At 47.1% G+C, this 72,089-nt stretch overlaps 1 protein-coding gene across 1 annotated transcript; it reads right to left on the reverse strand.

The window, feature by feature from the left end:
- Positions 1-11,531: 11,531 nt before the first annotated feature.
- SESN2 (sestrin 2) lies at positions 11,532-48,379 on the reverse strand. The gene is made up of 10 exons (XM_063954687.1): positions 48,037-48,379; positions 44,343-44,408; positions 44,106-44,252; positions 32,843-33,025; positions 31,948-32,121; positions 31,608-31,749; positions 31,386-31,504; positions 30,429-30,619; positions 27,324-27,468; positions 11,532-12,611 (listed from the first exon to the last, which is right to left on the reverse strand). The coding sequence occupies exons 1-10, from the start codon at positions 48,199-48,201 to the stop codon at positions 12,525-12,527; spliced, it is 1,419 nt and encodes a 472-aa protein (XP_063810757.1). The 5' UTR covers positions 48,202-48,379; the 3' UTR covers positions 11,532-12,524.
- Between the last annotated feature and the right edge of the window lie 23,710 nt (positions 48,380-72,089).

Below are 72,089 nucleotides of genomic sequence, written 5' to 3' on the forward strand. Positions count from 1 at the left end.
ACGTCGTAGACCGAAATGGACAAGGGATAACAGTTGAGAACCTGACGGACAGGCCTGTTGACATGAGGACTGGCGGTGAATCGACCGCAGACAATGCAGCTGAAACAATCATTTATAAGACAATAGGCATAATTTGTCCCCCCCAGGCAGTACATGCGCTCGCATCCCAAAGAGGAGCAGCAAGGGTCTGTCTGTGCAGTCGTATTTGTCCGACACTGTCTGACCAACTTTTCAGCAAAGCTGCTTGTTTGACTTTGCATTAGACTTACTGCTCATGTACACCAACCAGTAAGTACAGAAGGACAGACCCGTATCGTGACTTAGTACCCTGAAAAGTGTGTTTAATCTGCATTACAGTGCACGTGTGCTGTACAAAAACAACTAAAACCCCTAACACCGCCCCGGCTCCTGCAGAGGCTGAGTGTTGTAGTGCAGCAACTTCCTGGGAAGAACTAGGAAGTAAAGTTAAAATGGTGTCCACCATGTGCTTGCAAGAATAGATTGTAATGTTATCTGATACATCAATCTTCACGATATTATATATATATATATATATATATATATATATAAAAATAAATAAATATATATACACCCAATCAGATCTGTGTAAATATCTATAATCTGGATGTGTGTATATGGGTATAATGTATATAAATATATATATATCATGTTGCCCAGTCATATTATTGTGACCCCCTCACAGGCTTAATAGCCTGAGCTGTTTGCTGCCTAAACGCAGCTTAGTTATTGGGGCCTCCCTGCGGGCATTTCTCCCCCCCTGTCCTGCAGCGTGGACCGCGGCAGCTATGAGAGCTCCCGCCTGGGATTTCCGACTATTCAGCGGATGGGAGCCGGGGAGCGGCAGAAGCAGGGACCGTGAAGCGGCGGGACTTGAGCAGCTGTGGCCGAGCAGCTTGCCGAAGACTGGAGCGGATGAAAGAGCGGGCCGCGGCAGTAGCTGTCCGCGGCCAGCTCTCCACTCCAGAGCCGTGTGAACCGAGGGAGGAGGGCGGCATGTGTGCAGACCCCGGATATGCGGTGAGCGGCCCTGCGGCAGTGCCGGGGACCGCTCGCTGGCTCCCCTGCAAGCGTTCAGTGACGCCGTATTTTTACACCGGGTAGGAAGCGCAGCTAGGGAGCGACGAGTGGCAGGCAGCAGGAGTTGTAAAAATAATATATTATAAATAAAATACAGTCCCCACATAGAGGGCGGCAGCATGAGCTGACCGCCCGCAATAAACAGTAATAGAAAGTAATTGAGCGGCGGCAGTGAGAGCTGCCTAACCGCTTAGTACCTGCACCACCCGTGGAGGCCATGACGGGGCTTCTCTGCTAAGCACCGTCCCGCTTCCATGTGCAGACGGAGGCTGCAGTCAGCTCTTTGAAAAAAAATAAGAATTTACTCACCGGTAATTCTATTTCTCGTAGTCCGTAGTGGATGCTGGGAACTCCGTAAGGACCATGGGGAATAGACGGCTCCGCAGGAGACTGGGCACATCTAAATAAAGATTTAGGACTATCTGGTGTGCACTGGCTCCTCCCCCTATGATCCTCCTCCAAGCCTCAGTTAGGACACTGTGCCCGGAAGAGCTGACACAATAAGGAAGGATTTTGAATCCCGGGTAAGACTCATACCAGCCACACCAATCACACATATAACTCGTGATAGGAACCCCGGTTAACAGTATGATAACAAAAGGAGCCTCTGAACAGATGGCTCGCAATAATAACCCGATTTGTGTAACAATAACTATTTACAAGTATTGCAGACAATCCGCACTTGGGATGGGCGCCCAGCATCCACTACGGACTTCAAGAAATAGAATTACAGGTGAGTAAATTCTTATTTTCTCTGACGTCCTAGTGGATGCTGGGAACTCCGTAAGGACCATGGGGATTATACCAAAGCTCCCAAACGGGCGGGAGAGTGCAACACCGAATGAGAGAACTCCAGGTCCTCAGCCAGGGTATCAAATTTGTAGAATTTTTCAAACGTGTTTGCCCCTGACCAAGTAGCAGCTCGGCAAAGTTGTAAAACCGAGACCCCTCGGGCAGCCGCCCAAGATGAGCCCACCTTCCTTGTGGAATGGGCTTTTACAGATTTAGGCTGCGGTAGTCCCACGGCAGAATGCGCCAGCTGAATAGTGCTACAAATCCAGCACGCGATAGTCTGCTTAGAAGCAGGAGCACCCAGTTTGTTGGGTGCATACAGGATAAACAGCGAGTCAGTTTTACGGACTCCCGCCGTCCTGGAAACATAAATTTTCAGGGCCCTGACTACGTCCAGTAACTTGGAATCCTCCAAGTTCCCAGCAGCCGCAGGCACCACAATAGACTGGTTCAAGTGAAACGCTGATACCACCTTCGGGAGAAACGGAGGACGAGTCCTCAATACTGCCCTATCCATATGGAAAATCAGATAAGGGCTTTTATAGGACAAAGCCGCCAATTCTGACACACGCCTGGCCGAAGCCAGGGCCAACAGCATGACCACTTTCCACGTGAGATATTTCACATCCACAGTCTTAAGTGGTTCAAACCAATGTGATTTCAGGAACTCCAAAACCACATTGAGATCCCAAGGTGCCACTGGGGGCACAAAAGGAGGCTGAATATGCAGAACTCCCTTGACAAAAGTCTGAACTTCAGGCAGGGAAGCCAGTTCTTTCTGGAAGAAAATCGACAGGGCCGAAATCTGGACCTTAATGGACCCCAATTTGAGGCCCAACGTTACCCCTGCTTGTAGGAAATGCAGGAATCGCCCCAGTTGAAATTCCTCCGTTGAGGCCTTCCTGGCCTCACACCAAGCAACATATTTTCGCCAATGCGGTGATAATGTTTTGCGGTTACATCCTTCCTGGCTTTGATCAGGGTAGGGATGACTTCCTCCGGAATGCCCTTTTCCTTCAGGATCCGGTGTTCAACCGCCATGCCGTCAAATGCAGCCGCGGTAAGTCTTGGAACAGACAGGGCCCCTGCTGCAGCAGGTCCTGTCTGAGCGGCAGAGGCCAAGGGTCCTCTGAAAGAATCTCTTGAAGTTCCGGGTACCAAGCTCTTCTTGGCCAATCCGGAACCACGAGTATAGTTTTCACTCCTCGCCTTCGTATTACCTTGGGAATGAGAGGCAGAGGAGGAAACACATAAACCGACTGGTACACCCACGGTGTTACTAGAGCGTCCACAGCGATCGCCTGAGGGTCCCTTGACCTGGCGCAATTCCACCTGTGGTCTTTCCCACCGGTTTACCAGTATTTGGAAGACTTCTGGATGAAGTCCCCATTCTCCCGGGTGGAGGTCGTGCCTGCTGAGGAAGCCTGCTTCCCAGTTGTCCACTCCCGGAATGAACACTGCTGTCAGTGCCAACACATGATTTTCCGCCCATCGGAGAATCCTTGTGGCTTCTGCCATTGCCCTCCTGCTTCTTGTGCCGCCCTGTCTGTTTACATGGGCGACCGCCGTGATGTTGTCTGATTGGATCAGTACCGGCTGGTTCTGAAGCAGGGGCCTTGCGTGGCTTAGGGCATTGTAAATGGCCCTTCGCTCCAGAATATTTATGTGAAGCGAAATCTCCTGATTTGACCACAGTCCTTGGAAATTTCTTCCCTGTGTGACTGCCCCCCAGCCCCGAAGGCTGGCATCCGTGGTCACCAGGACCCAGTCCTGTATTCCGAATCTGCGGCCCTCTAGTAGATGAGCCCTCTGCAGCCACCACAGCAGTGACACCCTGGTCCTTGCCGACAGGGTTATCCGCTGTTGCATCTGGAGATGGGACCCGGACCATTTGTCCAACAGGTCCCACTGGAAAGTCCTTGCGTGGAACCTTCCGAATGGAATTGCTTCGTACGAAGCTACCATTTTTCCCAGGACTCGTGTGCATTGATGTACCGACACCTGTCCCGGTTTTAGGAGGTCTCTGACTAGAGATGACAACTCCTCTGCTTTTTCCACTGGAAGAAACACTTTTCTGGTCTGTGTCCAGAATCATTCCCAGGAACAGAAGACGTGTCGTCGGGACCAGCTGTGACTTTGGAATATTGAGAATCCAGCCGTGCTGTTGTAGCACTTCCCGAGAAAGTGCTACCCCCACTACCAACTGTTTCTTGGACCTCGCCTTTATCAGGAGATCGTCCAAGTACGGGATAATTAAAACTCCCTTCTTGCGAAGGAGTATCATTTCGGCCATTACCTTGGTAAAGACCCTCGGTGCCGTGGATAACCCAAACGGCAGCGTCTGGAACGGATAGTGACAGTCCTGTACCACAAATCTGAGGTACTCCTGGTGAGGGGGGTAAATGGGGATATGTAGGTACGCATCCTTGATGTCCAGGGAGACCATGTAATCCCCCTCGTCCAGGCTCGCAATAACCGCCCTGAGCGATTCCATCTTGAACTTGAACCTTTTGATATAAGTGTTCAAGGATTTTAAATTTAAGATGGGCCTCACCGAACCGTCCGGTTTCGGCACCACAACCATTGTGGAATAGTAACCCTTTCCTTGCTGAAGGAGGGGTACCTTGACAATCACTTGCTGTGAATACAGTTTCTGGATAGCCACCAACACTGCCTCCCTGACAGAAGGAGTTGCTGGTAAGGCAGATTTTAGAAAACGGCGGGGGGGGGGGGGGGGGGGAACGTCTCGAATTCCAGCCTGTACCCCTGAGATACTACTTGAAGGATCCAGGGATCCAACTGTGAGAGAGCCCACTGTGTGCTGAAATTTCTGAGATGGGCCCCCACCGTACCCGGGTCCGCCTGTGAAGCCCCAGCGTCATGCTGTGGACTTACCGGACGCGGGGGAGGACTTTTGCTCTTGGGAAATGGCTGTATGCTGCAACTTTTTCCCTCTACCTTTGCCTCTCGGCAGAAAGGATGCGCCTCGAGCCCTCTTGTGTTTATGGGGCCGAAAGGACTGTACTTGATAATACGGTGCCTTCTTTTGCTGTGGGGTAGCCTGTGGCAAAATGACGATTTCCCAGCCGTAGCTGTGGAAACGAGGTCTGAAAGACCATCCCCAACAGTTCCACCCCTCAGCAAAATATTGTCCCTATCCAGGGTATCAATATTATCCGACAGGGAATCTGACCACGCAGCAGCAGCACTGCACATCCATGCTGATGCAATCGCTGGTCGCAATATAATGCCCGTGTGTGTATATATATAGCTTTTAGGGTAGCTTCCTGCCTTCTATCAGCAGGATCCTTTAGGGCGGCCGTATCCGGAGACGGTAGTGCCACCTGAGCGCTTTATCTACCCTAGGGGATGATTTCCCAACGTGACCTATCCTCTGACGGGAAAGGGTACGCTGCCAATAACAGTTTAGAAATTATCAATTTCATATCGGGGGAAGTCCAGGCTTCCTCACACACCTCATTTAATTCCTCAGATGCAGGAAAAACTACTGGTAGTTTTCTCACCGAACATAGTACCCCAGGTACCACAAAAAAGGGTATTATCAGAAATGTGTAATACATTTTTTCATTGCCTCAATCATGTAACGGGTGGACCTATTGGAGGGTACACTAGTCTCATCGTCGTCGACACTGGAGTCGGTATCCGTGTCGACATCTGTGTCTGTCATCTGAGGTAGCGGGCGTTTTAAAGCCCCTGATGACATTTGAGACGCTGGAACAGTCACAAGCTGAGTAGCCGGCTGTCCTATGTCGTCAAACCTTTTATGTAAGGAGCTGACACTGTCACGTAATTCCTTCCATAAGTCCATCCACACAGGTGTCGACCCCTCAGGGGGTGACAACACATTTACAGGCATTTGCTCTGCCTCCACATCATTTTCCTCATCATACATGTCGACACAGCGGTACCGACACACAGCACACACACAGGGAATGCTCTGACAGAGGACAGGACCCCACAAAGCCCTTTGGGGAGACAGAGGGAGAGTATGCCAGCACACACCAGAGCGCTTTATACCACAGGGATATCACCTATAAAGAGTGTTTTCCCCATATAGCTGCATATATATATTATACTGCGCCTAAATTTGTGCCCCCCCTCTCTTTTTTACCCTTTCTGTAGTGCAGGACTGCAGGGGAGAGCCAGGGAGCAATCCTTCCAGCGAAGCTGTGAGGGAAAATGGCGCCAGTGTGCTGAGGGAGATGGCTCCGCCCCTTTTTTGGCAGGCTTTCTCCCGCTATTTTAATATTTCTGGCAGGGGTTAATATACACCTATATAGCCTCTGGGGCTATATATGGTGTCAGTTTGCCAGCCAAGGTGTTATTTATTGCTGCTCAGGGCCCCCCCCCAGCGCCCTGCACCCATCAGTGACCGAAGTGTGTGGTGTGCATGAGGAGCAATGGCGCACAGCTGCAGTGCTGTGCGCTACCTTGGAGAAGACCGAAGTCTTCAGCCGCCGATTTTCCGGACCTTCTGGCTCTGTAAAGGGGACGGCGGCGCGGCTCCGGGAACGGACAACGAGGTCGGGTCCTGTGTGCAATCCCTCTGGAGCTAATGGTGTCCAGTAGCCTAAGAAGCCCAAGCTACCACCACTTAGGTAGGTTCGCTTCTTCTCCCCTTAGTCCCTCGTTGCAGTGAGCCTGTTGCCAGCAGGTCTCACTGTAAAATAAAAAACCTAAATTATACTTTTTTTCTAGGAGCTCAGGAGAGCCCCTAGTGTGCATCCAGCTCAGCCGGGCACAGAAATCTAACTGAGGCTTGGAGGAGGGTCATAGGGGGAGGAGCCAGTGCACACCAGATAGTCCTAAATCTTTCTTTAGATGTGCCCAGTCTCCTGCAGAGCCATCTATTCCCCATGGTCCTTACGGAGTTCCCAGCATCCACTAGGACGTCAGAGAAAATAAAAATATATTCTGCAGGTAGTCCGCACGTGGCTGAGAGGGTGCTCTTTTTAGAGAGGACCGACACGCCAGTAGCTGCGTATAGCAGCTTCCACTATCCCGGACCCACGCCTTTTGGAAGGGGGGAAGGGATGTGGATAAATTAAATCAAAAATAAAAAACCTTGAAGTTTTCTGTGGATCTGACATCCACTAGTACCTTCCCGACTGGAGGCACAGAAAAACACTGAAGTCTCTATGGGAGTATGGAGGGGGTAACCAGTTACTAATTTAAATATTTAAATGTGCCATTCCCGGCTACGCCCCACCCATATCCCAAGAGTACTCCAGTGACCCCTAGTGGATGAAAAAGAAATAAAAATGTAGCAACCTGCAGAGGGCAGAACATCCATTTAATAAACCCTGTAAAGTTGCAGATAATTTGACCAGTCTCCTGTAGCAATAAAAAACCCTGGTAGAAAGTATTCAACAGTGATTATTAGCCCACTGAAGAAAACAGGGATGTTAGCGCAGGGTCCATAAATAGGGGAGGCATTCAATTTGCCAGTTGTCGGGATCCCGGCTGTCAGAAGACCGATGCCGGAAACCCGACACCCAGGGAAATACCGGCGGCCAAAATCCCCACTTGAGTGGTGGTCCACACCACCGGTCGAGGAAGAATATAACCCTTGGCACCGGGCCCAAAGCGTTGCAAGTAGACACGTTGCCCTCACCGCTGGTATTCCGGCGGTCAGGATCTCAGCGTCGTTCTCCTGACCGCCGGGATCATACTGGTCCCTTTAAATAGATATCGTCTTATGTAGCATTTATCCAAGAAAAATCCTCCTGGCAGTAACTCCAAGCTTCTAAATGTTCTAACCTGGAGGGGTTTGGACAGCAGAATACCCACATACTTACCTTTTCAGCGTACCATTCATCTTGGAAGGAAGGAGACATACTTGAAAAATTAAAGTGTGGCTATATGTTTGTTCATAGACAAGTTCCAGCACAGAAATGACAGCATGCCCTGAGGATTTTTGAATCTACACAGGAGTAGCTTAACATTCTGCTTATTTACTCTATAACTTTGTGATGATTTAACAGTATACATGATTTATGTAGTACTACCATAGATTACTGTGATATCGTTAAGATCTACCCATGCTGTTCCATATGAATTATTTTTGTATATAACAAAAATCCTATATCCACTTTTGCAATGATCACTTGTTAATTGACACGTCCCCATAGCTGTGCAGGACTTGTGTTACACAAGGGAAAGAACAGCTGAATTTATTTACGCTATAATTGAGCTTATAACATTCTAGAAACCCAATTGGCTAAAGATCCCTTCTTAAGGGAACCATTTGAACACCACTATAGGCTGCTAGGTGAGCAAGCCCAGGTGGTGAAACGTACGTCCTAATTACGGCCTCACACACGGTCTCCTCACTGCAGGGGGAGCCGTGATCAGCGGCAGCAGCGTTCAGTAATCAAGCGGTGTGAATCAACTGACCAAGGCTGGCAGCGGGGATAACCATGACCAGCAGCAGCAGCTCTCAATGAATTAGCGGCTGGGATCCACGGACCGCCGCCAGCGGCGGTGAGGTATAGTGAGTCACACCTCAGAGACAACGATCCGGCACTCCCCACATTCCCTGTCCTTTCCCTCTGCTTTTTTCACGGACGGACATTTGATACCCGGTGGCGCATCCGGACCCTGCAAGGCTAAATAGCATCAGGGCCCGCCTAACACCACTTACGGGTTCTCAAGGTACCCTCCGCTTTTCTCCTTTTTCTTGGCACAGCCCACGATCCCACTCTCATCTGTCCTCCGCTCTAATTGATGAGGCCAGACAGCAGATGGGATTAGTGAACTGGAGTGCCTACTATCCTTTTCTCAGCCAATATTGTTAGGTATATTTCATTCATGATTTTTCCTATAATAGGTATACACCGCTTTGAAAAATATGGCAATTGGCAAGGTGCAACTAAGGTGGTCATATCTGTATTAGAGATACCAATATAAGGATTTGTATTTTAAATCTAAAACTCTGCTTTAAAAAACAGATTTATTGATCTTATTACTCATAATTCCTGTTGAGAGCATATTTCGGCCCCTGGCTTGGGCTCAAGTGGCGCATTTAGACCCTGCAAGGCTCATCAGCATCAGGGCTTATCTAACACCACGACGGGGTCTTTAGCCAGAGTGCCTGTTTTCTTATTTCTACGGCACAGTTAACGGTCCTACTCTCATCTTTCCTCCGCTCTTGGATGAGGTCGGATAGCAGATGGGATCATTTGACTAGAGTGTCTACCTTTTTGTCTCTTTCTCCCCCCTCCCCTCCATATTTGTTATACCATAACACAATTATTGTCTATGAAGCAATGTACTTCCAGATTATGGATCAATTTTTGAACAAAGTACAGGATCTGCAATGCATACTCCCTTCATTTCGAATGTTATTGAATGTTTATTGACTCACCTGATTTTGTTACACAGTGACTGAATCTAGCCCCAATACAAGGTGGCTATTCATGCATTTAATATCTGTTCCATACAATTGTGATACAATATATGTCAGGAAGTCAACATCTTTAATCACTAGTTGTGGATAGCATTTCTGCTTTATGATAAAGGATCAGTCCTTTTGTGTACAAGCTTGTTTGAGGTGGGGGGAGAAGCTGATCCGATGAACTCATTCAGAAATATTTACACCGCTTGATGAAACTCAGACACATATTATTAGTCTGAACTAACTTGTGATATCCTAATGGTCATGAATCCTCTGACTATATGAGAGTATAAAAATATCACCACTGCTGTCTGCCTGAATGGTCGGATAGATTACTATCATTGTAATTTTTATTATTTGAGCAATCACATTAATACATTATAAACCATTGTTATTGCTCTCATTCTATATTCTACCACTGTTTATAAAGGGATTCAATTATTGATACATATATTATACCCCTTTTAAATTTTAGTCAAGTAAGGAATAATAAAAGTTAAGTATTAATAAATTCATTTTCTCATTTCATTTCACTTAGATTGTTTAAAAGAGTGCTCCAAACAAAGGAATTTCTTTTCTTTTGGTGAGATGTGGGTTCTTCCACTTCCACTGAATTAATGTGTATAGCTTAACATATTGCAAGATGTGGCACTGACATTCCCTATCAGTCCATAGTATAGTTTGGAAGGTATTAGCTGAGTGCATAATTTCCCCTCCCCGACACCACAGATAGTGGAAGTGAGCAGCGGATTAACGCTTTTTGGTCACATCCCATGTTCCAGTTTCTGAGAGCCGATCTTTGTTAATCAGTACCCCCCAGGTTCCCATGAATTGCTATGTTTGGGGGAGGCTCTGTAGGCATCAACCAGGAGCACCAGGTCCTGTGAGACACTGCCAGTCCGAGGCATCTTTTTACCTGAAAAGGCACCTTAAGCTGGTTACACATCAGATAGATGTCAGTGGACCTGCCATCATGCTGACAGAGCAGCCGATTCAGGTAAGTATACACACTTACAGATTGGCCACTTGATGTGTCAGGATTCTCAGTCCCGCAGGAATCAGAATTTGCCCACCCAGTTGTGACATCAGCCCCACACAGCAGATGACATCTTTTTTCCATGCCAAGTCCTGTTGTGTTATTTACATATAAGCAGTAGCACAGATACACAAGCATCACATATCAAATTAATCAGTACAGTCTCTTTGTGCATCCTAGTTGCATCGCTTTGCAACAAAAATACATTTTCAGGTAAAAAAGCTGAAACATAAGATGCCCATCGCTATCAGATTTGCACCGGACCTGGCGGCTCACATTAAATTGCGTATTCAGGCTAGTTGTAAGAGGACACATCTGTAGTTTTTAGCATAGGATTCTAGTCACCTTGGGATTTGTTTAAACATTTTTCCCCATGCACAAAAGCAAGAGATCTTGAAATTAAGTCACTCACCCTGCAGCATCTGTTCTATTGCCTCTGCTTGCATGGTGGTTCACGTAGAGGACCCATACTTTGTAATATGCAGCCCTTCCAGGCTATCCACCCACAGCCAAGGACTTTAATGCTTTCTTTCTGACCCATTAGGCCTCAGCAAGTCTGACTGCATCCTTCCACCTCACAAGAGCAAGACTTGTTGCCTTCCCAATCAGCCCACAAAAGCATTCGAAATAAGCAAGAAGTCCCTGGCAAAAACACCTGATATAAGGTCCTGCAATATCATGTGAGAAACATTTGGGTCTCAGCAGGGGATCCCGGCGGTCAAAATACCGACACCGGAATCCCGACCGGCACAATCCCGACATTCTCCCTCCGTGGGTGTCCACGACACCCATAGTGGGAGAATAACTGTGCCCACAGTGGTTCCCACTTGCCACCCCTGTCGGGATTCCGGTGTCGGTATTTCGACCGCCGGGATGCCATCCAGCGGGATTTCGTACTGATCCCCTCAGCAGTGCTCTGGTGTTCATGTCCTTTGTTTTATTTTATATATTCCGGTAAATACATTTCCGTGGGAGGCAACATGTATAGGAGATCTTACCAAGAGACCATAGCGGTCTTCAACTCAGCACTTTACCTTCTGTTTAGAGAAGGATATTACTGGATGGAAAGAGTATCTTCGGATATACTTTTTTCAAAGGTACTGTAGAATACTATTAAATAGTGATGAATTATGGTAAAAAATTGGGTTGTAATCAACAGGCTACGGACTCAGTGAAAACTCCAACAGGTAGAACATATCAAAATCTTTATTACACATTCAAAATTAAAGCTGTAACAAGCTTTCAGAAATGAAGATAAAAAAGTAGTAGTGAGGGGGGTTCTGCCCACCCCTCTGACCCTGCACGATATTCAATCACAGTTCTAGGACCCTGAGGAAAACATTCACAGTATAAAATGTCTATGCATGTGCCTTTTAATCAGAGGTAGAAGAGTCACTATATATATTGTCTAGCTTAATAACCTTGTAAAACTTTAAATACTGCACTTAGCAGCTTGGAAGAGAGCTTCTAAATCTCACTTCAGGAGAAAAGAGAAAAATCAGCAAAATCTTAGCAAAAAATAACATTTGGTTATAAAACATACACTGTTAGAAGTGTGCATGCCTTACAGAATCTGCAAATACTCACTAATCAGTGAAAGGTAGTGTGTGAAACATATGCCACGCAAACAAGTTTCAAATCAACACAGACACAAATATGCTCCACGTGGAGGCACATCTTCCTCAGTATGCGTTCTGGCTTACAGTGGATAACCAAGCTGGAGCCAATTCCATCTGACCATAAATTAAACATCTTATTAGTGCAACATGTAAGCAAGCCTTGAGATGTTTTGCATCCATGTAGACCATGAGGCTTTATATAAAAAATAACCACAATGCATCCTTATTTACTTTGCACTGTGCAATACTCATTAATAGCAATAGCTATAAAGCTGTGCAGCATGTAAACAAAGTTAGACACTTGTGTATATACAGAAATTCTGCAACTGTAAAAAGTACACAGTATCATACTAAGCAGCACATTCTTTTAAACAGTAAGATCACCCTCATGGAATCGGGTATAGAACTGTGCAAACATTTAGATCCGAACAGAAGAACACTCCTTATACTTGAAGAGAACTTTCAGCACAAGTGGTCCCATAGGTTGTGCAAATATGCATTAGACATACAGCAATGACGGGGTTTATATGGCCTTAATTGGCAGGATTCCATTTCATTTGGCTCACGTCATATAGCGGGTGATTGCCCTTAGACCATACAGCAGAGCAGCTTGCAGTTTAGCTTCCAGCAGCAGCAAGTTCAAGTGTACCTGATGGAAAGATGGGTAAATTAAAGTAGAGGCACCAGCTGACAAATCTATTTACATATCCCCAAGCATACACACACACACCTTTAAAGTATAATATATACCACATCCTCATTCAATTGATTTGTACAGAAAATGTAACTCGTAGGGCGTTATTCAATTTTTTTTTGCCTCCGATCTCCCATCTAAAGTGACGGTAGACCGCAGCACGCAATTCAATTGGGTTTTTTCCGGCATTGATTGCGCCCACAAGGGTCAGGTTTAACCGCATAAAGCAGCTAAACCCAAAAGAGCTGGGCGTGATCATAAAAAGTGCTGTTTGGGCACCCAAACGGGTCACATTTCATGTATTTCAGCTCGCCACTCCGGGGACGTGCGAACTGAAATGCAGACACCAGCAGCCATCATGCCTGAACGGAGCTACAATTGAATAGCTCAGTTTAGGCGCCATGTAGTGGCTGCCGGTGGAAAAACATTTGAATTCTGCCCATTGAATACACATTTTGTTTTTGTGGTCTAGGGCAGTATTTGTCCCAGAAAATTTTGCCAGTCGGGAGCAGTGTAATACCACGCAATAATAAAAAATCATTTATCTTGCCGATTTTGTTCACTGAACAGGTATAACTGTCTCCAGCAATAAACACAGACCGTCTACCCTCTCTGCAAGGTGCCATTCCTTTTAAAGTCTGAGGAGGGAGATCAATGACTGACAGTAAATAAGTGAAGTGCAACAGACAGTCAAATATCTCAACCATTATAAGAGGCAGACCCCTTCAGACAGCTCTCCTCCCCCCCCCCCCCCGAGAGAGTAGTCCGACGAGTGCAACCAGCGTTGGTTTTATGTGACCACAGAGCTCAGCAAATAGTGCCCTATTTCTAGGTTAGCAATGGCACGTGCTATTGACTTGAGATTTTTTAGCCGTGAAGCCATCTGATTGGTGTCAAAGTGCCGGATGCACTTTGACACCAATCAGATGGCCCGAGAAAAAAAGCTGGATGGACTGCCCGAGAAATTGATCCTGGGGAGAACACAGAAGGCTTATTTAATAGCAATTAACTAAAAAGTAAAATGTCTTGTAACTCAAACCAGACATTTTCATTAGTATTAGTCAAGAGGGAGACCAACGAAGAAACTAGTACCAGATAAAGTATACTGGGGGAAGAAGAAAAAAACTACAGGGGCTTGTCCCTATATATCTAACCACATTTGTGTGCAGCTTCAGTCCTGTTCGGCAATTACTGCCTTATACCAATAAGGAGGCTACATACTGGTCTGGAAAACTCTGTACACGGGCTAGAAAAGTCTGCCTTTCTGGTTATTAGAACAGGGAAAAGTAATTATGACTGCACAATTTCAATGGAGCCACGAGGTGTAATTGCTGTAGGAGGTTCTCAAGCCTTACTGTCCGCCATCTGATACTTAAGGGGACTGTGGGAAAATAAGAATTTACTTACCGATAATTCTATTTCTCGTAGTCCGTAGTGGATGCTGGGGACTCCGTAAGGACCATGGGGAATAGCGGCTCCGCAGGAGACTGGGCACATCTAAAGAAAGCTTTAGGACTATCTGGTGTGCACTGGCTCCTCCCCCTATGACCCTCCTCCAAGCCTCAGTTAGGATACTGTGCCCGGACGAGCGTACACAATAAGGAAGGATCTTGAATCCCGGGTAAGACTCATGCCAGCCACACCAATCACACCGTACAACTTGTGATCTGAACCCAGTTACCAGCATGATAACAGAGGAGCCTCTAGAAAAGATAGCTCACTACAGCAATAACCCGATTTTTTGGTAACAATAACTATGTACCAGTATTGCAGACAATCCGCACTTGGGATGGGCGCCCAGCATCCACTACGGACTACGAGAAATAGAATTATCGGTAAGTAAATTCTTATTTTCTCTAACGTCCTAAGTGGATGCTGGGGACTCCGTAAGGACCATGGGGATTATACCAAAGCTCCCAAACGGGCAGGAGAGTGCGGATGACTCTGCAGCACCAAATGAGAGAACTCCAGGTCCTCCTCAGCCAGGGTATCAATTTTGTAGAATTTTACAAACGTATTTGCTCCTGACCAAGTAGCTGCTCGACAAAGTTGTAAAGCCGAGACCCCTCGGGCAGCCGCCCAAGATGAGCCCACCTTCCTTGTGGAGTGGGCATTTACAGATTTTTGGCTGTGGCAGGCCTGCCACCGAATGTGCAAGCTGAATTGTACTACAAATCCAACGAGCAATAGTCTGCTTAGAAGCAGGAGCACCCAGCTTGTTGGGTGCATACAGGATAAACAGCGAGTCGGTTTTCCCGACTCCAGCCGTCCTGGAAACATGTATTTTCAGGGCCCTGACAACGTCTAGCAACTTGGAGTCCTCCAAGTCCCTAGTAGCCGCAGGCACCACAATAGGTTGGTTCAGGTGAAACGCTGAAACCACCTTAGGGAGAAACTGAGGACGAGTCCTCAATTCCGCCCTGTCCGAATGGAAAATCAGATAAGGGCTTTTACAGGATAAAGCCGCCAATTCTGACACGCGCCTGGCCCAGGCCAGGGCCAACAGCATGACCACTTTCCATGTGAGATATTTTAACTCCACAGATTTAAGTGGTTCAAACCAATGTGACTTTTGGAACCCAAAAACTACATTGAGATCCCAAAGTGCCACTGAAGGCACAAAAGGAGGCTGTATATGCAGTACCCCTTTTACAAACGTCTGAACTTCAGGGACTGAAGCTAGTTCTTTTTGGAAGAAAATTGACAGGGCCGAAATTTGAACCTTAATGGACCCCAATTTCAGGCCTGTCAAAGTCAAAAATATTACATAGAGAGAACATTCAAACCACACACACATTTAAGTCGCTATACTTGCAAATATGCGCAGCGAGCACAGCAATATATGGAAACACACGCATTTGCTCGGACATGGCACGGAGATGGATTCGGCGCTTGTTTCATACAGTACATGGTTATAATAATGTCAAGCACCAGACATCATGGAGATTTAGAATTGGCTGATGAATTGATGTCATGAATACGTATCATTTGAACAGAACCAGATGTGCCCATCATGTTTGGTATTGAAGCAAGCAGAATGATGTGTGGGTTAGTTTGATGCTGGTTGTGAAGTTGTGGGACATTGCAGCAGATAGATATGATTATATGTATAAAAGCTAAGATCACATTGTTAGAACAATGGATGCTCAAGACAACCTTTTACTAAGTTTTCAGGGCTGAACCTGATCAGCATATACAAAGAAAGAAAGACCCCTCCCCCAGGTACTGGTCAAACAGGAAGGTAGTGGTCAGGTGTGGCCTCAGAGAACAGATGTAATGTAGCTACACTCAGAACAAAGCACACAGCAAGCATGGCTGGATCATCACCGGGCTCCTTAGAAAAGACTAAGTATCATCTCAATATCTCATGGCTGATTGGCATAGAATAGTTTTAAATATGTGTTTGTAGCAATGTAGTTGTAGAATGGTTGGCATAGATTAGTTAGTTTGGAAATACAAATGGCTTAAGGTTAACGAGGTTTGGGCAGTTGTGTGATTGTTGGGTGTTTGTGGATACTCTGTGAAGTCTGTGATGAATTGGAACAGTATACAATCTGTAGCATAGTATTTGTGGTATTTGTTTGCCTAATGGAGATTTAAAATAGATTGTGCTGGTTAGTTATACTATATATCTTGTTAATCATAAATACCACCATGCAGTTACGTTTGTGTTAATTACATTGTGATCTGGTCTTGTGATGAATATGCTCTGGTTATTGAGATACTGAAGTTGTTTGGAATGTAAAATTATAAGATGGTTCTAGGAAGTTGGATTACATTGTGAAAAGTGATTTAGATTGTTTGGAATTGTAAAATCAGAACATATGCATTGTTTTGAGGCTTGGACATTTTGGAATAAAATGGAGTCTTGTGTTTTCTGCTATGTGATTGTGGTGTAGTAGAGAGTGCCATGTGTTTGGACCTGCAAATCTAAAATGGCTGCTGCCGGGTATTTTCCCCTCCCCCTTTCAGCCATGTGGTGTAGTCTTTGGAATCAAGTGGAGTTTTCCCAAAATGGAGTCTAGCTTCTGCCCCATGCGGCATTGTAGGGACAATTGTGTTGCTGGGTGTCGTGTATATAGGGACAGGCAGCATGGGTAAGCTCAAGTACTTTCTAAACAAAGATTCTCAGCATTGACTGACTGCGCAGCGATTGTTCCTCACATGTGTAAGCTTTCTCTGCAATCATATTTGTCTTCTTGTTATTGTGAGCCATTTCTTTCTCTCTCTCCCTTCTCCTCTTCCCCTCTTATTTTCCCTTAAACGTAATTGTATTGTATTGTATTTCCCGTGTAGTTATCTGGTTAGGTAGTCTATGTTATATTGTAGTGTATGGCTTGTATTGTGTTAAATTCTTTTGCAAGTATATCATTCATAATAAGAATTTACTTACCGATAATTCTATTTCTCGGAGTCCGTAGTGGATGCTGGGGTTCCTGAAAGGACCATGGGGAATAGCGGCTCCGCAGGAGACAGGGCACAAAAAGTAAAGCTTTTCCAGATCAGGTGGTGTGCACTGGCTCCTCCCCCTATGACCCTCCTCCAGACTCCAGTTAGGTACTGTGCCCGGACGAGCGTACACAATAAGGGAGGATTTTGAATCCCGGGTAAGACTCATACCAGCCACACCAATCACACCGTACAACTTGTGATCTAAACCCAGTTAACAGTATGATAACAGAAGAGCCTCTGAAAGATGGCTCCCTAAACAATAACCCGAATTAGTTAACAATAACTATGTACAAGTATTGCAGATAATCCGCACTTGGGATGGGCGCCCAGCATCCACTACGGACTCCGAGAAATAGAATTATCGGTAAGTAAATTCTTATTTTCTCTATCGTCCTAGTGGATGCTGGGGTTCCTGAAAGGACCATGGGGATTATACCAAAGCTCCCAAACGGGCGGGAGAGTGCGGATGACTCTGCAGCACCGAATGAGAGAACTCCAGGTCCTCCTTTGCCAGGGTATCAAATTTGTAGAATTTTACAAACGTGTTCTCCCCTGACCACGTAGCTGCTCGGCAGAGTTGTAATGCCGAGACCCCTCGGGCAGCCGCCCAAGATGAGCCCACCTTCCTTGTGGAATGGGCCTTAACAGATTTAGGCTGTGGCAGGCCTGCCACAGAATGTGCAAGTTGAATTGTGTTACAAATCCAACGAGCAATCGACTGCTTAGAAGCAGGCGCACCCAACTTGTTGGGTGCACACAGTATAAACAGCGAGTCAGATTTTCTGACTCCAGCCGTCCTTGAAATGTATATTTTTAAAGCTCTGACAACGTCCAACAACTTGGAGTCCTCCAAGTCGCTTGTAGCCGCAGGCACTACAATAGGCTGGTTCAGGTGAAACGCTGATACCACCTTAGGGAGAAAATGCGGACGCGTCCGCAGCTCTGCCCTATCCGAATGGAAAATTAAATAAGGGCTTTTATAAGATAAAGCCGCCAGTTCAGATACTCTCCTGGCGGACGCCAGGGCCAGTAACAGTCACTTTCCATGTGAGATATTTCAAATCCACATTTTTTAGTGGTTCAAACCAATGGGATTTGAGGAAATCTAAAACTACATTTAGATCCCACGGTGCCACAGGAGGCTGTATATGCAGTACTCCTTTGACAAAAGTCTGGACCTCAGGAACTGAGGCCAATTCTTTTTGGAAGAATATTGACAGGGCCGAAATTTGAACCTTAATAGATCCCAATTTGAGACCCATAGACAATCCTGATTGCAGGAAATGTAGGAAACGACCCAGTTGAAATTCCTCCGTCGGAGCACTCCGATCCTCGCACCACGCAACATATTTCCGCCAAATGCGGTGATAATGCTTCGCGGTGACTTCCTTTCTTGCCTTAATCAAGGTAGGAATGACTTCTTCTGGAATGCCTTTTCCTTTTAGGATCTGGCGTTCAACCGCCATGCCGTCAAACGCAGCCGCGGTAAGTCTTGGAATAGACACGGTCCCTGCTGAAGCAGGTCCTGTCTTAGAGGTAGAGGCCACGGATCGTCCGTGACCATCTCTTGAAGTTCCGGGTACCAAGACCTTCTTGGCCAATCCGGAGCCACTAGTATCGTTCTTACTCCGCTTTGCCGTATGATTCTCAATACCTTTGGTATGAGAGGCAGAGGAGGAAACACATACACCGACTGGTACACCCAAGGTGTTACCAGCGCGTCCACAGCTATTGCCTGCGGATCTCTCGACCTGGCGCAATACCTGTCCAGTTTTTTGTTGAGGCGAGACGCCATCATGTCCACCATTGGTCTTTCCCAACGGTTTATTAGCATGTGGAAAACTTCTGGATGAAGTCCCCACTCTCCCGGGTGAAGATCGTGTCTGCTGAGGAAGTCTGCTTCCCAGTTGTCCACTCCCGGGATGAACACTGCTGACAGTGCTATCACGTGATTCTCCGCCCAGCGAAGGATCCTGGCAGCTTCTGCCATTGCACTCCTGCTTCTTGTGCCGCCCTGTCTGTTTACATGGGCGACTGCCGTGATGTTGTCCGACTGGATCAACACCGGTCTTCCTTGAAGCAGAGGTTCCGCCTGGCTTAGAGCATTGTAGATTGCTCTTAGTTCCAGAATGTTTATGTGAAGAGACTTTTCCAGGCTCGACCACACTCCCTGGAAGTTTCTTCCTTGTGTGACTGCTCCCCAGCCTCTCAGGCTGGCGTCCGTGGTCACCAGGATCCAATCCTGTATGCCGAATCTGCGGCCCTCCAATAGACGAGCCCTCTGCAACCACCACAGAAGAGATACCCTTGTCCTTGGAGACAGGGTTATCCGCAGGTGCATCTGAAGATGCGTGCATTGATGTACAGACACCTTTCCTGGTTTTAGGAGATTCCTGACCAGGTCGGATAACTCCTTGGCTTTTTCCTCGGGAAGAAAAACCTTTTTCTGAACCGTGTCCAGAATCATCCCTAGGAACAGCAGACGAGTTGTCGGCATTAATTGGGATTTTGGAATATTCAGAATCCATCCGTGCTGCTTTAGCACCTCTTGAGATATTGCTAATCCCATCTCTAGCTGTTCTCTGGACCTTGCCCTTATTAGGAGATCGTCCAAGTATGGGATAATACGCCTTTTCTTCGAAGAAGAATCATCATCTCGGCCATTACCTTTGTAAAGACCCGAGGTGCCGTGGACAAACCAAACGGCAGCGTCTGAAACTGATAGTGACAGTTTTGTACAACGAACCTGAGGTACCCCTGGTGTGAGGGGTAAATTGGAACGTGGAGATACGCATCCTTGATGTCCAAGGATACCATAAAGTCCCCTTCTTCCAGGTTCGCTATCACTGCTCTGAGTGACTCCATCTTGAACTTGAACTTCTTTATGTACAGGTTCAAGGACTTCAGATTTAGAATAGGCCTTACCGAGCCATCCGGCTTCGGTACCACAAATAGAGTGGAATAATACCCCTTCCCTTGTTGTAGAAGAGGTACCTTGACTATCACCTGCTGAGAGTACAGCTTGTGAATGGCTTCCAAAACCGTCTCCCTTTCGGAAGGGGACGTTGGTAAAGCAGACTTCAGGAAACGGCGAGGTGGATCTGTCTCTAATTCCAACCTGTACCCCTGAGATATTATCTGCAGGATCCAGGGATCTACCTGCGAGTGAGCCCACTGCGCGCTGTAATTTTTGAGACGACCTCCCACCGTCCCCGAGTCTGCTTGAGAAGCCCCAGCGTCATGCTGAGGCTTTTGTAGAAGCCGGGGAGGGCTTCTGTTCCTGGGAAGGAGCTGCCTGTTGCTGTTTCTTCCCTCGACCTCTGCCTCGTGGCAGATATGAATAGCCCTTTGCTCTCTTATTTTTAAAGGAACGAAAGGGCTGCGGTTGAAAAGTCGGTGCCTTTTTCTGTTGGGGAGTGACTTGAGGTAGAAAGGTGGATTTCCCGGCTGTAGCCGTGGCCACCAAATCTGATAGACCGACTCCAAATAACTCCTCCCCTTTATACGGCAAAACTTCCATATGCCGTTTTGAATCCGCATCGCCTGTCCACTGTCGCGTCCATAAAGCTCTTCTGGCCGAAATGGACATAGCACTTACCCGTGATGCCAGTGTGCAGATATCCCTCTGTGCATCACGCATATAAAGAAATGCATCCTTTATTTGTTCCAACGACAGTAAAATATTGTCCCTGTCCAGGGTATCAATATTTTCAATCAGGGACTCTGACCAAACTACCCCAGCACTGCACATCCAGGCAGTCGCTATAGCTGGTCGTAGTATAACACCTGCATGTGTGTATATACTTTTTTGGATAATTTTCCATCCTCCTATCTGATGGATCTTTAAGTGCGGCCGTCTCAGGAGAAGGTAACGCCACTTGTTTTGATAAGCGTGTTAGCGCCTTGTCCACCCTAGGAGGTGTTTCCCAGCGCTCCCTAACCTCTGGCGGGAAAGGGTATAATGCCAATAATTTCTTTGAAATTATCAGCTTTTTATCAGGGGCAACCCACGCTTCATCACACACGTCATTTAATTCTTCTGATTCAGGAAAAACTATAGGTAGTTTTTTCACACCCCACATAATACCCTGTTTAGTGGTACCTGTAGTATCAGCTAAATGTAACGCCTCCTTCATTGCCAAAATCATATAACGTGTGGCCCTACTGGAAAATACGGTTGATTCGTCACCACTGGAATCAGTGCCTGTGTCTGGGTCTGTGTCGACCGACTGAGGCAAAGGGCGTTTTACAGCCCCTGACGGTGTTTGAGGCGCCTGGACAGGCACTAATTGATTGTCCGGCCGCCTCATGTCGTCAAACGACTGCTTTAGCGTGTTGACACTATCCCGTAATTCCATAAATAAAGGCATCCATTCTGGTGTCGACCCCCTAGGAGGTGACATCCCCATATTTGGCAATTGCTCCGCCTCCACACCAATATCGTCCTCATACATGTCGACACACACGTACCGACACACAGCAGACACACAGGGAATGCTCTAAACGAAGACAGGACCCACTAGCCCTTTGGGGAGACAGAGGGAGAGTCTGCCAGCACACACCAAAAAGCGCTATATATGACAGGGATAGCCTTATAATAAGTGCTCCCTTATAGCTGCTTTATATATATCAAGATATTGCCATTAAATTTGCCCCCCCTCTCTGTTTTACCCTGTTTCTGTAGTGCAGTGCAGGGGAGAGACCTGGGAGCCGTCCTGACCAGCGGAGCTGTGAGAGGAAATGGCGCCGTGTGCTGAGGAGATAGGCCCCGCCCCTTTTTCGGCGGGCTCGTCTCCCGCTATTTTGTGAATACAGGCAGGGGTTAAATATCTCCATATAGCCTCTGGGGGCTATATGTGAGGTATTTTTAGCCTTTATATAGGTTTACATTTGCCTCCCAGGGCGCCCCCCCCCAGCGCCCTGCACCCTCAGTGACTGCGTGTGAAGTGTGCTGAGAGGAAAATGGCGCACAGCTGCAGTGCTGTGCGCTACCTTTAGAAGACTGCAGGAGTCTTCAGCCGCCGATTCTGGACCTCTTCTTACTTCAGCATCTGCAAGGGGGCCGGCGGCGCGGCTCCGGTGACCATCCAGGCTGTACCTGTGATCGTCCCTCTGGAGCTGATGTCCAGTAGCCAAGAAGCCAATCCATCCTGCACGCAGGTGAGTTCACTTCTTCTCCCCTCTGTCCCTCGTTGCAGTGATCCTGTTGCCAGCAGGAATCACTGTAAAATAAAAAACCTAAGCTAAACTTTCTCTAAGCAGCTCTTTATGAGAGCCACCTAGAATTGCACCCTTCTCGGCCGGGCACAAAAATCTAACTGGAGTCTGGAGGAGGGTCATAGGGGGAGGAGCCAGTGCACACCACCTGATCTGGAAAAGCTTTACTTTTTGTGCCCTGTCTCCTGCGGAGCCGCTATTCCCCATGGTCCTTTCAGGAACCCCAGCATCCACTAGGACGATAGAGAAAATATATATTTAGGCGTTGGACCCTGAGCACGGTATCTGTGTATTTCTTATAGTATTAAGTAATCTCAGAGCGTCGGTGACGCTCGAACAGCTTTTGAGGTAATAAGGTTATACTGTGTTGCATTTACACTCTACCACTACACAGAGGTTTACAGTATAAGTACATTCCTTAAGGTATAGTTAAGGGAGTACCCTTGCGGTACTTTTTGCGCCAATTGCGTACTGTGTTCTTTAACCTTTAACGTGTTTTTAATAAGATAAATATTTAGCTTTGTTAGGCCCATAGACACTCCTATTTGCAGGAAATGTAGGAATCGACCCAGTTGAATTTCCTCCGTCGGGCCTTACTGGCCTTGCACCACGCAACATATTTTCGCCAAATGCGGTGATAATGTTTTGCGGTTACATCCTTCCTGGCTTTGATCAGGATAGGGATGACTTCATCCGGAATGCCTTTTTTCCTTCAGGATCCGGCGTTCAACCGCCATGCCGTCAAACGCAGCCGCGGTAAGTCTTGGAACAGACAGGGTCCTTGCTGGAGCAGGTCCCTTCTTAGAGGTAGAGGCCACGGATCCTCCGTGAGCATCTCTTGAAGTTCCGGTTACCAAGTCCTTCTTGGACAATCCGGAGCCACGAATATAGTGCTTACTCCTCTCCATCTTATCAATCTCAGTACCTTGGGTATGAGAGGCAGAGGAGGGAACACATACACTGACTGGTACACCCACGGTGTTACCAGAGCGTCTACAGCTATTGCCTGAGGGTCCCTTGACCTGGCGCAATACCTGTCGAGTTTTTCCCAACGGTTTATAATCATGTGGAAGACTTCTGGGTGAAGTCCCCACTCTCCCGGGTGGAGGTCGTGCTGAGGAAGTCTGCTTCCCAGTTGTCCACTCCCGGAATGAATACTGCTGACAGTGCTATCACATGATTTTCCGCCCAGCGAAGAATCCTTGCAGCTTCTGCCATTGCCCTCCTGCTTCTTGTGCCACCCTGTCTGTTTACGTGGGTGACTGCCGTGATGTTGTCCGACTGGATCAACACCGGCTGACCTTGAAGCAGAGGTCTTGCTAAGCTTAGAGCATTGTAAATGGCCCTTAGCTTCAGGATATTTATGTGAAGTGATGTCTCCAGACTTGACCATAAGCCCTGGATATTCCTTCCCTGTGTGACTGCTCCCCAGCCTCGCAGGCTGGCATCCGTGGTCACCAGGACCCAGTCCTGAATGCCGAATCTGCGGCCCTCTAGAAGATGAGCACTCTGCAACCACCACAGGAGGGACACCCTTGTCCTTGGTGACAGGGTTATCCGCTGATGCATCTGAAGATGCGACCCGGACCATTTGTCCAGCAGGTCCCACTGGAAAGTTCTTGCGTGGAATCTGCCGAATGGGATTGCTTCGTAGGAAGCCACCATTTTTCCCAGAACCCTTGTGCATTGATGCACTGAGACTAGGCTCGGTTTTAGGAGGTTCCTGACTAGCTCGGATAACTCCCTGGCTTTTTCCTCCGGGAGAAAAACCTTTTTCTGGACTGTGTCCAGGATCATCCCTAGGATCAGAAGACAAGTCGTCGGAACCAGCTGCGATTTTGGAATATTGAGAATCCAATCGTGCTGCCGCAACACTACCTGAGATAGTGCTACACCGACCTCCAACTGTTCCCTGGATCTTACCCTTATCAGGGAATCGTCCAAGTAAAGGATAACTAAAATTCCCTTCCTTCGAAGGAATATCATCATTTCGGCCATTACCTTGGTAAAGACCTGGGGTGCCGTGGACCATCCATACGGCAGCGTCTGAACTGATAGTGACCGTTCTGTACCATAAACCTGAGGTACCCTTGATGAGAAGGGTAAATTTTGACATGAAGGTAAGCATCCTTGATGTCCCGAGACATCATGTAGTCCCCTTCTTCCAGGTTCGCAATCACTGCTCTGAGTGACTCAATCTTGAATTTGAACCTCTGTATGTAAGTGTTCAAAGATTTTAGATTTAGAATCGGTCTCACCGAGCCGTCCGGCTTCGGTACCACAACAGTGTGGAATAATACCCCGTTCCCTGTTGCAGGAGGGGTACCTTGTTATCACCTGCTGGGAATACAGCTTGTGAATGGCTTCCAAAACAGTCTCCCTGTCAGAAGGAGACATCGGTAAAGCCTACTTTAGGAAACGGCGAGGGGGAGACGTCTCGAATTCTAATTTGTACCCCTGAGATATCACCTGAAGGATCCAGGGGTCTACTTGCGAGTGAGCCCACTGCGCGCTGAAATTCATTGAGACGGGCCCCCCACCGTGCCTGATTCTGCTTGTAAAGCCCCAGCGTCATACTGAGGGCTTGGCAGAGGCGGGAGAGGGTTTCTGTTCCTGGGAACTGGCTGATTTCTGCAGCCTTTTTCCTCTCCCTCTGTCACGGGGCAGAAATGAGGAACCTTTTGCCCGCTTGTCCACGAAAAGACTGCGCCTGATAATACGGCGTCTTCTCATGTTGAGAGGCGACCTAGGGTACAAACGTGGATTTCCCAGCTGTTGCCGTGGCCACCAGGTCTGAAAGACCGACCCCAAATAACTCCTCCCTTTAATAAGGCAATACTTCCAAATGCCGTTTGGAATACGCATCACCTGACCACTGACGTGTCCATAACCCTCTACTGGTAGAAATGGACAACGCACTTAGACTTGATGCCAGTCGGCAAATATTCCGCTGTGCATCACGCATATATAGAAATGCATCTTTTAAATGCTCTATAGGCAAAAATATACTGTCCCTATCTAGGGTATCAATATTTTCAGTCAGGGAATCCGACCACGCCAACCCAGCACTGCACATCCAGGCTGAGGCGATTGCTGGTCGCAGTATAACACCAGTATGTGTGTAAATACATTTTAGGATACCCTCCTGCTTTCTATCAGCAGGATCCTTAAGGGCGGCCATCTCAGGAGAGGGTAGAGCCCTTACAAGCGTGTGAGCGCTTTATCCACCCTAGGGGGTGTTTCCCAACGCACCCTAACCTCTGGCGGGAAAGGATATAATACCAATAACATTTTAGAAATTATCAGTTGTTATCGGGGGAAAACCACGCATCATCACACACCTCATTTAATTTCTCAGATTCAGGAAAACTACAGGTAGTTTTTCCTCACCGAACATAATACCCCTTTTTGGTGGTACTCGTATTATCAGAAATGTGTAAAACATTTTTCATTGCCTCAATCATGTAACGTGTGGCCCTACTGGAAGTCACATTTGTCTCTTCACCGTCGACACTGGAGTCAGTATCCGTGTCGGCGTCTATATCTGCCATCTGAGGTAACGGGCGCTTTAGAGCCCCTGACGGCCTATGAGACGTCTGGACAGGCACAAGCTGAGTAGCCGTCTGTCTCATGTCAACCACTGTCTTTTATACAGAGCTGACACTGTCATGTAATTCCTTCCAACAGTTCATCCACTCAGGTGTCGACCCCCTAGGGGGTGACATCACTATTACAGGCAATGCTCCATCTCCACATCATTTTTCTCCTCATACATGTCGACACAAACGTACCGACATACAGCACACACACAGGGAATGCTCTGATAGAGGACAGGACCCCACTAGCCCTTTGGGGAGACAGAGGGAGAGTTTGCCAGCACACACCAGAGCGCTATATATATATACAGGGATAACCTTATATAAGTGTTGTTCCCCTTATAGCTGCTGTATCTTTTAATACTGCGCGTAATTAGTGCCCCCCCTCTCTTTTTTAACCCTTTCTGTAGTGTAGTGACTGCAGGGGAGAGACAGGGAGCTTCCCTCCAACGGAGCTGTGAGGGAAAATGGCGCCAGTGTGCTGAGGAGATAGGCTCCGCCCCCTTTTCGGCGGCCTTATCTCCCGTTTACTATGTATTCTGGCAGGGGTTAAATGCATCCATATAGCCCAGGAGCTATATGTGATGCATTTTTTGCCATCCAAGGTGTTTTTTTTTTATTGCGTCTCAGGGCGCCCCCCCCCCAGCGCCCTGCACCCTCAGTGACCGGAGTGTGAAGTGTGCTGAGAGCAATGGCGCACAGCTGCAGTGCTGTGCGCTACCTTGTTGAAGACAGGACGTCTTCTGCCGCCGATTTTCCGGACCTCTTCTGCCTTCTGGCTCTGTAAGGGGGCCGGCGGCGCGGCTCTGGGACCCATCCAGGCTGGGCCTGTGATCGTCCCTCTGGAGCTAATGTCCAGTAGCCTAAGAAGCCCAATCCACTCTGCACGCAGGTGAGTTCGCTTCTTCTCCCCTTAGTCCCTCGATGCAGTGAGCCTGTTGCCAGCAGGTCTCACTGAAAATAAAAAAACCTAAACTAAAACTTTCACTAAGAAGCTCAGGAGAGCCCCTAGTGTGCACCCTTCTCGTTCGGGCACAAAGATCTAACTGAGGCTTGGAGGAGGGTCATAGGGGGAGGAGCCAGTGCACACCAGATAGTCCTAAAGCTTTCTTTAGATGTGCCCAGTCTCCTGCGGAGCCGCTATTCCCCATGGTCCTTACGGAGTCCCCAGCATCCACTTAGGACATTAGAGAAATTGGTAGTGCATGTGTTTAAGGGGGAGGAAGACAAACCTGAAAGAAATGCAGTGATCATTTACTAACCTTGACTGCAATGAATGCATTCTGTCACCGTGACACAGTACGTATACTCCCTGACATATCACTTAAATAAGTACAATTCAATAATATGGATAGGAAGAATACATCTTCACTTCTCTGTATGTTATCCTCTTCTAATATACCTTTTCTGAGTGCTTGAATTGCCTCCAGAATTCATTATACAACTGGCGTGTAATTCTTTCTGGATGACAAGTGACAGTTTTCATAAAAACCTTCAAGCTTCGCTCCAACAGCGGATTCACCTCACCGTAGTCATAATCATCATACCTAATATAGGAATACAGAAAAAAGTTGAGTTACAGCTACATACACTAATAGACTGATAACCTCATCAGTTCTGAGACACATTCCAGGAGATGCCTCAGCTGGACAGCCAACTAATATAACCCCATGTCTGGAAGCACCCACCACCATCCTTTACTCAGGGTCTGCACAGAGTTTTACATAAAATACGGCAGATTTATGACCCCAAACAAAAGGTCATACACCTTGCTATGACGGAGTAAAATAGTGGAAAGTAAACTGGAGAGTGCTGTAATACATAGAGTAGTTTGGGTTGGATAATCATTTTCACAAAATTCACCATACCTTAGATGTGGATAGGGGAAGTTTCTGCTAGATTTGAGACTTCGCTTTAACCCTTTATGACCCCTTGTCCATTTAAATGGACATTAAAGAAAGTCTTGCATAGACTTTATTGTGAAGACGGTTGCCATTCAAATCCCAATGTCCATTTAAATGTACAAAAATACTGAAAATTTTCCAGCAGATGCTAAAAACATTCCCAACCTAGGTCCTCAAAGAAACCTAACAGTCCAGATTTTAGTGATATCCATGCTTGAGCATAGGTGATAATTAGTAGATCAGTTATAGGGTTAAATTCAATTCAAGTCGGATCGTTTCCGACAAGCATCGTCGGAAAGTATCAGACAAAGCTCCATTCAATGAACGGCCAAATCCGACAGGTTTTGTCCGTTCCAGACAATGCCAATCCGACTTTTTTAAAGTCGTATTGACAGGGTCTGAAAGGACACAGACAGGCGCCCTCCCAGTAGCAGGTCATCACAGTGGGGAGAGCAGGAAACCTGCGGCTGCAGCAGTGTAGCAGGAGGATGGGGCACCGCTGTCAGACCTCACTTCAGCGTCCACCCAGCTCCAGCAAGCGGCCGGGTGGACACTGCCGTGAGTGGCTGCGCCCCATCCTCCTGCTACAGCTGCGGGGTTCCTGCTCTCCCCTGGTGCTATGACCTGCTTCGTCACAACCCATCTCCTCCTCTCAGCTCATCCTCACCCGTCCCTACTCCATCTCCTCTCCACATGTCCCCGCTCCCTGTCTTCTCCTTAATCCGTCTTTTTTTAAAAGCCGGATTGAGATTGTCAGAAACTGGGCCAAAACCTGTTGGATTTGCCGCGTTTCCGACAAAAGCACGTGGATACGTGGCTATTCCGCCGATCCACGTGCTTGATTGAATAGGTCGAATCTGGATTGAATATACCCCATAGTGATTTACCCATCTGTGCTAAAGCCTGAATATCACTAAAACCTCCACTGTTAGTGTGCCTTGAAGACTCAGGGGGAGATGTATGAAACCATGAAAAGAGTGGAGAAGTGGGACAGTGGAGAAGTTGCCCTTGGCAACCAATGACATTTGAAGTAACATTTATCAAGGGCATTCTATAAAATTATATGTAGCAGCTTATTTGTTGCCATGGGCAACATCTCCACTGGCTCACTTCTCCACTGTGTCATACATCTACCCCTAGTTTGGAAATGCCTGTTCTAGAGTATCAAAGTGTTGTATTGTATGGCAAAACAGAAAACAATGAGGGCAACAATGGATAGCCCTTCTTAGTGTCCATACCTAAGGTAAAGGAACCTGTGACAAATCAAAGCAATCCACACGGGCCCCTGCATCTAGACAAGAGTACAAAAGATGGCTCAAGGCTACGGAACGATCACCCACCTCAAATTTAGAAAAGTACCACCCACAATAATGGCCATTTGACCAAGTTGAACGCCTTATCTGCATCAAAGAACACAACCACAACCTCCCATCATCCTAGGCCAAATGAGGAAGCTGTAAATAAGTATGTAGCCTACAAAGATTTGTCGAGGTTGACTTCCCCAGCATTCATCTATCTGTATTATTTCTATTATGACCCTATTCACACAAATAGCTACCAAATGATTTAAAGTTTTCACATAAGATATATTGGGTGGTATGATTACGGTTACATCAGATACTTTCAAGGTTTTGGTAGTCCAACTATCATCGCCTCCTCCATAGAAGAATGCAAGGAGCCAACAGCAAGGAAAGCCTTAAAAACTTCTATTTTGTGGACAAAAAACCTAAATAAGTCTTATCAAGTTCAACAGGGAAGCCATTTACTCCAGACACCTTGCCAAATGGAAATTATTTGATGGCTTCCTTCACCGCCTCAAGGGAGATATTGTCCAGGTAATGTTTACTAGACACAGACAGGGTTGGAACGGTGATCAATTCCAGACACTTAGCTAAATCATCTGAATAGTGATCTTGGGAAGCGTAAACTCCAGCACAATAGTCAGAATACACTGCACCAACAGAAGTATAGTACAAAAGCCCCAACAGCATCATAATTTGCTAGCCATGTCTGCCTGAATATAATAATCATGAGCAGTGATCAAAAGCCTACATTTGTATTTATAAAGCAAAAAAAAAAGAAAGCAAACAGTTCTTTATGAACACCAGCCATTTAACCGTCGGCTGAGAGGAGACTAATTGCATACCTCTCCAGAACTGGTATCATCTCTGCAATTCGACCTGCTGTTTATGAAGATTTTTTTGATCTGGGCCACCTTAGAAATCAGGGTCTCAAACACTTTAAATGTACCCCAAACCAAAGGAGGAGAAACCTCAATAGGTTTTTTTTTTTTTTAAATCCTTGCCAGGCTGCACGGAGATTGGAGGCCACTCCAGTCTGCTCCAACAAAGAGTATTAAGCCTCCAGAAGGAGACTCCCTTAGGAAAATGCAAATTTAAGGGTCCCAGCAGAAGGGGTTGGTTCCCTCCCCTCCCCCATCCAAGGAAAATATTACACAGAGCCAACTGCATGGAGTAAGGAATGGTACCACAGCAGTAAAATCCTAGAGAAAGGATGGTGGAAGAGGGAAAAAAAAAAAAGAAAAAAAAAAGAGTAACACTGAACCCCAGGATTTTAAAACGTCATGTATTCAGCCTCCTTACCGAATTCCATAAATACATTGTATATAGTTCCAGATGGCTCTCCGCAGTTTGAAAGTATCTATGTCCTGATGTGAGGCAATGGTGTGATATGTCAAGTTGTAAGCTACTTGGAACTTGTCATCCAGGAGCTGACCAACTTCTGGGTACAACCTATGTAGTAGTGAGTAACCATGATCTTCCCATGTGTAGTCCTAAAAACAAAAACAGTCATATATAGACTAACACCAAAGTAATAAGCCTTAGAGGGATATAATAAGACAGGTGTAAGCAAAATGTAGTACTACAGCAGCTGTGTCACTACACATCCAAGCTTGTTCCAACAGCAAAACTGTGTCAAAGCATGCTGGGGTGTGTAGTTCCACTGGTTGCCTAACCCTGTACGATGACATGATTTTGAAAGAAACAGGTTTATTAATACATCTTATGACAGAATTATAATAAAATTGTGGTATGGATTTAGCTGTATACCAGCTCATAAATGTCACAACTGAAAACAGGTTAAAAAAAAAAAAAAAAAAAAAAGTGGTTTAATGATCATAATTACCTTTTTTTACAGTTAAAATGAACATATACTCATAAATGGATGACCATTTAACCTTTAGTGTTTAGCAAACCAGTGACTTCGGAAATGTAGTTATGATGCACAAATCAGGCTACAATGTATGTAAATGTGTCAAAGATCTCTAAAATAATGTTAGAAGAGGGCTAATATAGAATGAAAAGGGCTATGATTGATAAAACAATGAGTATACCAAGTTACTAAAATGGCTAAATTTAAATATGGTAAACAATATTGAACGTAAAACAGTTTAAATAGATTACGCAAAAAAAAAAAAAGGTTTGTAATTAGAAAGACAGGCAATTTCCTAAATCTATATAACGAATGGTCTTAGTTCCACTTAGGTGCAATTATAGGATATACTCGCCTCCAAGAGACTTCCATACCACTGTACTTACATGAGCACGAAACGTGGGAGGAGCCTGCTCCCCCCTTCGAGTAAAATCAATGTAGCCAAAATCAGGGTCCTCCAGGAAGCAGAGAATACCAGGAGAGTGAACAGACTGAGCCATATCACCTATGAAGCATAGATTATACTGGACTTATTTTGCTTTGCAAAAGTGTGATTTGTACAACACTATATGCACATGCAATTTAAGTAACAAATAGGCCTAGCATACCATTGGAAGTCACAAGTACACTCTCTCTCTTCTCCCGTTCAAATCTTGTCTCCATTTCTTCCTGACTCATCTCCTGCCCTTCCTCATCCAGTTTCTTCATTTGGGCCAAGACACGCTCTGCCTCTTGTGGAGTGCTGGCCCCCTGAGTACAAAAATAAGGCATACATTTTATTTTTCATAGCCAACAGAGACAATTACTCAGCTCCACAGAATGTGCTAGTATGAAATGCTTAGCATTCAATCTAACAGCAAAACACCTTTGAGCAATTTAAAAACAGCAAGTAATAAAAGTAAAGGAGATATTTCATACAAACATTTGTGACAAATTCTGCGTACCCACCTCATTATTGGGGACATCAGGAGACGGGGGACGCTCAGTGCCCTGTCCCTCTGGGAGGTAGATGCCACAGCCAAGAATAAATGAGGAAAATGCATGGAAGTGGGTAAGCAAAACAAGGGCTTGGATGAGCTCAGCAAGAGACCAGAAGTGACCCCCACGTGATGTCAGGAGTGACTGGAAAGAAAACAAGACAACCATCACACCCTCATGCATCCAATAGTGCAAACACTACCCGATTAAATAGGTTATCCGTTCACATGGTCGACCATGTTATGGTCGACAGTCATTAGGACGACCACTATTGGTCGACATTGACATGGTCGACATGGACACATGGTCGACACATGAAATGGTCGACATGAGTTTAACTTTTTTTTTTTCTTTTGGGGAACTTTTCCATACTTAACGATCCACGTGGAATACGATTGGAACGGTAATCTGTGCCGAGCGAAGCGAAGGCACCATGCCCGAAGCATGGCGAGCGAAGCGAGCCATGCGAGGGGACGCGGTGCACTAATTGGGGTTCCCAGTCACTTTACGCAAAAAACGACAAAAAAAAAAAAGTAAAAAAACTCACGTCGACCATTTCATGTGTCAACCATGTGTCCATGTCGACCAATAGTGGTCGACCTAATGAATGTCGACCATAACATGGTCGACCATTCATACCGGAACCATTAGAGATCAGTTACCATATTCCATAAGACAACCACCTGTTTGATGGCTCTGTGAGAACACCATAGCATGTCTAACATGTGCTGGTGACAAATATACAGCGATTTGCCTGCATCAAGGTGTTTAACAACGCAGACAGGATAGGCCATTGAATGATGTAAAGGACAACTAAAGTTAAGTCTGTACTAGCTAGTTTGTCTAATCCTGCGTGGTCTCTCACCTCAATGTGTTCTTTTGTAATAAGCCACGGTCTATGAGCAAGGATCTTATTCAAATCATTCAGCCTGCGCAGTTTGAGAGGGGCATAACAAAGGCCTTCCAACCAACGAGGATCTCCACCAACTTGAAGGAAGCAAGAAGAATGGAGGGAGACTAGATACACACAATGGTGGCGAGCCGAAGCCTGAAAGGAAAACAAAAAACCATGAGGGTGGAAAAGGACGCATCACTGTATAATCAATCAAAACCAGTATCGCCACCTCTGGCAAGTATTAATAAAAAAAGGTCGCCAATGGGGGTGCCAATATACATATAAAACCTAAGACTGTAATTAATAATTCTATAACTTATTAAGAAATCTCCACACAGGTGTATGGCATAGAAACCCAGGAGCAGCACCGGGGGGACTCCATTCTTTTACACCTAGAGCTGCAAGCTGAATCATTCAGCATTTATCACTATCTACATACTAGGTGAGACGGTGTGCACAAAAAATGGGATCTATTTATGAAGCAGTGAAAAGTGTGGAAAAAGTGAGCCAGTGGAGAAGTTGCCCATGGCAACCAATCAGCATTGAAGTAACATTTATAATTTGCATACTATACAATTGTACGGAGCAACTGATTGGTTGCCATGTGCAACTTCCCCACTGGCTCACTTCTCCACTCGTTTCACTGCTTCATGAATAGACCCCAATATCACTACTGGATTGGACTTTAACTCTGGTTTATTAACTCTTCTCGTACAAGGTGACTGTTCTATTTCATGGTGAAAGTAACACTGCTGTGGCATCTGCTAGATATTTAGTCCTTATCAATTTTTATGGCATACTATGTGATCATTACCACTTAGATTTATTAATTAAAAAACACCTATTAATTACAGTCTTTGGTTTCATATACATTAGCATCCCCATTGGTGATCATTTTTTACCTCACCTTGTCTTATATTATAGGTAATCCAGAATTACAGATTGGGTAGCTGTATTTTATCAATATAAAGGACCAACACTAATCGTGACTATATGCAAAGATCCAGGCAAATAACCTGGCCTCCCTCATTACAAAAAAACAACAAAAACATTGGGACACAATAAATTTAAGACTGATTACGCGATTGTGACGAAAATGTGCACAGAATTTATATATCAAAGTGTAAAGAGAAAATCTGTATTATTCACAATGAGCATGGCCACATCTGTATGTTTATATACCCTGCACTTGTCCTATATTGTCTATAGCTGTATAAGTCACCGTCTTCTTATTTTGCTTATTTATGTCCTCTGTAACTGGGCGCTGCAGATCCCTTGTAGTGCCATATAAATAAAGGATGATAATAATACTAATGGCCTATTCATTTCAATAGGGACGTAGAAAAGCTGCACATGTATGTAGATGCACATCACTTGTTTATGTATTTACAGTTGAGGAATTTTCGTGTAATGGAATAGGGATGTTACGTACCCCATACTATATTTTGGGATTACCTTGGCTGGCAAATTAGTACTCCAGGAGTCATTCCTACCACAGTCTCCCTGTACTCCAGCACATAGCTGGTAGTCTTTGGTAATTAGGGCTCATTTTTGTGTGAATATACTATCATTCCTAAGCTAACTGCATGAACAGACACGGAAGATTGAATACAGTGTGCAATTACAGATACACAGAAGTATTATGCACATTGGTGTAAACATAAGTAATAAGGACACTAAACTCATGTTGTATAAACAAGTAATAAAAATACACATAGAATAAGGATTGACAGAATTACACCCAGCATATAGTAAATATATAAAAGCTAGAGTAAACACCAACAGCTAACATATATAATACAGATTTTACAGTGGAGCCTGAACTAGAATCTAAAGTGTAATATAAAACACTGCAAATAAGAATTTACTTACCGATAATTCTATTTCTCATAGTCCGTAGTGGATGCTGGGACTCCGTAAGGACCATGGGGAATAGCGGCTCCGCAGGAGACTGGGCACAAAAGTAAAAGCTTGAACTAGCTGGTGTGCACTGGCTCCTCCCCCTATGACCCTCCTCCAAGCCTCAGTTAGGATACTGTGCCCGGACGAGCGTACATAATAAGGAAGGATCTGGAATCCCGGGTAAGACTCATACCAGCCACACCAATCACACCGTACAACCTGTGATCTGAACCCAGTTAACAGTACGATAAACGAAGGAGCCTCTGAAAAGATGGCTCACAACAATAATAACCCGAATTTTGTAACAATAACTATATACAAGTATTGCAGACAATCCGCACTTGGGATGGGCGCCCAGCATCCACTACGGACTATGAGAAATAGAATTATCGGTAAGTAAATTCTTATTTTCTCTAACGTCCTAAGTGGATGCTGGGACTCCGTAAGGACCATGGGGATTATACCAAAGCTCCCAAACGGGCGGGAGAGTGCGGATGACTCTGCAGCACCGAATGAGAGAACTCCAGGTCCTCCTCAGCCAGGGTATCAAATTTGTAGAATTTAGCAAACGTGTTTGCCCCTGACCAAGTAGCTGCTCGGCAAAGTTGTAAAGCCGAGACCCCTCGGGCAGCCGCCCAAGATGAGCCCACCTTCCTTGTGGAATGGGCTTTTACAGATTTTGGCTGTGGCAGGCCTGCCACAGAATGTGCAAGCTGAATTGTACTACAAATCCAACGAGCAATCGTCTGCTTAGAAGCAGGAGCACCCAGCTTGTTGGGTGCATACAGGATAAACAGCGAGTCAGATTTCCTGACTCCAGCCGTCCTGGAAATATATATTTTCAGGGCCCTGACTACGTCCAGTAACTTGGAGTCCTCCAAGTCCCTAGTAGCCGCAGGCACCACAATAGGCTGGTTCACGGGAAACGCTGAAACCACCTTTGGGAGAAATTGAGGACGAGTCCTCAATTCTGCCCTATCCGTGTGAAAAATCAGGTAAGGGCTTTTATAAGATAAAGCCGCCAATTCTGAGACACGCCTGGCTGAAGCCAGGGCTAACAGCATTACCACCTTCCATGTGAGATATTTTAATTCCACAGTGGTGAGTGGTTCAAACCAATGTGATTTTAGGAACCCCAAAACCACATTGAGATCCCAAGGTGCCACCGGGGGCACAAAAGGAGGCTGTATATGCAGTACCCCTTTGACAAACGTCTGGACTTCAGGCACTGAAGCCAGTTCTTTTTGGAAGAAAATCGACAGGGCCGAAATTTGAACCTTAATGGACCCTAATTTTAGGCCCATAGACAGTCCTGTTTGCAGGAAATGTAGGAAGCGACCCAGTTGAAATTCCTCTGTAGGGGCCTCTTTGGCCTCACACCACGCAACATATTTTCGCCAAATGCGGTGATAATGTTTTGCGGTTACATCCTTCCTGGCCTTTATCAGGGTAGGGATGACTTCTTCTGGAATGCCTTTTTCCTTCAGGATCCGGCGTTCAACCGCCATGCCGTCAAACGCAGCCGCGGTAAGTCTTGGAACAGACAAGGCCCCTGCTGGAGCAGGTCCTTTCTTAGAGGTAGAGGCCACGGTTCCTCCGTGAGCATCTCTTGAAGTTCCGGGTACCAAGTCCTTCTTGGCCAATCCGGAACCACGAGTATAGTTCTTACTCCTCTCCTTTTTATGATTCTCAGTACTTTTGGTATGAGAGGCAGAGGAGGGAACACATACACTGACTGGTACACCCATGGTGTTACCAGAGCGTCCACCGCTATTGCCTGAGGGTCCCTTGACCTGGCGCAATATCAGTCTAGTTTTTTGTTGAGACGGGACGCCATCATGTCCACCTTTGGTTTTTCCCAACGGTTTACCATCTCTTGGAAGACTTCTGGATGAAGTCCCCACTCCCCCGGGTGAAGGTCGTGTCTGCTGAGGAAGTCCGCTTCCCAGTTGTCCACTCCCGGAATGAACACTGCTGACAGTGCCATCACATGATTCTCCGCCCAGCGAAGAATCCTTGCAGCTTCTGCCATCGCCCTCCTGCTTCTCGTGCCGCCCTGTCTGTTTACGTGGGCGACTGACGTGATGTTGTCCGATTGGATCAATACCGCCTGACCCTGAAGCAGGGGTTTTGCTTGACTTAGGGCATTGTAAATGGCCCTTAGTTCCAGAATGTTTATATGAAGAGATGTTTCCATGCTTGACCACAAGCCCTGGAAATTTTGTCCCTGTGTGACTGCTCCCCAGCCTCTCAGGCTGGCATCCGTGGTCACCAGGATCCAATCCTGAATGCCGAATCTGCGGCCCTCTAGTAGATGAGCACTCTGCAGCCACCACAGAAGAGACACCCTTGTCCTTGGCGACAGGGTTATCCGCTGATGCATCTGAAGATGCGATCCGGACCATTTGTCCAGAAGATCCCACTGAAACGTTCTTGCATGGAATCTTCCGAATGGAATCGCTTCGTAAGAAGCCACCATTTTTCCCAGGACCCTCGTGCACTGATGCACTGACACCTGGCCTGGTTTTAGGAGATTCCTGACTAGCTCGGATAACTCCCTGGCCTTCTCCTCTGGGAGAAACACCTTTTTCTGGACTGTGTCCAGAATCATTCCTAGGAACAGGAGACGTGTTGGAATCAGCTGCGATTTTGGAATATTTAGAATCCACCCGTGCTGACGTAACACTAACTGAGATAGTGCTACTCCGACTTCTAACTGTTCCCTGGACCTTGCCCTTATCAGGAGATCGTCCAAGTAAGGGATAATTAAAACGCCTTTTCTTCGAAGAAGAATCATCATTTCGGCCATTACCTTGGTAAAGACCCGAGGTGCCGTGGACAACCCAAACGGCAGCGTCTGAAACTGATAATGACAGTTTTGTACTACAAACCTGAGGTACCCTTGGTGAGAAGGGTAGATTGGGACGTGGAGATAAGCATCTTTGATGTCCAGAGACACCATATAGTCCCCTTCTTCCAGGTTTGCTATCACTGCTCTGAGTGACTCCATCTTGAATTTGAACCTCTTTATGTAAGTGTTCAAGGATTTTAGATTTAAAATTGGTCTCACCGAGCCGTCCGGCTTCGGTACCACAAACAGCGTGGAATAAGACCCCTTTCCCTGTTGTAGGAGAGGTACCTTGATTATCACCTGCTGGGAATACAGCTTGTGAATGGCTTCCAAAACTGCCTCCCTGTCGGAGGGAGACTTTGGTAGAGCAGACTTCAGGAACCGGCGAGGGGGAGACGTCTCGAATTCCAGTTTGTACCCCTGTGATACTACCTGCAGAATCCAGGGGTCCACTTGCGAGTGAGCCCACTGCGCGTTGAAATTTTTGAGACGGGCCCCCACCGTGTCCGAGTCCGCTTGTAAAGCCCCAGCGTCATGCTGAAGACTTGGCAGAAGCAGAGGAGGGCTTCTGCTCCTGGGAAGAGGCTGCCTGGTGCAGTCTTTTTCCTCTTCCTCTGCCCCGGGGCAGAAATGAGTGGCCTTTTGCCCGCTTGTACTTATGGGAACGAAAGGACTGAGTTTGAAAAGACGGTGTCTTTTTCTGCTGAGCGGTGACCTGGGGTAAAAAGGTGGACTTTCCGGCCGTTGCCGTGGCCACCAGGTCCGATAGACCGGCCCCAAATAACTCCTCCCCTTTATACGGCAATACTTCCATATGTCGTTTGGAATCCGCATCCCCTGACCACTGTCGCGTTCATAACGCTCTTCTGGCAGAAATGGACATAGCACTCTCTTGATGCCAGGGTGCAAATATCCCTCTGTGCATCACGCATATATAGTAATGCATCCTTCAAATGCTCTATAGTTAGTAATATACTGTCCCTATCCAGGGTATCAATATTTTCAGTCAGGGAATCCGACCACGCCACTCCAGCACTGCACATCCAGGCTGAGGCGATTGCTGGTCGCAGTATAACACCAGTATGTGTGTATATACCCTTCAGGATATTTTCCAGCCTTCTATCCGCTGGTTCTTTGAGGGCGGCCGTATCAGGAGACGGTAACGCTACTTGTTTAGATAAACGTGTGAGCGCTTTATCTACTCTAGGGGGTGTTTCCCAACGCGCCCTAACCTCTGGCGGGAAAGGGTATAGTGCCAATAATTTATTAGAAATTAGCACTTTTTTATCGGGGGAAACCCACGCTTTATCACACACCTCATTTAATTCATCTGACTCAGGAAAAGCTACTGGTAGTTTTTTTACTCCCCACATAATACCCTTCTTTGTGGTACTTGTAGTGTCAGAAATGTTCAATGCCTCCTTCATTGCCGTGATCATGTAACGTGTGGCCCTACTGGACATTACGTTTGTCTCCTCACCGTCGACACTGGACTCAGTATCTGTGTCTGGGTCTGTGTCGACCCACTGAGGTAACGGGCGTTTTATCGCCCCTGACGGTGTCTGAGACGCCTGGACAGGCACTAATTGATTTGTCGGCTGTCTCATGTCGTCAACAGTTTTTTGTAAAGTGCTGACATTGTCACGTAGTTCTTTAAATACAACCATCCAGTCAGGTGTCGACTCCCTAGGGGGTGACATCACTAACACAGGCAATTGCTCTGCTTCCACATCATTTTCCTCCTCATACATGTCGACACAATCGTACCGACACCCAGCACACACACAGGGAATGCTCTGATAGAGGACAGGACCCCACTAGCCTTTTGGGGAGACAGAGGGAGAGTTTGCCAGCACACACCAGAGCGCGCGCGATATAGATGTATGTATGTATGTATGTATGTATGTATGTATGTATGTATGTATGTGTATATATATATATATATATATATATATATATATATATATATATATATATATATATATATATATATATATAGATAACCTTATATAAGTGTTACTCCCTTTTATAGCTGCTGTTTATAATTTAGCTGCCAATAGTGCCCCCCCTCTCTCGTTTTTACCCTGATTCTGTAGGGACTGCAGGGGAGAGTCAGGGAGCCGTCCTTCCAGCGGAACTGTGAGGGAAAATGGCGCTTGTGTGCTGAGGAGATAGGCTCCGCCCCTTCACGACGGCCTTATCTCCCGCTTTTTTCTGGAAAACTGGCAGGGGTTAAATACATCCATATAGCCCAGGAGCTATATGGAATGTATTTCTTTTGCCATCCTAAGGTATTTCAGTTTTTATTGCGTCTCAGGGCGCTCCCCCCCAGCGCCCTGCACCCTCAGTGACCGGAGTGTGAAGTGTGCTGAGAGCAATGGCGCACAGCTGCAGTGCTGTGCGCTACCTTAGTTGAAGACAGGAACGTCTTCTGCCGCCGATTTCACCGGACCTCTTCGTTCTTCTGGCTCTGTAAGGGGGCCTGCGGCGCGGCTCCGGGACCCATCCAGGCTGAACCTGTGATCGTCCCTCTGGAGCTAATGTCCAGTAGCCTAAGAAGCCCAATCCACTCTGCACGCAGGTGAGTTCGCTTCTTCTCCCCTTAGCCCCACGATGCAGTGAGCCTGTTGCCAGCAGGACTCACTGAAAATAAAAAACCTAAAATAAACTTTTACTCTAAGCAGCTCAGGAGAGCCACCTAGCATGCACCCTCCTCGTTCGGGCACAAGAATCTAACAGGCTTGGAGGAGGGTCATAGGGGGAGGAGCCAGTGCACACCAGCTAGTTCAAGCTTTTACTTTTGTGCCCAGTCTCCTGCGGAGCCGCTATTCCCCATGGTCCTTACGGAGTCCCAGCATCCACTTAGGACGTTAGAGAAAAAAGGTTATGCAAAAAGCCACTTTTATTGAGCATGAATGGCACAATACTTCAGAGTGCTGTGCCTGCTGGCAGAAAATACGCTCTGCATGGTGTCCAAGTACGTTTCCACAGCCGTTTACATCTAATGTGACTGTTGCTGGGCAAAGTTCTTTGAAGCAATCTTTGCATAACTCATTTTTCAGCTGGCCCTAAATGCTGTTTGCATGTGACAGCCTGTACACAGAACAGTGAACAGAAGCCTGCTTTATCCCAATGGCTTGACAGTTATTTTAATTTGCAAGGAAACCCTTCTGCTTCTCAGCAAAGTTTGTACAAACAGCAACCCCACACCCCTTCCCATATACTGCTGCATGCAAGCTGACCTATCCACACCCTCCCTCTGCAATTCATTCTTAACCATCCCCCACTTTTTCTTACTTCACATACATGTAAGTGTGTAGATGGGATGTCCCCTGTCTCACACTCCAGGCTGGGACATACCAAGCTGTGTATGTTCACAGCCTATGGGGTTTATGTATTAGGACTTGGGGGGGGGGAGATGTACTAATCCTTGAAAAAGTGATACATTTAACAGACAAAGTAGCAGCCAACCAGCTCCTAACAAACTCCAAGCGGGCACTAAAAACTCACCTATTCATCAAAGCATACCCTTCCAATGCATAACCTAGTCCTGAGGATGCTCCTCCATCCCCCTGCCTTGAACATCTTAGTGTTCACGCTAGGCTGTTTTAGCAGGACGCCGCGCCCTGCCCAATTTTTTAAGGGCAAAATCTGCACTGCCCTTTCTGCGGCGCCCTGCTAAAACAGCCTGCCTGCTTCCTGGTCTCCCAGCATTCACGCTAGGGGAGAGAGCTTGGAAGAAGCCTAGCACCTCCGTAGGTGCTGGGCACGCCTCCAACAGTAACGTTTGTGGGCCACACCGCCCACTTAAATGGACATTTTTATGGTCATGCCCCCCTATTTTACATGGCCACACCACCTTTTCGGAAGCGCACACGGTCCGGCGCCCTGCTTATTATTATTTCTAGAGTGAACACTATCTCTGCTTTGCTTACATACTCTCATCAGGCTACCTCCTGTCATCAGTCTCCCCTTCCCACTAGATTGTTAGCTCTTCAGAGCAGGGTCCTCTTTCCTCTTGTTGTCAAAGCCCTCTTCTCGACACATTTCACTCGTAGCTCTCCCCTACTCAGCGACCATCTTCACCCCACTTTTTCTCCTGCTGGTAAACGCTCATCTCTATCTACGGCCACCAGCCCCAAGTAGTACGATGATTACTCCCTCGCTACTTACATCTTAGATGTATTATGTCTTGAGAATTGTGGTGCTCTTTGTTACATGTACTCTATTTTTGTTATTTATTTACTGTAATGCAAAGTTTTGTCTCCCTGTACCGTCCTGTGTACGGCACTGCAAAACACTGGTGGCGCCTTATAAATAAAACCAACAACATTTGTCAAACCCAGCCTGTAATATGGCAATTAAGAGCTGATTGGCTGGTACTTTATTACCATGAAATGTATCACTTTTCAAGGCTTTGTACATATCCCCCTTGGAGAGAGACAAAGTGGACAGAGATAACAAGGTATATTCATGAAGCAGTGAAAACAGTGGAGAAGTTGCCCATGGCAACCAATCAGCTGCTTTGTACAATTGCATAATATGCAAACTATAAATGTTACTTCAATGCTGATTGGTTGCCATGGGCAACTTCTCCAAACTTTTCACTGCTTCATGAATAGACCATAAAGTACCAACTGGCTTCTAACTAATTTTTCAAACACAGCCTGTAACATGGCAGTTAGGAGCCGATTGGTTGGTACTTTATCTCCGTCCATATCTCTCCAAAGATTAGTACATAGACCACTACAACCTATAACAGCAGTATGACGTTAGTCAGGTTAGTTATGTCACATTCCGCAGTGTTTTGCAGAGAATACAGATGTGCCTACATACAGCTCACATCTTTTTGCCACATGAAGTGACACTTGGCACGACTCAGACGCTCCGTCACAGGTAGCAATGCGTTCTTTCCAAAACATTGCTTCTTAGTCGCATCAGACACAAAGTTGCTTAGTGAACCACACACAGAAGTACAATGTTGTTTTAATGGTGCACATAAGATGCAAATTTTAAGAAAACAGATGCTGGGCAAGGCAGAGTCAAGATCCCAGGGCATGACAAATGGGACTTTTTGGTGTATTTAGAGTCATTCACATTAGTTCTTGCCCAATGACACTTAAACCACTTTCAGATCGCAATGTCGGGTCCCACCCGGAAATTGGAAACCGGTGGGACCCGGCATTGGACCCTACGGTTGCCATCTGGGGGCGGAGCCAGCATTGGGGGCAGGTGCGGCACTGCAAGATTACATCATCTACACGCCGCCTCTCCCTATGCAGTGAATGGGTACCGGGTCACATCGACCCAGGTAACCTGTTCATACTGCGCCTGACCTGTTCTTATAATCCGGGTTGAACATTCGTCCATGGCCCCTTTCACACCGCACAGCAACACGTGTCGACCCGGGAATATACCAGGCCGAAATTAGGTTATTTGTGCGGTGTGAAAGGGGTATTCATCTGTATTCCCTACCACGACTACACACAAACTACACACAAACTAGGAAGCCAAAAACCAACCAGTAGGTTTCTGGAAACTTGTGAAAAGGTAACTTCAGTACTTTGAAGAAACCTACACAAGCACATGGAGAACATACAAACTCTACACAGAGCATGGATCCAACTCAAACCCAAGAGCTCAGTGCAGTGAGACAGCAAGCTTAAGATTGTGCCACCGTGATAAGGATTCCTGCTCCATTAAAAATGCTCCATTAAGGCCAGAAATGCGATTGAGATGGTTTAGATATAATTACCTGCAAATCTCTGCATGTCTGTTATTGGCCAATGTTATATAACTTTTTGTTCACAACGGTATCTTACAGCGGAATATAGAAATACATAAATAATAATAATTTACACCTTAAAAGGCCACTAATACAGATCCATTTACCAGATGTTGATCAGGGTTGGCAGAGAAGGGGCAGACTAGATGAGCTAAGTGGTTCTTATCTTCCGTCAAATTCTATGTTTCTATAGAACACAGTACTCCTACAGCCACCCACAGTGCTATTTGGGCCCAAGAGCACCTTGCTAGTCTGGTCAAACAACTCTGCTTGTATACAAGTACCTTCACATATATATTTGTAATCTTACTTCATCGTTAAAGCAGCTTTAAAGAACTCCCATACTTAAATGCTCATCTGTACCACTCACAAGGGCTCTGGTGTTTGCAGCATTTATGGTTGTTTTTACTGAAGCACAGAATTACTGTTTATCATGAGTTGGGAGTATCTGACAAGCAGCAATGTAATATTCTTTAACTCTTTCACAGCACTGGGGACTCTTGTGTACATTTGTTATTACATTTTGACACCTTCAAACACATTTATATAAAAAGTTGGCGATCTCTCCATTATTTCGGCAGCTCAAAAATGTTATAGCCCGCTGCCAGAAATACGTACTGTACTGATCAGTCATTGTGGATCCGAGGTGGGGTACCAATGACTGATGGACAAATATAGGCAAGATTGCTACTCACCATTATGGCCACATAGTGTCTTTCTGGAAGTGATAAAGCCCCATCCATACGCAGGAGCTGATGCTGAGTCTTCCAAAAGATACGCATATACTCTGGATGTAGTCCCATTACTGCAGCAATATTATCACTCACGACTGGCCCTGGCAGCTGTAATTTTGATAAAACCGTTCCAGATATCAAACTTCCAGAAGAGAGAAACAAAACACTTCTGTCCAAATAGACCACAAACCACCTTACCTGTGCTAGAGGTATATATGCACTCGGTCCTCTGGTATCTCGCCATCTCATCTGATCGCCTGGGTCCTGTATTCGGAAATAATGACTTATGACCGGAAGGAACAACGTAACCATCTAATGACGGAGGTGAGATGCACGTGTGCGTACAGGCTGTCTGCAATCTCAAGCATCAATTACATCACTAATTTCTATATTCATACAGTGCCCTAGGCATGAGAATCATTGAGCAAATGGAATGCAGAAAAGCAAAGTACTGTTCAACACCCATTATCTATAAAGCCTGAACATTAACTACTCATCACAGCTCTTCAAACATACATAATGTGCTTTAAACACAATGGGACAGATTCAATCGTTCTGGGGGTTCCCACCGGGGCTATTCAATTGTTGCCCCCATCTAGCAGCAGACAGGGATACCAACAATTGAATCGGCATCAATAATTCATTTTAGCTACAAATACCACTGCCTTCTACATGTATTTTCAAGTATGTAACATAAAAAGCTAGTTATATTAAAGCACATTCCAGAGAATATTAAAGCATTCACATCAGTCGCTGCCCCAACTGAAGCTTATAGTTTAAATAGTCTTACCAAAATAAAAGGGCCAATTTTGTCAGATATCAGTTAAACTAGATTGTAAGCTTGCGAGCAGGGCCTTGCTACCGCTATGTCTGTGTCTATTAGCCAGTTTGTCTTATCACTGTTTCCAATTGTAAAGCGCAACTGAACATGCTGCGCTATATAAGAAACTATACATAAATAATAAACAACCAGTATATTTTTGGTCTCTGAGAGAAAGTCAGTGTCTACTAGTCCCAGTAGGCAACCCTATGTAATAAGGTTAAGACACCCAAAGTCTGATATCCGTAGAAAGGTTTCATTTGTTTTACATTAAAGTTTGCCTCTGATAAACAAAGCCATTAACGTGTGAAATTTTGGTTTGGTTTGTGTATATACCATTATACTATCTGTAAAAATCAGATACCTTGCTGTACTAATCTGCACTTTATAAAGCTTTAAACACTAAAAACCTGTGTTTGAGTAGGTAGTCTAGCAAAGTCTATTCACTCAGATAGTTGCTGATGTAACTTTTTAGTGGCGTTACAAGAGACAGGGCATAAAAAGGAGAACAACCGACCCTGACAACTGGTAAACACATTAGGGAAACAGCAAAGTCAAAACACAGCCACCCGTGTACAACGCAGGCAGCTTTACTGATAGACAGGCTTGACAGCAGAGGCCTAGGAGAGTAGCCTGGAGAAATAGAACAAACAAAAACATACATACATACATACATACATACATATCTCGATAGATAGATCTATCTCGCACACATATACACACACAACACACACACACTACAGTTGTTCAATAAGTAAAGTAACAAAACATCTCGCGTGTGTAATGTCCTCTATATATTTCTAATTTTCCGTCAGGCCAGAACAGGTAGGCCGCACTGCCCTTAGACTGCGCCTCATATCAGTCATACTGTCCAACATCTGTTGAATGCAGGGCTGGTGGACACATGGTCAAACATTGAGGTACATTAGTGTGATCAGATTTCTGCATCTACAGGGCACATCAGCAACTGACATTCATCGCCAACTTGTCAAGGCGCACAGTGAAAACGTAATGTCACAGAAACAGGTTTTGTGCTCTGCCTTTAATAACAGCAGGTGAGACGTTCAATATGAGCAGCTTGCTGTCTGTCCTGCCATTATCAAAGGCAGCGCACAAAACCGGTTTAAATCAAACTAGAGATTACATATGTGAAAGGTCTTGTTACCTTACTTAGGGAATATATACTGTGTGTATATATTTATTTTCATACACACATTTATTTATAAACAGATAGCAACAATTATCCAGTAAAAACCCGAAGACCAGCACACAGTGTAAACTGCAAACAAAAGAAAGTTTTATAAAAGCTCAAACCAAATTATAAAAAGTCACGAATACACAAATATTTATCAAACCAAAGTAATCTTTACAGGCTGTGGCATCTGACAGCCGTACAGCCATTGTGTGCCCAAAAGCATCTTCTTACAGGGGTTGTCCCTCTAATAAGGTGCTTGAGGCCCCCAAAACCGTGTGCTGGGCTTCTGGTTTTTACTAGATAAATACTGTAGATAGATAACATCACCCCAACTGCTTAATTAGTAGTATAGAGCATACATCACCGCACACAGTGTTTTAAATAGCATACATCACCTAATAAAGCATAATATCACCCCACTGCTTTATAAGTAGCCTAGATCACTGCTTTATAAGTAGAATATATCATCTCACACAGTTTAACATAGTATATATATAACCATGTAAAGGATAATAACACTGATCGACACTCAGTTTATTGCCAATCACATTAGTGTTTTGGGGTGTTGTGACACAAGACTAGACAAACCGCTCAGCTGACAGTGCCCAATCACTTATAATCAGATGGAAAATAGTCTACAACGATGGCGGATTGAACACCTTGTGGGTCGATCCAATTAACAGCAATTTAATGCTGCGCTTAAGCTAGGCACACACCTAAAGATTTATCAGTCCAATCTGTCTGGTGTGAACAAAGATCTGGTAATGAATGGGAGCAAGTGACAATCAACCATTTGTTCCCAAATGCAGGAAAACAGATAGAAACAATCACTTAATTGGTGTGTACCCAGCTTTAAGACCCATAAACACTAGGCCAGGGATGGGGAACCTACAGCCCTCCAGGTGTTAAACTACACATACCAGCATGCCTTGCTACAGTTTTGCTATTTGGCCATGCTAAAACTGTTGCAGGGAATACTGGGATGTGTAGTTCAACAACAGCTAGAGGGACGAAGGTTCCCCATCCCTGCACTAGACGATATTGTGAATAATATCGCTCAGAAAGGGCTCTCTGAGTAATATTGTTTACAATATCACCTTGTGTGTACACTCACTATTGTTAATGAGCGCTCCCGACCCTCATTAATGACCCCCTACCTCATCCGTGCATGTACGGACAAGGGAAGATCTTGTTAACGACAGCACTGCTGCCGTCGTTCCTTTCCCTTCCGGCATCGGCAAGTGTGTATACATTTTCCGATGTTGGCACCCCAACGCCGCCAACATTGACAGGGCCTCGGCTTGGGTGTAAGGGGCTTTACAGTATCATCAGGCTCGCAGTTTTCTGTTCTCTGGCCAATAGGACTGCATACAAATATCTGCAAGTACGGGGTGAGATCGGGCACAACGGTGATGAACGGCAGTGCCATCATTATTATGCTTTATTTATATGGCGCCACACGGGTTCCGCAGCTCCCAATTACAGTACATAAATAATTTCAAAACCGCTGCAACAGCAAATCACCCTCAACATGGTTAATTGGATTGACCCACTAGAACATTTGTGTGTCTCCTCTAGAAAAGAACTACTTTTCCCTTTTTTATTCAGCAACTCCAAAATAACCTAATTTCGTTGTGATATACTTGGCAACTAACTTTTTTTGGGTGGTGGGGCAAGCAATCCAGCGGAACATATCACCCCCTAACAGTACATAACATAAGTAGCATATCTGGCACTGCTGAGAAGTGTACAGGCAGGAGTAAAGGGCACAGGAGATAGCTATGCACTGCACTCCCCCTGGGAGACAAGCAGTGCACTTCTGCACGGGCTCTGCTGGTCCAGACATACAGCAACAGCCACTCTCATACATTACACACCTTCATGATCCTGCGGCCACAACAAATGTGGCATCCAGGGTAAAATTCCTCTCGGACCCTCGGACAGGTACAGCAATTGCCTGCCACCCTAATGGGGGCAACCGAGCAGATGGCTTCCATGGCTGCGGAGGAGCGGGGCGCCGGGATAGGGCAGAGAAGTGGCATAGAGCCGCTGTACAGATCAAGAACACCGACGAGATCTGCTACAGGACTCTCATCTCTCCCGGAGGAACAGAGTAACTCCCCCCGTATGCCCTATTTATAGCTTCGCCTGCGCCTTACTTCCCCACCAATCACATTTGAGGCCACGGGAACCCAACCCTGGCAGGCCGCGCAGTGGCTCACGGGACATGTAGTCTCTCCTTTGTTTTGCAGTGACTTGGTCAAAACAACTCTTGCAGCTTAATGATATGAGCGGCGTCCGCCCCCCGCCCCTTCTTCCGGAGGAGAGTGAGTCTGCCAGCCCCAGATTTCATCAGCGACTATCCAGTCCGCACGTTTAGACCCTCCCCAAGGTGAGGGAGACCTTGTGAGGGCGGTGTATGGGTTCAGAGTAGACCTATTATCAACAACCCGCAAAAATGTGACGAATAACGACGAGATAGAAGACCTGGCAATGGGGGTGGATAACTATAAGGGACAGTAGCACGGCCAGGTGAACACAAACGTTCCCTGCCGTGTAATGGGGCAAAGAAGGGAAAAGTGTCGCTAAAGTGCTGTGTGCAGGCAGACTCAGTGCCCGGCTGCGATTAGTAGTGCTCCTGCCGCTCCGCCTGGAAGCTCCTGGGACACGAATCAATTCAATCAGCCTTGCCCCCCAACAGTCGCTATAGCCCAAAGACAGGGAAGCAGAGGGTTTTTGTGGTAAAGATATTAACAAAGCATTTGTATTCTGCAAGGAGCTCACTTTTTATGTTGTTGGTTTTTTTTTTAAATCGGGTCAGAATTGACTAACTGTATTTTGCAATTTATTTTCATTATCTGTTTTAATTGCTAAGATTTCAATTTACATTCCAAATGAAATTCCTAGGATAAGAACTAATTTCTAATTTAAATAAGACTTTAACCCTTACTTTACTGTACTCCGAGCATCGTCAGACTCCGTCCCCTCTACATCTTTCCCGTTCAGTTAAATGACATGCCATAAACTCAAACATGTTCATAAAGTTCCTCAAGGACAACTCAGTTTCCTAGAATTAGAATACTACATAAGGGCAGGGCTGTCTTAACAGCAGTGTGGGCCCCTGGGCACAGCAATACACTGGGGCCCCTACTCATCCTCCAGCGGTAGGGGCGGGGGGTGCTATCAGCGGCAGCTTTGATGTCCCGCGGGCAGTAGGGGGTGTTCTATCTTCCGCTCGGCATGTAGGACCTGGAGCAGTAATTTCTGCTAATTATTCCTTTACTGCACAGATGGAGGGAGATAGGCAGGAAGGAGAACACTAAACTGTAGCAGGGGGCATTGGGCTGAATGAAGGGGTCCTGGTACATAACTTCCAGGGTGGTATGGGGTGTTTAATACATAATGGAGGGGTAGATAGTGGAGTGGGCTTAATTTTCATAATTTTCTGGTGAGAGAGCAGCTTACTTGACTGCAGATATCTCAAGTCCCTTAGCTTTGAATGGGATAAAAAAAACTAGAGAGTCCCACCTGTTAGGAGGTACTGGGACTTGGGTATCACAGTTCAGGAACCAGGGCAATCCACCAACAAATATATAACACTGCGTATTAGGCATGTGGAGCTGGAGCAGGGACCGGCTGCTGGAAGGCTGATATCTCTGGTTCTGGGCATAGTAGAGACAAGCTGCCAGTGTCCACCGAAAGTGGAAAGTCACAGATTTTGAAATGTACCCTAAGAAAAACTCTAAGTCATATCTGGCTGGGAAGAGCAATTAACAGGCTCGGATGGGGACCACTGCTTTGAAGTCGTATATCTCCAGTTCCCCAGGGCCGATTTTCAAAAATCTGGTACCCCTGGAAAGAGGGGACTCTCAGCTATCAGCCTAGGGCCCTTATACCCCTGGGGCCCTTGGGCAAGAGCCCATTGAGCCCATACGAAAAGACGGCCCTGCATAAGGGGCACCAGCCAGTCAGCTCCTGTCATTTCTCTTACGTCCTAGAGGATGCTGGGGACTCCGTAAGGACCATGGGGTATAGACGGGCTCCGCAGGAGATAGGGCACCTAAAAAGAACTTTGACTATTGGTGTGCACTGGCTCCTCCCTCTATGCCCCTCCTCCAGACCTCAGTTAGATCTTAGATCTTGTGCCCAGAGGAGAATGGGTGCACTGCAGAGAGCTCTCCAGAGTTTTCTGTGGAAAAATAATTTTGTTAGGTTTTTTATTTTCAGGGAGTCCTGTTGGCAACAGGCTCCCTGCATCGTGGGACCGAGGAGAGAGAAGCAGAGCTGGCTTGTCAAGTTGGGCACTGCTTCTAAGGCTACTGGACACCATTAGCTCCAGAGGGAGTCGGAACACAGGTCTCACCTGGGGTTCGTCCCGAAGCCGCGCCGCCGTCCTCCTCACAGATGCCGAAGATAGAAGCCGGATAGAGAAGGCAGAAGACATCTTAGGCGGCAGAAGACATCAGATCTTCATGAGGTAAGGCGCGCAGCAGTAAGCTGCGCGCCATTGCTCCCAGTCTCATACACAGAGCAGCACTGAAGGGTGCAGGGCGCAGGGGGGGGGGCGCCCTGGGCAGCAATAAACCACATTTTGGCACAAATACAGTTGGATTAGACTGCGGAGGCAGTAAATCTATGATCCCCCGCCATTTTATGGAAAAATCACTGGGACCGAAGCCCACCGTCGGGTGGGCGGGGCTTGATCCTCAGCACTAACCAGCGCCATTTTCTCCACAGAAGCTGCATGGGGAAAACGCTGGCTCCCTGGTCTCTCCCCTGCTGAACTCACAGGCTGGAAAAAAGAGGAGGGGAGCACATTAGCGACGCAGTGAGTGGGAATTGGCATATTATATATAAAAAAGCGATATCTGGACATATTTCTCTGACGTCCTAGTGGATGCTGGGGACTCCGTAAGGACCATGGGGAATAGCGGCTCCGCAGGAGTCTGGGCACAAAAGTAAAGCTTTAGGACTACCTGGTGTGCACTGGCTCCTCCCCCTATGACCCTCCTCCAAGCCTCAGTTAGATTTTTGTGCCCGAACGAGAAGGGTGCACACTAGGTGGCTCTCCTGAGCTGCTTAGTGAAAAGTTTAGTTTTAGGTTTTTTATTTTCAGTGAGACCTGCTGGCAGCAGGCTCACTGCATCGAGGGACTAAGGGGAGAAGAAGCGAACTCACCTGCGTGCAGAGTGGATTGGGCTTCTTAGGCTACTGGACACCATTAGCTCCAGAGGGATCGAACACAGGCCCAGCCATGGAGTCCGGTCCCAGAGCCGCGCCGCCGGCCCCCTTACAGAGCCAGAAGCAAGAAGAGGTCCGGAAAATCGGCGGCAGAAGACATCCTGTCTTCACCAAGGTAGCGCACAGCACTGCAGCTGTGCGCCATTGCTCCTCAGCACACTTCACACTTCGGTCACTGAGGGTGCAGGGCGCTAGGGGGGGGAGCCCTGAGCAGCAATAAAAACACCTTGGCTGGCGAAAATACATCACATATAGCCCCCAGGGCTATATGGATGAATTTTAACCCCTGCCAGAATACACAGAAAAACGGGAGATAAGGCCGCCGAGAAGGGGGCGGAGCCTATCTCCTCAGCACACTGGCGCCATTTTCCCTCACAGCTCCGTTGGAGGGAAGCTCCCTGGCTCTCCCCTGCAGTCACTACACTACAGAAAGGGTTAAAAAAGAGAGGGGGGCACTAATTAGGCGCAGTATTAAAAATACAGCAGCTATAAGGGGAAAAACACTTATATAAGGTTATCCCTGTATATATATAGCGCTCTGGTGTGTGCTGGCAAACTCTCCCTCTGTCTCCCCAAAGGGCTAGTGGGGTCCTGTCCTCTATCAGAGCATTCCCTGTGTGTGTGCTGTGTGTCGGTACGTTTGTGTCGACATGTATGAGGAGGAAAATGATGTGGAGACGGAGCAAATTGCCTGTAATAGTGATGTCACCCCCTAGGGGGTCGACACCTGAGTGGATGAACTGTTGGAAGGAATTACGTGACAGTGTCAGCTCTGTATAAAAGACAGTGGTTGACATGAGACAGCCGGCTACTCAGCTTGTGTCTGTCCAGACGTCTCATAGGCCGTCAGGGGCTCTAAAGCGCCCGTTACCTCAGATGGCAGATACAGACGCCGACACGGATACTGACTCCAGTGTCGACGGTGAAGAGACAAATGTGACTTCCAGTAGGGCCACACGTTACATGAGTGAGGCAATGAAAAATGTTTTACACATTTCTGATAATACGAGTACCACCAAAAAGGGGTATTATGTTCGGTGAGGAAAAACTACCTGTAGTTTTCCTGAATCTGAGCAATTAAATGAGGTGTGTGATGATGCGTGGGTTTCCCCCGATAACAACTGATAATTTCTAAAATGTTATTGGCATTATATCCTTTCCCGCCAGAGGTTAGGGTGCGTTGGGAAACACCCCCTAGGGTGGGTAAAGCGCTCACACGCTTGTAAGAACAAGGGCTCTACCCTCTCCTGAGATGGCCGCCCTTAAGGATCCTGCTGATAGAAAGCAGGAGGGTATCCTAAAATGTATTTACACACATACTGGTGTTATACTGCGACCAGCAATCGCCTCAGCCTGGATCTGCAGTGCTGGGTTGGCGTGGTCGGATTCCCTGACTGAAAATATTGATACCCTAGATAGGGACAGTATATTATTGCCTATAGAGCATTTAAAAGATGCATTTCTATATATGCGTGATGCGCAGCGGAATATTTGCCGACTGGCATCAAGTGTAAGTGCGTTGTCCATTTCTGCCAGAAGAGGGTTATGGACACGACAGTGGTCAGGTGATGCGGATTCCAAACGGCATTTGGAAGTATTGCCTTATAAAGGGGAGGAGTTATTTGGGGTCGGTCTTTCAGACCTGGTGGCCACGGCAACAGCTGGGAAATCCACGTTTGTACCCCAGGTCGCCTCTCAACATAAGAAGACGCCGTATTATCAGGCGCAGTCCTTTCGTTCCCAGAAGGGCAAGCGGGCAAAAGGTTCCTCATTTCTGCCCCGTGACAGAGGGAGAGGAAAAAGGCTGCAGAAATCAGCCAGTTCCCAGGAACAGAAGCCCTCTCCCGCCTCTGCCAAGCCCTCAGCATGACGCTGGGGCTTTACAAGCAGACTCAGGCACGGTGGGGGCCCGTCTCAATGAATTTCAGCGCGCAGTGGGCTCACTCGCAAGTAGACCCCTGGATCCTTCAGGTGATATCTCAGGGGTACAAATTGGAATTCGAGACTTCCTAAAGTCGGCTTTACCGACGTCTCCCTCTGACAGGGAGGCAGTTTTGGAAGCCATTCACAAGCTGTATTCCCAGCAGGTGATAATCAAGGTACCCCTCCTGCAACAGGGAACGGGGTATTATTCCACACTGTTGTGGTACCGAAGCCGGACGGCTCGGTGAGACCGATTCTAAATTTAAAATCTTTGAACACTTACATACGGAGGTTCAAATTCAAGATGGAGTCACTCAGAGCAGTGATTGCGAACCTGGAAGAAGGGGACTACATGATGTCTCGGGACATCAAGGATGCTTACCTTCATGTCCCAATTTACCCTTCTCACCAAGGGTACCTCAGGTTTGTGGTACAGAACTGTCACTATCAGTTTCAGATGCTGCCGTTTGGATGGTCCACGGCACCCCGGGTCTTTACCAAGGTAACGGCCGAAATGATGATACTCCTTCGAAGGAAGGGAGTTTTAGTTATCCCTTACTTGGACGATCTCCTGATAAGGGTAAGATCCAGAGAACAGTTGGAGGTCGGTGTAGCACTATCTCAGGTAGTGTTGCGGCAGCACGGTTGGATTCTCAATATTCCAAAATCGCAGCTGGTTCCGACGACTCGTCTTCTGTTCCTAGGGATGATCCTGGACACAGTCCAGAAAAAGGTGTTTCTCCCGGAGGAGAAAGCCAGGGAGTTATCCGAGCTAGTCAGGAACCTCCTAAAACCGAGCCAAGTCTCAGTGCATCAATGCACAAGGGTTCTGGGAAAAATGGTGGCTTCCTACGAAGCAATCCCATTCGGCAGATTCCACGCAAGAACTTTCCAGTGGGACCTGCTGGACAAATGGTCCGGGTCGCATCTTCAGATGCATCAGCGGATAACCCTGTCACCAAGGACAAGGGTGTCCCTCCTGTGGTGGTTGCAGAGTGCTCATCTTCTAGAGGGCCGCAGATTCGGCATTCAGGACTGGGTCCTGGTGACCACGGATGCCAGCCTGCGAGGCTGGGGAGCAGTCACACAGGGAAGGAATTTCCAGGGCTTATGGTCAAGCCTGGAGACATCACTTCACATAAATATCCTGAAGCTAAGGGCCATTTACAATGCTCTAAGCTTAGCAAGACCTCTGCTTCAAGGTCAGCCGGTGTTGATCCAGTCGGACAACATCACGGCAGTCACCCACGTAAACAGACAGGGTGGCACAAGAAGCAGGAGGGCAATGGCAGAAGCTGCAAGGATTCTTCGCTGGGCGGAAAATCATGTGATAGCACTGTCAGCAGTGTTCATTCCGGGAATGGACAACTGGGAAGCAGACTTCCTCAGCAGACGCTCTGGTAACACCGTGGGTGTACCGGTCAGTGTATGTGTTCCATCCTCTGCCTCTCATACACAAGGTACTGAGAATTATAAGATGGAGAGGAGAAAGCACTATATTCGTGGCTCCGGATTGGCCAAGAAGGACTTGGTAACCGGAACTTCAAGAGATGCTCACGGAGGATCCGTGGCCTCTACCTCTAAGAAGGGACCTGCTCCAGCAAGGACCCTGTCTGTTCCAAGACTTACCGCGGCTGCGTTTGACGGCATGGCGGTTGAACGCCGGATCCTGAAGGAAAAAGGCATTCCGGATGAAGTCATCCCTATCCTGATCAAAGCCAGGAAGGATGTAACCGCAAAACATTATCACCGCATTTGGCGAAAATATGTTGCGTGGTGAGAGGCCAGTAAGGCCCGACGGAGGAATTTCAACTGGGTCGATTCCTACATTTCCTGCAAACAGGAGTGTCTATGGGCCTGAAATTGGGGTCCATTAAGGTTCAAATTTCGGCCCTGTCAATTTTCTTCCAAAAAGAACTAGCTTCAGTCCCTGAAGTTCAGGCGTTTGTAAAAGGGGTACTGTATATACAGCCTCCTTTGGTGCCTCCAGTGGCACCTTGGGATCTCAATGTAGTTTTTGGGTTCCAAAAGTCACATTGGTTTGAACCACTTAAATCTGTGGAGTTAAAATATCTCACATGGAAGGTGGTCATGCTGTTGGCCCTGGCCTGGGCCAGGCGCGTGTCAGAATTGGCGGCTTTATCCTGTAAAAGCCCTTATCTGATTTTCCATTCGGACAGGGCGGAATTGAGGACTCGTCCTCAGTTTCTCCCTAAGGTGGTTTCAGCGTTTCACCTGAACCAACCTATGGTGGTGCCTGCGGCTACTAGGGACTTGGAGGACTCCAAGTTGCTAGACGTTGTCAGGGCCCTGAAAATATATGTTTCCAGGACGGCTGGAGTCAGAAAATCTGACTCGCTGTTTATCCTGTATGCACCCAACAAGCTGGGTGCTCCTGCTTCTAAGCAGACTATTGCTCGTTGGATTTGTAGTACAATTCAGCTTGCACATTCTGTGGCAGGCCTGCCACAGCCAAAAATCTGTAAATGTCCACTCCACAAGGGAGGTGGGCTCATCTTGGGCGGCTGCCCGAGGGGTCTCGGCTTTACAACTTTGCCGAGCAGCTACTTGGTCAGGAGCAAATACGTTTGTAAAATTCTACAAATTTGATACCCTGGCTGAGGAGGACCTGGAGTTCTCTCATTTGGTGCTGCAGAGTCATCCGCACTCTCCCGCCCGTTTGGGAGCTTTGGTATAATCCCCATGGTCCTTACGGAGTCCCCAGCATCCACTAGGACGTCAGAGAAAATAAGAATTTACTTACCGATAATTCTATTTCTCGTAGTCCGTAGTGGATGCTGGGCGCCCATCCCAAGTGCGGATTGTCTGCAATACTGGTACATAGTTATTGTTACCAAAAATCGGGTTATTGCTGTAGTGAGCCATCTTTTCTAGAGGCTCCTCTGTTATCATGCTGTTAACTGGGTTTAGATCACAAGTTATACGGTGTGATTGGTGTGGCTGGTATGAGTCTTACCCGGGATTCAAAATCCTTCCTTATTGTGTACGCTCATCCGGGCACAGTATCCTAAATGAGGCTTGGAGGAGGGTCATAGGGGGAGGAGCCAGTGCACACCAGGTAGTCCTAAAGCTTTACTTTTGTGCCCAGACTCCTGCGGAGCCGCTATTCCCCATGGTCCTTACGGAGTCCCCAGCATCCACTACGGACTACGAGAAATAGAATTATCGGTAAGTAAATTCTTATTTTTTTCCAGTGTTTTTAAGCGCTGGTGTGTGCTGGCATACTCTTTCTCTGTCTCTCCTTAGGACCTGGTTGGGGTTTTGTCCCCTTATAGGTTAATCCCTGTGTGTGGGGGGTGTCGGTTCGTGTGTGTCGACATGTCTGAGACGGAAGGCTTCTCCAAGGAGGATGTGGAGCAAATGAGTGGTGTGTCCCCGTCGGTTGTGCCGACTCCAGATTGGATGGACATGTGGCATATGTTGAATGCAAGTGTGGCATCTTTACATAAAAGGCTTGATAAGGCTGATTTAGGGGGGACATAACGGGGTCAATCCTCAGATTGGACCGACTCACAGGGCCCGTCGGGGTCTCAAAAGCGTCCCTTAACACAAAACACTACTACCGACACAGATTCTGATTCCAGTGTCGACTATGACGAAGTAAAATTGCACCCTAGGGTGACTAAAACCATTCAGTGTATGATTGTGGCAATAAGGGATGTGTTGCATATTGTGGATGAACCCTCTGTCCCCGACACAAGGGTACACATGTTTAAGGAAAAGAAACAGATTATTAACTTTCCCACATCTCATGAATTAAATGAATTCTTTGGAAAAGCTTGGGAGACTCCGGATAAGAGACCGCAGATCCCCAAAAGAATTTATGTGGCATACCCTTTCCCTAAGCAGGACAGGGAGATTTGGGAATCACCCCCCACTGTGGACAAAGCCCTGACGCGCTTGTCCAAGAAAGTGGCGCTACCGTCTCCTGACACAGCAGCCCTTAAGGACCCTGCAGATCGCAGGCAAGAAACTACCTTAAAGTGTATTTATTCTCATACGGGTGCTGTGCTAAGACCGTCAATTGCGTCGGCATGGGTGTGTAGCGCAATTGCAGCTTGCACAGATGAGCTGACAGATCAATTTGATAATATGGATAAGGATACTATATTCCTAACTCTAGCCCATATTAAAGACGCAGTCTTATTTATGAGGGATGCTCAAAGGGACATTGGATTGCTAGCTTCTAGGGCCAATGCCATGTCTGTCTCAGCGAGAAGATCCTTATGGACTCGCCAATGGACGGGTGATGCGGATTCCAAGAAACATATGGAAGTACTACCCTACAAGGGTGATGTATTGTTTGGGGATGGGCTGACGGACCTGGTTTCCACAGCCACAGCAGGTAAATCAAATTTTTTACCATATTTCTCTGACGTCCTAGTGGATGCTGGGAACTCCGTAAGGACCATGGGGAATAGACGGGCTCCGCAGGAGACTGGGCACTCTAAAAGAAAGATTAGGTACTATCTGGTGTGCACTGGCTCCTCCCTCTATGCCCCTCCTCCAGACCTCAGTTAGATTTCTGTGCCCGGCCGAGCTGGATGCACACTAGGGGCTCTCCAGAGCTCCTAGAAAGAAAGTATATGTTAGGTTTTTTTATTTTACAGTGAGACCTGCTGGCAACAGGCTCACTGCAACGAGGGACTAGGGGAGAAGAAGCGAACCTACCTGCTTGCAGCTAGCTTGGGCTTCTTAGGCTACTGGACACCATTAGCTCCAGAGGGATCGACCGCAGGACCCGTCCTTGGTGTTCGTTCCCGGAGCCGCGCCGCCGTCCCCCTTACAGAGCCAGAAGCATGAAGATGGTCCGGAAAATCGGCGGCAGAAGACTTCAGTCTTCACCAAGGTAGCGCACAACACTGCAGCTGTGCGCCATTGCTCCTCATACACACTTCACACTCCGGTCACTGAGGGTGCAGGGCGCTGGGGGGGGCGCCCTGAGCAGCAATAAAAACACCTTGGCTGGCAAATATATCACAATATATAGCCCCAGAGGCTATATATGTGATAATTACCCCTGCCAGAATCCATAAAAAAGCGGGAGAAAAGTCGGCGAAAAAGGGGCGGAGCTATCTCCCTCGGCACACTGGCGCCATTTTCTCTTCACAGTGTAGCTGGAAGACAGCTCCCCAGGCTCTCCCCTGTAGTTTTCAGGCTCAAAGGGTTAAAAAGAGAGGGGGGGCACTAAATTTAGGCGCAATATTGTTTATACAAGCAGCTATTGGGGAAAATTCACTCAGTGATAGTGTTTATCCCTACATTATATAGCGCTCTGGTGTGTGCTGGCATACTCTCTCTCTGTCTCCCCAAAGGGCTGTGTGGGGTCCTGTCCTCAGTCAGAGCATTCCCTGTGTGTGTGCGGTGTGTCGGTACGGCGGTGTCGACATGTTTGATGAGGAGGCTTATGTGGAGGCGGAGCAGATGCCAATAAATGGGATGTCGCCCCCTGTGGGCCGACACCAGAGTGGATGGATAGGTGGAAGGTATTAACCGACAGTGTCAACTCCTTACATAAAAGGCTGGATGACGTAACAGCTATGGGACAGCCGGCTTCTCAGCCCGCGCCTGCCCAGGCGTCTCAAAGGCCATCAGGGGCTCAAAAACGCCCGCTCCCTCAGATGGCAGACACAGATGTCGACACGGAGTCTGACTCCAGTGTCGACGAGGTTGAGACATATACACAATCCACTAGGAACATCCGTTACATGATCCTGGCAATAAAAAATGTGTTACACATTTCTGACATTAACCCAAGTACCACTAAAAAAGGGTTTTATGTTTGGGGAGAAAAAGCAGGCAGTGTTTTGTTCCCCCATCAAATGAGTGAATGAAGTGTGAAAAAACGTGGGTTCCCCCGATAAGAAACTGGTAATTTCTAAAAAGTTACTGATGGCGTACCTTTTCCCGCCAGAGGATAAGTTACGCTGGGAGATATCCCCTAGGGTGGATAAGGCGCTCACACGTTTGTCAAAAAAGGTGGCACTGCCGTCTTAGGATACGGCCACTTTGAAGATACCTGCTGATAAAAAGCAGGAGGCTATCCTGAAGTCTGTATTTACACACTCAGGTACTAGACTGAGACCTGCAGATAGTGCTGCTGCAGCGTGGTCTGTAACCCTGTCAAACAGGGATACTATTTTGCGAACATAAGACGTCGTCTTATATATGAGGGATGCACAGAGGGATATTTTGCCGGCTGGCATCCAGAATTAATGCAATGTCCATTCTGTCAGGAGGGTATTAGAGACCCGACACTGGACAGGTGATGCTGACTTTAAAAGGCACATAGAGCCTTATAAGGGTGAGGAATTGTTTGGGGATGGTCTCTGGGACCTCGTATCCACAGCAACAGCTGGGAAGAAAATTTTTTACCTCAGGTTTCCTCACAGCCTAAGAAAGCACTGTATTATCAGGTACAGTCCTTTCGGCTTCAGAAAAGCAAGCGGGTCAAAGGCGCTTCCTTTCTGCACAGAAACGAGGGAAGAGGGAAAAAGCTGCACCAGTCAGCCAGTTCCCAGAATCAAAATTCTTCCCCCGCTTCCTCTGAGTCCACCGCATGACGCAGGGGCTCCACAGGTGTAGCCAGGTACGGTGGGGGGGCCGCCTCAAAAATTTCAGCGATCAGTGGGCTCGCTCACAGGTGGATCCCTGGATCTTTCAAGTAGTATCTCAGGGGTACAGGCTGGAATTCGAGGCGTCTCCCCCCCCGCCGTTTCCTCAAATCTGCCTTGCCGACGACTCCCTCAGGCAGGGAGGCTGTGCTAGAGGCAATTCACAAGCTGTATTCCCAGCAGGTGATAGTCAAGGTGCCCCTACTTCAACAAGGACGGGGTTACTATTCCACACTGTTTGTGGTACCGAAACCGGACGGTTCGGTGAGACCCATTTTAAATTTGAAGTCCTTGAACACATACATAAAAAAATTCAAGTTCAAGATGGAATCGCTCAGGGCGGTTATTGCAAGCCTGGAGGAGGGTGATTACATGGTATCCCTGGACATCAAGGATGCTTACCTACATGTCCCCATTTACCATCCTCACCAGGAGTACCTCAGATTTGTGGTACAGGATTGCCATTACCAATTCCAAACACTGCCGTTTGGACTGTCCACGGCACCGAGGGTCTTTACCAAGGTAATGGCAGAAATGATGATACTCCTTCGAAAAAAGGGAGTTTTTAATTATCCCGTACTTGGACGATCTCCTTATAAAGGCGAGGTCCATGGAGCAGTTGTTGGTCGGAGTAGCACTATCTCGGGAAGTGCTACAACAGCACGGATGGATTCTATACATTCCAAAGTCACAGCTGGTTCCTACCACACGCCTGTTGTTCCTGGGGATGGTTCTGGACACAGAACAGAAAAAAGTGTTTCTCCCGCAGGAGAAAGCCAAGGAGCTGTCATCTCTAGTCAGAGACCTCCTGAAACCAAAACAGGTATCGGTGCATCACTGCACACGAGTCCTGGGAAAAATGGTAGCTTCTTACGAAGCAAAATTCCATTCGGCAGGTTCCATGCAAGAACCTTTCAGTGGGACCTCTTGGACAAGTGGTCGGAATTGCATCTTCAGATGCATCGGCTGATAACCCTGTCTCCAAGGACCAGGGTATCTCTACTGTGGTGGCTGCAGAGTGCTCATCTTCAAGAGGGCCGCAGATTCGGCATACAGGACTGGGTCCTGGTAACCACGGATGCCAGCCTTCGAGGCTGGGGGGCAGTCACACAGGGAAGAAATTTCCAAGGACTTTGGTCAAGTCAGGAGTCGTCCCTACACATAAATATTCTGGAACTGAGGGCCATTTACAATGCCCTAAGTCTGGCAAGGCCTCTGCTTCAAAACCAGCCGGTACTGATCCAATCAGACAACATCACGGCAGTCGCCCATGTAAACCGACAGGGCGGCACAAGAAGCAGGATGGCGATGGCAGAAGCCACAAGGATTCTCCGATGGGCGGAAAATCACGTCTTAGCACTGTCAGCAGTGTTCATTCCGGGAGTGGACAACTGGGAAGCAGACTTCCTCAGCAGACACGACCGACACCCGGGAGAGTGGGGACTTCATCCAGAAGTCTTCCAACTGTTGGTAAACCGTTGGGAAAGGCCACAGGTGGACATGATGGCGTCCCGCCTAAACAAAAAACTAGATATTGCGCCAGGTCAAGGGACCCTCAGGCAATAGCTGTGGACGCTCTAGTGACACCGTGGGTGTACCAGTCGGTTTATGTATTCCCTCCTCTGCCTCTCATACCAAAGGTACTGAGAATAATAAGAAAACGAGGAGTAAGAACGATACTCGTGGTTCCGGATGGGCCAAGAAGAGCTTGGTACCCAGAACTTCAAGAAATAATATCAGAGGACCCATGGCCTCTACCGCTCAGACAGGATCTGCTACAGCAGGGGCCCTGTCTGTTCCAAGACTTACCGCGGCTGCGTTGGACGGCATGGCGGTTGAATTCCGGATCCTAAAGCAAAAGGGCATTCCGGAGGAAGTCATTCCTACGCTGATAAAAGCCAGGAAAGAAGTAACCGCAAACCATTATCACCGTATTTGGCGAAAATATGTTGCGTGGTGTGAGGCCAGGAAGGCCCCAACAGAGGAATTTCAACTGGGTCGTTTTCTGCACTTCCTACAGTCAGGAGTGACTATGGGCCTAAATTTGGGTTCCATTAAGGTCCAGATTTCGGCTCTGTCGATTTTCTTCCAGAAAGAACTGGCTTCACTGCCTGGAGTTCAGACATTTGTAAAGGGAGTGCTACATATTCAGCCCCTTTTTTGTGCCTTCTGTGGCACCTTGGGATCTAAACGTGGTGTTGAGTTTCTTAAAATCACATTGGTTTGAGCCACTTAAAACTGTGGATTTGAAATATCTCACGTGGAAAGTGTTCATGTTATTGGCCTTGGCTTCGGCCAGGCGTGTGTCAGAATTGGCGGCTTTGTCATGTAAAAGCCCTTATCTGATTTTCCATATGGATAGGGCAGAATTGAGGACTCGTCCCCAGTTTCTCCCTAAGGTGGTATCAGCTTTTCACTTGAACCAACCTATTGTAGTGCCTGCAGCTACTAGGGACTTGGAAGATTCCAAGTTACTGGGCGTAGTCAGGGCCTTAAAAATGTATATTTCCAGGACGGCTGGAGTCGGGAAAACTGACTCGTTTTTTATCCTGTAGGCACCCAACAAAATAGGTGCTCCTGCTTCTAAGCAGACTATTGCTCGCTGAATTTGTAGCACAATTCAGCTGGAGCATTCTGCGGCTGGATTGCCGCATCCTAAATCAGTAACAGCCCATTCCACGAGGAAAGTGGGCTCATCTTGGGCGGCTGCCCGAGGGGTCTCGGCTTTACAACTTTGCCGAGCTGCAACTTGGTCAGGGGCAAACACGTTTGCTAAATTCTACAAATTTGATACCCTGGCTGAGGCGGACCTTGAGTTCTCTCATTCGGTGCTGCAGAGTCATCCGCACTCTCCCGCCCGTTTGGGAGCTTTGGTATAATCCCCATGGTCCTTACGGAGTTCCCAGCATCCACTAGGACGTCAGAGAAAATAAGATTTTACTCACCGGTAAATCTATTTCTCGTAGTCCGTAGTGGATGCTGGGCGCCCATCCCAAGTGCGGATTGTCTGCAATACTTGTATATAGTTATTGCTTAACTAAAGGGTTATTGTTGAGCCATCTGTTGAGAGGCTCAGTTATATTTCATACTGTTAACTGGGTATAGTATCACGAGTTATACGGTGTGATTGGTGTGGCTGGTAGGAGTCTTACCCGGGATTCAAAATCCTTCCTTATTGTGTCAGCTCTTCCGGGCACAGTATCCTAACTGAGGTCTGGAGGAGGGGCATAGAGGGAGGAGCCAGTGCACACCAGATAGTACCTAATCTTTCTTTTAGAGTGCCCAGTCTCCTGCGGAGCCCGTCTATTCCCCATGGTCCTTACGGAGTTCCCAGCATCCACTACGGACTACGAGAAATAGATTTACCGGTGAGTAAAATCTTATTATTCCCCAACAGCAAAAGAAAGTAACACCCTATCAGATGCAGTCCTTTCGGTCGCACAAGTCCAAAAGAGGTCGGGGATCCTCTTTCCTCGCCAGAGGTAAGGGCAGAGGCAAGAGAGCACCTGCTTCGGCAGGTGCCCAGGAACCAAAGTCCTCCCCGGCTGCTCCAAAACCCACAGCATGACGCTGGGGCTCCCCTGTGGGGGCACATCTTCGAATTTTCAGTCAGGCCTGGGTCAGTTCGGACCTGAATCCCTGGGTGTTGGAAATAGTTTCCCAGGGTTACAAATTGGAATTCGAGGAGGTGCCCCCGCGCCGATTTTTCAAATCGGCCCTACCAGCTTCCACATCGGAAAGGGATGTAGTGTTAGTTGCAATTCAAACGCTGTGTATACAGCAAGTGATAATCAAGGTTCCCCTGCACCAGCAGGGAAGAGGTTACTATTCAACCCTATTTGTGGTCCCGAAACCGGACGGTTCGGTCAGACCTATTTTGAATCTGAAATCCCTAAACCTGTACATAAGAAGATTCAAATTCAAAATGGAATCTCTCAGAGCGATAATAGCCAATGGAGGAGGGGGAGTTTATGGTGTCTCTGGACATAAAGGATGCGTACCTTCATGTCCCCATATATGCCCCCCATCAGGAATACCTGAGAGTCGCTGTACAGGATTGTCATTACAAATTTCAGACGTTGCCGTTTGGACTCTCCACGGCCCGAGGATTTTCACCAAGATAATGGCGGAAATGATGGTGGTCCTGCGCAAGCATGGAGTCACAATTATCCCATACTTGGACGATCTCCTGATAAAAGCGAGATCAAGGGAGAAATTGCTGAACAGTGTGGCGCTCTCGTTGAGAGTGCTCCAGCAACACAGTTGGATTCTAAATCTAACGAAGTCACAGTTGATTCCGACAACTCGACTACCGTTCCTAGGTATGATACTGGATACGGAACAAATGAAGGTCTTCCTCCCAATAGAGAAAGCCCAAGACATACAGAACATGGTCAGAGACCTGCTAAAACCAAAAAGGGTGTCAGTTCACCAATGCACTCGAGTTCTGGGGAAAATGGTGGCGGCCTACGAGGCCATTCCCTTCGGCAGGTTCCATGCAAGGACTTTTCAATGGGAACTTCTGGACAAGTGGTCCGGGTCCCATCTGCACTTACATCGGAAAATAACTCTGTCCCCAGGGACCAGAGTGTCCCTCCTGTGGTGGTTGCAAAGTGCTCACCTCCTGGAGGGTCGCAGGTTCGGAATTCAGGATTGGATCCTGGTTACCACGGACGCGAGCCTCCGAGGATGGGGAGCGGTCACACAGGGAAAACATTTTCAGGGTCTTTGGTCAGACCAGGAGTCCTGTCTACACATCAATGTGTTGGAACTCAGGGCCATTTACAACGGCCTACGACAAGCGGAGAGTTTTCTTCGAAACCTACCGGTGCTGATTCAATCAGACAATGTCACAGCAGTGGCTCATGTGAACCGCCAAGGCGGGACAAAAAGCAGAGTCGCGATGGCGGAAGCCACAAGGATCCTTCGCTGGGCGGAAAATCATGTAAGCGCTCTGTCAGCTGTCTTCATTCCGGGAGTGGACAACTGGGAAGCAGACTTCCTCAGCAGACACGATCTCCATCCAGCAGAGTGGGGACTTCATCAAGAAGTCTTTGCAGACGTAACACGTCTTTGGGGAACTCCTCAAATAGACATGATGGCGTCACGCCTCAACAAAAAACTTCAGAGGTACTGCGCCAGGTCTCGGGACCCTCAGGCAATAGCAGTGGACGCTCTGGTAACACCGTGGGTGTTCAAATCGGTCTATGTGTTTCCTCCTCTTCCTCTCATCACAAAAGTGTTGAGGATCATAAGACGAAGAAGAGTACGAACAATACTCGTTGTCCCAGACTGGCCTCGAAGGGCCTGGTACTCGGATCTACAAGAGATGCTCACAGGAGATCCCTGGCCTCTTCCCCTGAGGGAAGACCTGTTGCAGCAGAGGCCCTGTGTTTTTCAAGACTTACCGATGTTACGTTTGACGGCATGGCAGTTGAACGCCGAATCCTAGCGAAAAAGGGGATTCCGGAAGAGGTCATCCCTACGTTAATAAAGGCTAGGAAGGAGATGACGATAAAACATTATCACCGTATCTGGCGAAAGTATGTGTCTTGGTGTGAGACCAAGAATGCACCTACGGAAGATTTTCATCTGGGTCGTCTTCTCCACTTCCTACAGACAGGAGTGGATATGGGCCTGAAATTAGGCTCTGTTAAGGTACAGATTTCGGCCCTCTCGATTTTCTTTCAGAAGGAATTGGCTTCTCTTCCAGATGTCCAGACGTTTGTAAAGGGAGTGCTGCACATCCAGCCCCCTTTTGTGCCTCTCCAGTGGCACCATGGGACCTGAACGTGGTGTTGCAGTTCCTAAAATCACACTGGTTTGAACCGCTTAACAAGGTTGAGTTGAAATTTCTTACCTGGAAGGTGGTCATGTTGTTGGCCTTAGCATCAGCAAGGCGAGTGTCAGAATTGGCGGCTTTGTCACACAAGAGCCCCTACTTGATTTTTCATGTGGATCGAGCTGAATTGAGGACACGTCCGCAATTTTTGCCTAAAGTGGTTTCTTCGTTCCATATGAATCAACCTATTGTGGTGCCTGTGGCTACAAGTGACCTGGAGGATTCCAGATCCCTGGACGTAGTCAGGGCCTTAAAAATTTATGTAGCCAGGACGGCTAGAATTAGGAAAACAGAGGCTCTGTTTATCCTGTATGCGGCCAATAAGATTGGCGCTCCTGCTTCGAAGCAAACTATTGCTCGCTGGATCTGTAATACGATTCAGCAGGCTCACTCTACGGCTGGATTGCCGGTACCAAATTCGGTTAAGGCCCATTCCACTAGGAAGGTGGGCTCTTCTTGGGCGGCTGCCCGAGGCATCTCGGCTTTACAACTTTGCAGAGCGGCGACTTGGTCGGGGTCAAACACTTTTGCTAAATTCTACAAGTTTAATACCCTGGCTGAGGAGGACCTAGCGTTTGCTCAGTCGGTGCTGCAGAGTCATACGCACTCTCCCGCCCGATTGGATGCTTTGGTATAAACCCCATGGTCCTTACGGAGTCCCCAGCATCCTCTAGGACGTAAGAGAAAATAAGATTTTAAACCTACCGGTAAATCTATTTCTCCTAGTCCATAGAGAATGCTGGGCGCCCGTCCCAGTGCGGAAACTCTACAAGACTTGTATATAGTTGTTGCTTACATAAGGGTTATGTTACAGTTGACATCGGTCTTGGACCGTTACTGTAGTTTGTTCATACTGTTAACTGGTTATGTATGTTCCAGGTTACATGGTATGTTTGGTGTGGGCTGGTATGAATCTTGCCCTTGGATTGCTAAATCCTGCCTTGTATTGTCCATCTCCTCTGGGCACAGTTCTCTAACTGAGGTCTGGAGGAGGGGCATAGAGGGAGGAGCCAGTGCACACCCATAGTCAAAGTTCTTTTTAGGTGCCCTATCTCCTGCGGAGCCCGTCTATACCCCATGGTCCTTACGGAGTCCCCAGCATCCTCTACGGACTAGGAGAAATAGATTTACCGGTAGGTTTAAAATCTTATTTTTTCAGAACCAGCCTGTGACATGGCAGTTAGCTGATTGGCTGGTGCGTTATCACCTTCCACTTTATCACTTCACCAGGCTTAATAAATCTGCCCCAAAGGGGCCTATTTAGCAAGCAAAACTGTCAATTAAACCTTGCATGATTTTTATCACAGCTATATAGCAAATGGTTAACGGAGAAGTTAGGACAATTGTCTTCTCCATTAATGCCCAACTCTTACAACATCTCATTGTTAAGAGCAAGTCCTTGCTCTCTGCAGTGCTTAATGTTTTAAGCTACGCAGCAAGCAGAAAACATTAAGAAAATGCTTAAAAACTAACCTTATACAAAATAACACAATCTGAAAATGGCTTATATGAGGAAAAGTATTTTCTTTAATGAAAACTGCGGGGACAGATGGATATTTTTCCATCATTCTTTGCAAATGGCTGAAAGGGTTGGATACGGGATCCTGGCGGTCATAATACCGACCCTGGTATCCCAACTGCTTGAAATGCCAGATGCAGGAACCAGCTAAGCTTAATCTTCTCCTTAACCCTACGTATCCCTCCTCGCAGCCTAACTCTAACATCTCCCAGCAGCCTAATCCTAACCCACCGTCCCCACAACCTAACCATAGCCTCCCCAGGATACGTACATTCGGATCTCGCCTGTCGGGATCATGCGTCGGTATTCTGACAGGTGTGCTGGCATTCTGAGTGTAGGGATCCAAGCACCGGGATCCCAACTACATTCTAGCTGAAACTCCTTCCACTCTCCTCCCCTCATGCAATGTGCCCACTCTCCTACATCTTGCCTGATCTGCGCTGCTGGCCAGATCCCCGGGGAGAGTCCGAGCCTCCCACTATGAGGTGGCACTTCACCTCACTATCAGGGCCGTTAAGAGCTGTGACAGGCCAGGGTGCTGGGTGTTGCCAAATCTGGGAAGGCGTGGCCACATCACCCACAAAAATGCTGAATAAATGACGATTTGCGGCAGCGACACTCGGCACAAGCAATAATATTTAGAATATTCAAGACTTCTCTCCAGTTATCAGATGTGTTTGTTTGCAGTTGTTGCTAAAGGTGACACCACAGTTATTAGGTTTGAGGTGCATACACACGGTGCGATTCTGCCTAAAGGCCGATTTTGACTTTCCGATTTCCCTTGAACTTCTCGGAGCCCAGAACCACCGATATTGACTATACACACGGTGCAATTTTCGTTATGTACAATTTTGACTATACTAGAAACTAGATTGTACACTTTCTAGTCAAAATTGACCTGCCTGCAGTCTATATTTTTATTGATCTACTGACCCCACGGGAACACGCATCGGCATCGCAAGCTGTATACACATGGGCCCTCATTCCGAGTTGTTCGCTCGCAAGGCGAATGTAGCAGAGTTACACACGCTAAGCCGCCGCCTACTGGGAGTGAATCTTAGCTTCTTAAAATTGCGACCGACGTACGCGCAATATTGCGATTACAAACGAGTTAGCAGTTTCAGAGTAGCTCCAGACTTACTCTGCCTGTGCGATCATTTCAGTGCTTGTCGTTCCTGGTTGACGTCACAAACACACCCAGCGTTCGCCCAGGCACTCCCACCGTTTCCCCGGCCACTCCTGCGTTTTTTCCGGAAACGGTAGCGTTTTCAGCCACACGCCCCTGAAACGCCGTGTATCCGCCCAGTAACACCCATTTCCTGTCAATCACATTACGATCGCCGGAGCGAAGAAAAAGCCGTGAGTAAAAATACTTTCTTCATAGTAAAGTTACTTGGCGCAGTCGCAGTGCGAACATTGCGCATGCGTACTAAGCGGATTTTCACTGCGATGCGATGAAAAATACCGAGCGAACAACTCGGAATGAGGGCCATGATGCGATATGTACTGTTTTCTACCGATATGGACTGTGTAGTCCATATTGGTAGTTCAATTCACACCATGGGGTATATTTACTAAGGTCCCGATTTTGACCGAGATGACGTTTTTTCTTCAAAGTGTCATCTCGGGAATTTACTAAGCAAAAATCTCGGCAGTGATGAGGGCATTCGTAATATTTTGGAAGTCCTAGGAAAAAATTACGAATCAATACACCATCGGTCAAATACGCCTGCAATTTGGTAGAAATCGGTAATTTACTAAAAAGTGCAAATCACAAACACTGCCGACAATAGCCAAACACTGCCGTGCTGAAATACAATTCGTGGAAAAGTGCTAAAAAAAAACACCTGCTTTTTTTCCCCGTGTTTGAATAGGCATGCACGGATCCATGAGATCCGTGCATGTTTTTCAGTGGGAAGGGGTGGGAAAGTGTTTTTTATTTAAAAAAAAAATTGCGTGGGGTCCCCCCTCCTAAGCCAAACCAGCCACGGGCTCTTTGAGCCGGCCCTGGTTGAAAAAATATGGGGGGGAAAATGATAGGGGTTCCCCCATATTTAAACAACCAGCACCGGGCTCTGCGCCTGGTCCTGGTTCCAAAAATACGGGGGACAAAAAGCGTAGGGGTCCCCCGTATTTCTGAAACCAGCACCGGGCTCCACTAGCCAGATACATAATGCCACAGCCGGGGGACACTTTTATATAGGTCCCGGCGGCCCTGGCATTACATAACCAAGTAGTCACCCCTGGCCGGGGTACCCTGGAGGAGTGGGGACCCCTTCAATCAAGGGGTCCCCCCCCTCCAGCCACCCAAGGACCAGGGGTGAAGCCCGAGGCTGTCCCCCCCCCCCCCATCCAAGGGCTGCGGATGGGAGGCTGATAGCCGTTTTGTAAAAAAATGAATATTGTTTTTAGTAGCAGTACTACAAGTCCCAGCAAGCCTCCCCCGCAAGCTGGTACTTGGAGAACCACAAGTACCAGCATGTGGTGGAAAACCGGGCCCGCTGGTACCTGTAGTACTACTACTAAAAAAATACCCCAATAAAAACATAAGACACACACCTTGAAAGTAAAACTTTAATGCATACATCCACACCTCCATATACACATACTTACCTATGTTCACACGAGGGTCGGTCCTCTTCTCCATGTAGAATCCATGGTGTACCTGTTGAAAAAATTATACTCACAAAATCCAGTGTAGATGTCTCCTCTTTTAATCCATTTGTAATCCAGGTACTTTGCAAAATAACAAAACGGACACCCGACCTCGCACTGAAAGGGGCCCCTTGTTTTCACATGGGACCCCTTTCCCTGAATGCCAGAAACCCCCTCTGACTTATGTCTAAGAGGGTTCCATCAGCCAATCAGGGAGCGCCACATTGTGGCACACTCCTGATTGGCTGTGTGCTCCTGTACTGTATGACAGGCAGCACACGGCAGTGTTACAATGTAGCGCCTATGCGCTCCATTAAAACCAATGGTGGGAACTTTGTGGTCAGCGGTGAGGTTACTTTCGGTCAACCTCAAACGGGAAAATACGAATTTTAGTAAATATACCCCCATGTATGCACCTTTAGAGGGGTAATTCATTTTTCACAAAGGTGATTTGAATGTTGGATAACTTTTTTCATTGAATAGATGAAACAATTAAAAACTTTTCTCTAACGTCCTAAGTGGATGCTGGGAACTCCGTAAGGACCATGGGGAATAGCGGCTCCGCAGGAGACTGGGCACAACTAAAGAAAGCTTTAGGACTACCTGGTGTGCACTGGCTCCTCCCTCTATGACCCTCCTCCAGACCTCAGTTAGAATTTTGTGCCCGGCCGAGCTGGATGCACACTAGGGGCTCTCCTGAGCTCTTAGAAAGAAAGTAATATTTAGGTTTTTTATTTTCAGTGAGATCTGCTGGCAACAGACTCACTGCTACGAGGGACCTAGGGGAGAGAAGCGAACCTACCTGCTTGCAGCTAGCTTGGGCTTCTAGGCTACTGGACACCATTAGCTCCAGAGGGATCGAACACAGGCCCAGCCTCGGTCGTCCGGTCCCGGAGCCGCGCCGCCGTCCCCCTAGCAGAGCCAGAAGCAAGAAGACATTCCTGGAAATCGGCGGCAAAAGACTTCGGTCTTCATTAAGGTAGCGCACAGCACTGCAGCTGTGCGCCATTGCTCCCCAGGCACACCACATACTCCGGTCACTGATGGGTGCAGGGCGCCCTGGGCTGCAATATAAGTACCTTACTTGGCAAATTAACACATAATATAGCCTTTAAGACTATATATGTGTAAAATCCCCTGCCATAACTGTATAAAAAAAGCGGGAGAAGCCCGCCGGAAAAGGGGCGGGGCTATCTCCCTCAGCACACTGGCGCCATTTTCCCTCACAGCTCCGCTGGAAGGATCGCTCCCCAGGCTCTCCCCTGCAGTTCCAGACTACATAGGGTAAAAAAGAGAGGGGGGGCACTAAATTTAGGCGCAATCTGTGATATATAAGCAGCTATAAGGGGTAAAATCACTGTGTAGTGTGTATCCCTGTTTTATATAGCGCTCTGGTGTGTGCTGGCATACCCTCTCTCTGTCTCCCCAAAGGGCTTTGTGGGGTCCTGTCCTCAGAGCATTCCCTGTGTGTGTGCGGTGTGTCGGTACGGCTGTGTCAACATGTTTGATGAGGAGGCTTATGTGGAGGTGGAGCAGGTGCCGATAAATGTGATGTCACCCCCTGCAGGGTCGACACCTGAGTGGATGGATATGTGGAAGGAATTACGCGACAGTGTCAACTCCTTACATAAAAGGTTTGACGACATATCAGATGTGGGACAGCCGGCTTCTCAGCCCGTGCCTGCCCAGACGTCTCAAAAGCCATCAGGGGCTCTAAAACGCCCGCTACCTCAGATGGCAGACACAGATGTCGACACAGATACTGACTCCAGTGTCGACGATGATGAGACTAGTGTACATTCCAATAGAGCCACACGTTACATGATTACGGCAATGAAAAATGTGTTGCACATTTCTGATATTACCCCAGGTACCACAAAAAAGGGTATTATGTTTGGGGAGAAAAAACTACCAGTGGTTTTTCCCCCTTCTGATGAATTAAATGAAGTGTGTGAAGAAGCGTGGGCTTCCCCCGATAAGAAACTAGTAATTTCTAAAAAGTTACTAATGGCGTATCCTTTCCCGCCAAAGGATAGGTCACGTTAGGAGACATCCCCTAGGGTAGATAAAGCGCTCACACGCCTGTCAAAGAAGGTGGCACTACTGTCTCCGGAC

This window comes from Pseudophryne corroboree, chromosome 2, assembly GCF_028390025.1.
Source record: "Pseudophryne corroboree isolate aPseCor3 chromosome 2, aPseCor3.hap2, whole genome shotgun sequence".
Classification (NCBI taxonomy): domain Eukaryota; kingdom Metazoa; phylum Chordata; class Amphibia; order Anura; family Myobatrachidae; genus Pseudophryne; species Pseudophryne corroboree.

Excerpts from the sequence above, each read along its gene's own strand:
- SESN2 (XM_063954687.1), bottom strand. The coding sequence starts at position 48,201 with ATGCCACTTCTCTGCCCTATCCCGGCGCCCCGCTCCTCCGCAGCCATG. Across the intron at positions 44,409-48,036 it reads GTGGCCGCAGGATCATGAAG|GACCCAGGCGATCAGATGAG; the intron begins GTGTGTAATGTA and ends TTCCGAATACAG. Across the intron at positions 44,253-44,342 it reads CATATATACCTCTAGCACAG|CTGCCAGGGCCAGTCGTGAG; the intron begins GTAAGGTGGTTT and ends TCAAAATTACAG.